At 41.9% G+C, this 72,089-nt stretch overlaps 1 protein-coding gene across 3 annotated transcripts; it reads left to right on the top strand.

Moving 5' to 3' along the window:
- Positions 1-16,491: 16,491 nt before the first annotated feature.
- Positions 16,492-56,539, top strand: Slc17a6 (solute carrier family 17 member 6). Of its 3 annotated transcripts, XM_005083219.4 has the most exons (12): positions 16,492-17,433; positions 20,095-20,347; positions 21,709-21,827; positions 38,401-38,515; positions 39,619-39,706; positions 40,819-40,905; positions 43,724-43,866; positions 47,054-47,203; positions 51,531-51,663; positions 52,901-53,011; positions 53,350-53,477; positions 54,467-56,539. In XM_005083219.4, the coding sequence occupies exons 1-12, from the start codon at positions 17,348-17,350 to the stop codon at positions 54,800-54,802; spliced, it is 1,749 nt and encodes a 582-aa protein (XP_005083276.1). In that variant the 5' UTR covers positions 16,492-17,347; the 3' UTR covers positions 54,803-56,539. The 3 variants fall into 3 exon arrangements, with proteins under 3 accessions (XP_005083276.1, XP_021090415.1, XP_021090416.1); XM_021234756.2 differs by lacking the exons at positions 16,492-17,433; positions 20,095-20,347; positions 21,709-21,827 and adding an exon at positions 21,919-22,050; XM_021234757.2 differs by lacking the exons at positions 16,492-17,433; positions 20,095-20,347; positions 21,709-21,827 and adding an exon at positions 22,078-22,161.
- Positions 56,540-72,089: the final 15,550 nt, after the last annotated feature.

The raw sequence follows: 72,089 nt of genomic DNA, 5'->3' as shown, positions 1-72,089 counted from the left end.
AGCTCTCTGAACTCATCGTTCATGGTTCCTAAAGTCCCCTAAGGTGACAGGGGCCTCAGACATCAACACAGACCACAACGCATGGTCCTCAGCCATAGTTTGTGTCTGGATGACATCCTGACTCTGGGTAGAAGCATTGTCCACTCAGGTCGGGATGGTTCTGGTAGTGGAATAGCCCCATACACCACCAAGGCCTCAGATTGCACCCCCAACCCTGGGCTTCTATGTGACTTTTAGTGGCAACAGGGGATTCATGCTTCAGCACAGACTGCAGTAAGACCATGGACCTAGACATGGTCCTCAGCAGCCGGTTCTGGATGTCACCATTGCCCCAGGTGGGAGTGCAGGCTACTCATCTGCACTGGCCCCAGTGTGGCCCTCAGACACCAACATGGTCCCAGATCTAAGGTGTCTGCAAGACCTTTGGTGGGAGCAGGAGCCTTGGATGTCAGCGCAGTCTGGCTGCAGTAAGACAGTGGACCCAGACACCGCCCTCAGCCACATCTCTGGTCCAGATGTCACCATATCCCTGAGTAACAGTGAAGGTATTTCAGATCTGGATGCATCCTGGTTCGATGACACCAACCTGGACTTGGGTGACTGATCTGACCATGGGCATCCTCATGGCCTTCAGTGGCAGCAGGAGACACATATGTCAATGTAGACCATGGCCTCTAAGAGGTTTCAGACTCAGGCACGGCCCTTGGCAGCAGCCTGGCCTGGATAGCACCATGGTCCTGGGTGGCAAGCAGGACCTCCCCCATCAGCCTACACCTGACTGCTTTCAATTCTTCCCTTCTGCCTCTTCCCACTCTACATGAACCATTTCACTTCTCTTTGTCTCCCGTTTCTCCATCACATATTTGCTCATCATAGTGGGGCCTGCCTGCCAGGCAGCCCAAGGTGTGGGGCAGGTCCATGGATGTCTTCCTGCCGGCCAGGGCTTTGAGGACCCCTAAAGCCTTTTGGCTATCATAAAGACATCTGATTTAAAGACACATGACACATTTTTGTGTGAGCACAATTTGCATTTCATTTCTTTCCAGTACGTACTTGGAGGTGCAATTGCTCCTTTAAAAAAAAAACAAGTTCTCACTGTATAGCTAAGAATGGCCTCAAAGTTGTGATCCTCCTGACTCAGACTTCTGAATGCTACCATGTCACATATGAAGAAATCCAGTGTCAGATGTAAGAAACTATTTCTCAAGTCTGTAGTTCTGGAGGAGATGTAAACAAAACCTATGCCTCCTCACGATGCTTGAACAACAAACCACACTGTCATTCTACCAAAGTAAATGCTACAAAATCCATGAGTTTTAAGTACAGAACGAAGTTGACCCTAGAGCAGCCATACTGGAAAGTCTTTAACTAGCATGAATGATGGCTCCCCCATTCCATCATGGATGGAACACTTTTCCTTTAGCTTTCTCCAATCTATGTACTCCAACACCTCCCCGAGACCCCGTAGGCCATGTGCAATCAAGTTCCGTTCAAATGGCTAGGACCAGTGGCTAGACACTCACTCAGGTGAGGTTCCAATGACCCTCTCCACTCTTCTGTGAGGGAATCTCAGTAGTCCACAGTCCAGGTATAACTGACTTTTTCAGATCTGGAGAGCTGATAGGATAAAGATGATGAATATGATGGCTGTTTTGCTGGAGGAGAGCGCTACAAATCCATAACAACAGACCAATGATGGCTTCCATTGCACACCAAGCTCACAACAACCGTGATCTGCATAGTAATGAGCCACCCAAAGTCCCACTCCAGCTAAGGAGTTAAAGAAAATTGAGAGCTGCTGGGGGAGGAGTCTGTTTGCTTGAGGGAAGTCCCTGAGTGGCTACCCATGTCCCAGCTGATGATACTACATGCATACATATAAAACCAGCACATATAAACAGTGGTTGAGAGAGAGAGAGAGAGAGAGAGAGACAGAGAGAGACAGAGAGAGAGAGAGAACGTGAAATTTGGAAGGGAAAGCAGTACTAGGGATAAGGGAGGAATTGCAATATTTTCACAGTACTATCTTACGCCTTTACAATCTAAGTGCTTGCTTCATCCTTCACCAATTGTGTAGTATCTAAACCCTTCAATAAGACTTCAGATACACAAGTTAAATGCTGCTGCTTTTAATGGCATGCTAATATATGATAAAGAAATACCATTTTAAAAATGCCCACGACAGAACTAACCAACTATCCTCTAGAAGTCACTTTCCTAGCTGGAATTTCCATCACCATAGTAATTATTTATGAAGGCTGATCAAGTAGGTGTATGACACGGTTTACCATTCTGGGTTCTGGCAAACATTACACAATGAAGAGGTAAGATGCAGAAAGCCGTCTGGGAAGGAAGTAGACATAACAGCAAGGAACTGTGAGTAATGAAGGTAGTATCAGTCCTGGTAATAAACTTTTCCTCCTCTGCAGCAGATCCGCATTGCATGCTATGATAGACAATGGTCCCCCGGGGGAGCAGGAGCTGTCAGGTAGAAAATGACATCTACTTTACTTTACAGTTGATGCAGATAGATTCCAGGCTGAGGGGAACTTGGCCAGAAGCACTGTGCCATGAGAACAGTATCTTCCCTTGACAAAATGTTCTTTCTTCCAACACAGAGGTCACCTTGCGTTTTACAGAGTCACTGAGCTGAAGCGAGGAAACAATAAAGTTAATGGGGAGACTTTTAAAAAAGAAGATGACAAATGGGATCATGGCCTCCAAACCACAGTATTTGTGTTGGTTCTTCTACTGTTTTTTTCATCATTCCTTCATGCCCCCTCTTTACCAATTGTCCCTCTTCATCGTCTGATCCGGTAAAACTTTATCCAGCTGAAAACTGTCTTCTCCTTGTTTGGAAGAGGGTTTTTTTTTTTTTTTTAGCAAGGTATTCCAACCACCTCTTCCATGACCGGTTCTGAATAGTCATAATGTAAACAAGAAAGGATGTGGGGTGATTCCTGATTCCATAGAACTGTGAGCTTCCACAGAAAGCTGCCAAAGCTTTCCAGGAGATCTTAAATGGTAAACTTGACCATCAATTCACATCCTGCGTTTATAAAACTTTAAACGTTTCTCATATTTTGTCCAAGAACTTCCAGGGTACATGAAAGAATTAGAAAGCATTTCAAAACGCCGAAGAGTCGGGGCAACCGTGCAAGGAAATGTGGGGTTTGCCTTCCTAGAAAACATCAGTCACACCCTTGGCAGAAAAGTCCAAAGCTGAATCTTACTAATTGATGAAAAAAATTCAGGTCACATCGTAGCGACTTAACTTGAGCCAGAAGGTTTTGAGAAGGCTTAAAACCTTTTGGCACTTTTTCTAAAACCATACACAATGATGTAAGGCCAGACGTTTAATTTCTAGGATTAAGAGAGGTCGTAGACAGACGATGCTTGAACGTATCCATCGCTTCAGTGCTGGCTAGCTTTCTGTCAGCTGGTCACCAGCCAGGGTCATCTGAGAAGAAGTAACCTTAGTTGAAAAAAATGTCTCCATGATTTCAGGCTATAGTTCAGTCAGTGAGGGCCATCTTCATAATTACTGATGGCTACAGAAGGACCCAGACCACTGTAGGTAATGCCACTCCTGGACAGGTGGTCCTGAGTTATATAAAAAATCAAAAGGAGCACACCATAGAGGGCAAACCAGTGAGAAGCACCTCTGTATGGCCTCTGCTTCAGTACCTACATTCAGGTTCTTGCCTCGAGCTCCTGCCCTGATTCTGCTCAGTGACAGTGTGACCAGAGGGTTGTAAGCTAAAACAAGCGCTTTCCTCTCTAAGATTCTTTGGATGATGGTGTTTTACTGCAGCAATAGAAACCAGCTAACACATCCATCAAGAACACAGCTCATCTTTTCTTTTCACCCAGCTATCATTAATTGTTGGTTTTTACCCTACCTACTTATCATTTGATGTTATATATGACTACTCTAACTTCAGATGCCAAGGGTAGACTGAAGGAGAAAGATTATGTATTACTGAGAGGCTTTAACTGGAAGCTACATGCCTAAAGGTGTTTAAAGACCATCCACCAACACATGAAACCACTGGAAACGTGAAAGACCTAAGGCTCAGCTTCTGTGAGGAAATGGCCACATTCACCAAGAACTATAAAAATGAATTTTAAAAAATTGCCCACTGTCATCATGAAGCACTAAATCCAAGGACCTGTTTCTACCATGCTATACTTTGAATACTGGGTTTCATGTCCACAGTACACGTTGAAAGGAAATCCTCATTACGAGTGATGGAGAGGAGCCAGTAGGATCTCATCAGGCTGTTTGGGCTTGACCCTCACGAATGAGATGATCAGTTCATGCAACCAATGGTTAGTAAGTTCTAACTTACCTAGATCTCTTCCAAGTTCCATCTCCTAGCCTGCTGTGCCTTCAACTCATCCATGGCTTTGCCTACAAGAATTCAACTTCTCGGAACCCTGCTCCTGTAAATTATCTTTCCTGTGATAGCATGTATATAGAGAAAATGGAGTAGAATGCAATGAAGCTTGCTTCAGGAATGCACCGAAGCTGTAGGTAACCAAGTGTCCATGACTCTGAGGTTTATAGGGCTCTTTAGGGGCATGAGCATTTCAATAGGAAAACAAGAAACTCTGAGCAAACCAAGATGAATAATGTATCCACCACCAAGGAAGCACTACCACTGCCCAGTACTCAGCACCATCTTTCTGAGCTTTTACCGCACATGGTGAGGTTTGCCACTCCATCACCTGTTCCCTAACCACACTCAATCCCCTGACTTAAGATACTTTTAGATGGGATTACTCAATGATGTGACCCTGACTTCCACCTAGACAGCTCAAGGCAATGGATACGCAGATGTTTAATAAGCATCTTCTCCAAATAAAGAGGGTGCCATGGCAACTTTCCTTACCTTGTTCTGTTCCATGCCTATTTCTGTGAAGTCTAGATTTCTGAGTAGCCCTTCTGCCCAAAACTCGGTTATATAATCCAATCAGCCTTACGCAGAATCTAGAACAATGGGTTCTGTTCTAACAATGCTGGTCCCTACAAATAAAAGATCACAAGAGAAAAGTGAGTTGAGACTGCCCCTGGAGGAGTCCACCAACAAGGGCAGTTGCAAGAAATTGTGAATCTATATATGTTTCCTACACAAGTACTATATCTTGTTTGCAGTGGCACTTTTGTTGTTGTTGTTGTTGTTATTATTATTATTTGGATTTTTACTTGATTTGTGACATTATCTGAACAGATTATCTTTCCTTTCTCAAATGCACCTTTTAAGACTTTCCATCTGAAGTAGAGTCCATAGTGCCTTGGCTTGTGCCCATAGTAACACAAAGGACAAGTTTCTGTTATTATATAGAACATTTGTTTCCTCTGCTTTCTGAATACTTCCATCAATGTCACACCACACTCGGGTGTGATGGATATTGTTCTAGGAACTTTGGCTTAACCAGAGCATTTGAGCCCCACAAGAGGTCACCCTTGTTCTCACCTCTATAAACATCTTGAAAGAAAGGGAGCAGTTATAGCAGAAAAGGCTGTGACCGAGGACCAGTTTTAGAGTGAATAACCAGTTTCATCCTGAGTACATTGCTCCCCAACCTGAGGTTCCAGACTGTGTGGAAAAGAGCAGATGTCTGCCCTCCTCTATACCTGTTCAACAATCCTCTGCTAGATACTGGAGTGCGGCCTGCCTTAGAGTTCATATGCAGGTCCCAGCCAGTACTAAGCCACTTGATGTCGATGTTAAAGAACTATCAGCGGAGTTCCAATTATCTTTCTGTAGTTATTTAAAAAGGAAAATAAAAACAAATTGCATCAACAACAAAAATATCTTCAATAAAGTAAAGGAAACTATTGAGTTGTTTTGTTGTTTGTTTTGCTGTTACTGATTGTTTTATCAGAGAACAAATTTAGCCAGGTTTGATGGTATATGCACATACACACACACCCATGAATTCAGTCAAATTTGTAGATTAAAATAGAAGCAGACCCAAGTCTTACCCAATATTTTGGTATTTGGCAGGGCTGTGTTCTGGATTCTGAAGAACATCTAAGCCTTTTAACTTTCGTTCTGAGTGTCTAGAGACTGTCTGTAACAGCCCCCTTATCCAGGTCAACAATTGACCAGACTCATTTGTTCCTTCACAAGTTTTTCTGATTCTACTCCACACTACTTCTGATTCCACACACCACACTTGACAAGCAGATGATGCTTTAGAATTCTGTATGTGAACCTCAAAGCTGACCAAGAATGAGGATCCCTGTCTGTACACACAGTGGCTAGCATTGCTATGGTTTTTCTAACTCAGGAAAACTGAAGCATGGCTTTTCTCCAGGATTTACTCAGTCGCGCAGTTTGTTTCCTATTAAATCTGAAAGACTGAGCCTATGACTTTCTGAATAATTTCTCCTTGTACCTTACTTTGTTACTTTAATAGCAAGATGGGATATTTTTAAATTATTTTTGTTTGTGTATGTCCACATACATGCCTGGTGCCCTCAGGGGGCATAAGGGAGGTGGGTTCCCTGTACATGGAGCTACAGATAGTTGTGAGTCACCATGTGGGCTTGTCAATTGACTGTAGGTCCTGTGGAAGAGCAGCAAGTGCTCTTGACCAGGGAGTCATCGTCTCTCCAGCATCTCTATCTACAGCCCTATGTCACACTGCAACCTCCGTGATGAGACGTTTCCCTTTATTCCCCTTTACCCCCTTCTTTTTCCTTTTGTTTCTTAGTGTTTATTTTGTCTTATTGGTTGGGGGGGGAGTCGCCAGGGCAAAGGGCAGATGTGAAGGGATGAGAGATGGATGGGACTGGAATGCATGATGTGAAAGACAGACACAAAGAATAAATGTAAGAAGTTATAAAAAAGACAAAGGGGGGACTTCAGAGAGTAAAGAGATCTTGGGACTTAAGAAAAAAATTTATAAATGCCGAAGACTTAAAAATTGATGGGCCTGAAAACATGGAAATCTACAAAAACAATTCAGGATAAATACATGTGGAAGAGAAAATGATTGTTTAAACTGAAGACCAGTGCGACATGGCTGATGCCCAACTCACAGAATCTTAAGAAAGAATAAGTGTCCTGGCTAGGTTTGGGTCAACTTGACACAAACTAGATTCATTGGAAGGCCATGAGCCTCAGCTGAGGAAATGCCTCAGTGAGACACAGCTGTAAGGCATTTTCTGTTAGCCATCAAATGGGGAGGGCCCAGTTCATTGTGGATGGGGCCAGCCTCGGCTAGTGGTCCTGGGTTCTATAAGAAAACAGGTTGAGCAAGACAGGGCAAGCAACCCAGTAAGCAGTACCCCCTTCCCTCCATGCCCTCTTGCATCAGTTCCTACCCTGTTTGACTTCCTGTCCTGACTTCCTTTGGTGATGAACAGCAATATGGAAGCATAAGATAAACAAACCCTTTCCTCTCCAACTTGCTTTTTGGTCGTAGTGTTTTGTTGCCATAGAAACCCTAATTAAGACAATGGGGGAGTCAGAGGTAAGGAAATTATAAAATAGATTAATGAGGACATCTGAGATGTGAAGGACAGGAAGCAATTTGTAACAAGCAGAGACTTAAAAAAACAGTTTCACGAATTTTTATGAAACTATTGAGTGTGTCATAAAATTTCAGGAGTCATGGTGCGAGGCTGCTACAGACAACACTGAGCAGAAAGCTCAGGAAGGTTATCAGATTATCAGAAGGACACTGCTACTCACACTGCTACTCACAGACTCAAGTGTGAATGCAGGAAAAACAATGGACTTTCAGAGACACAAGTTCCAAATAATTTACCTCCATGCTCCTTATTTCGGAGATGAGCAAGCATATGTCATCAAGGAGAGGTGCAGAGAAGCAAACATGAGGAATTGATTCATAAAAAGAGGTGGGTGATCTCTCAAGATTAGCAATGATAAGGGACGCCCCCCACAAAGTAGGCAGCTGAGTAGCTCAACTAATGAATGTTTTGTTTGTATTAAAGCAGAAGAGCAGAGGGCACCTGGAGAGAAGTATCTCGTGGGCCACATGGAACTGAGAGCACCAAGAATCTGATCACACTCGGGAAATCTTAATGTTCTCTTTGACTATGGGAATAGGGGGCAGGAAACATTATAAAAGACCCCCTGAATGTGGTGTCAGTGAGGAAGCCTAGGTAATCTATTGAGCCTTGGGCAGTAGATCAGTATTTATCCTGGGTATACAAATGGATTTTGGACTCCTATCCAACAATGTGAGATGCACTCTCACCCTGAACTCTTGGGGGAGGATCTAGGCCCTGCCCTGGATGAAATGACAGACTATGGACATCCCCATGGAGGGCTTCACCATCCCTGGGGAAATGAGGGGATATTGGGGCCTGGGGGGAGGGCATGGGAGGAGGGGAGGGAAACGGAGAGGGACCTGGAACTGACTTGTGAAGCAACCTTGTTTCTAATTTAAATTTAAATTAAAAAAAAACACTAACAAGCAGAAGGATGTCATGAAGCCCAGAGAAAAGAAAATGCTGTGTATGATAGGACAGAATAACTGAGTGACCTTGTGGGTAGGCTGTGAGCAGCAAGGGGGTTGTGGGACTTGGAATTTAAATTCTGCCGTGGGTTCACATACCGGGAGAATAGCCTAGGACTAATTGTTGTCGCCATTATGTAAAGATAATGTTTGGTTTAAAATAAAATAGAATATAGGGCTAAGAAAATGTGTTTATATGGATGGAGGGAAAGACACAGAGAGATAGAGACAGAGATAGGAGATGGACAGGGAGAGATTTAACTGCATCTTTCAGAAGAGTAAGTCTACAGAGTCAACAAAAATTGAAAATCAACAAGTATAGCTATTATATAACTAACTCATGTGGTACTTATTCTTTTACACACTGGTTTATACTGTACTACACTCCTACACACATAATAAGCACATACACATAAACAAACACATATACAGTACATATATACACAAAGACACACATATACACCTACATACATATGTAAGCATGCACATACACACATATATACACATATGCAAGCACACATACATACACATATGTATGTACTCACAGAGATACAAGCACACACAGAGAGACACATACATAGAATGGAGCAAAGATAGATACATACATGTACACAAATACAGACAGGAGCATACACACATGTATACATGCATATGCATATACAAACACTCACACTTTGTCTTCTACAAAAGGTGTCTTCTAGTTTGTTTCAAGTTGATATCAAAAACTAATCAATATGATAATATGTCAGGATGTTCTACAAATAAAGAAAATCTAACTCAAATAGGCTAAAACATTAATTAAGAGAAATTCTGTCTCTGTCCAGTTAAAGATTGCATTTCAGTGTGGCTTGATCTTCACTCTGCCTCTGCTTCTCCATCATAAATGCCCTACAGGACTGTCACTCCCTATTGAAATTGTTCTAGTGCATTGCCAGTTCTGAAGTCTTCAAAGCACACCTTATCTATCACGGCTTATTGATGAGCTTATTCATTTTTCTAGGGCAAATGCCTGCATAAAATGTTAGCATTCCCGGAAACCTGTTCAACCATCACTTTCAAGTAACTTCGCTGTTTTTTTTTTTAAAACATAATGCTTTACCGATTCTTTGAGACTATCCCAGCATGCACCTCTATCCCACTCACTTCTCAATCCCTCCATAACCACCCTCCACCCCTGCAGTTGTCACCCACAAAAGAAACACCCCAAGATTTAAAAAATAAAACACTCAAAGAAAATCACCTTGCGAGCTGGAGAGATGGCTCAGAGGTTAAGAGCACTGACTGCTCTTACAGAGGTCCTGAGTTCAATTCCCAGCAACCACATGGTGGCTCACAACCATCTACAATTCAATTTGGTGCCCTATTCCAGTATGTAGGTAGAACACTGTATATGTAATAAAGAAATAAAATCTTTTAAAAAAAAAGAAAATCACCTTGCTCATCCATCTTCCCTGCCTCTCCAACACCTCTTCATTTGTCCTGTTGGCACTGGGACCTGATGTACGTCACACACCATACCCTTTTGTTCAACCAGGCCCACCAGCAAATGTTCATCGTGGTGAGTCATTTGTCTAGACCAGTCAAAGTAATCTTTACTTTTCATTGCCACTAGGGTGCAGCAGCTAGAGAAATATCACCACCACTCTGGAGACCTTTTTTTCTAGTTATAATTAGAGAATGCTTACAGCCTGGTTACATTTTCTGTTCTATAATAAAACTATGTATTTTCATCTTTGGTTTGGAAAATATCACTATAATTATTCTAAACATGTGAAAGACCTCCACTCTCTGCTTTCCATGGTATATTCATTTATTTATTTTGTTTGTTTGAATTTTATTTGAGAATTTCATAGAAGAGTACTATGTTTACATCACTTATACCCTTCTCTCTCTTCCTTTGAGTTCCTTCTGTATCCCTCTGAAATCCCTCTCAATTTTATGACTTTAAATATAGGTGTGTGTGTGTGTGTGTGTGTGTGTGTGTGTGTGAACTCCTGAGTTTAGTGTTGCTCATTTGTACATATGTTTAGAGCTGGATACTTGAGATTGTATAACCTACATCATGGAGAAGACTCTCTCTCTGTCTCTCTGTCTCTGTCTCTGTCTCTGTCTCTGTCTCTCTCTCTCTCAGCAGCCATTGATTTGTAATAAGTCTTCATCTAAAGGTGAGGCCTTGAGTGATTTACCCATTCACAGCTGCATGTCAACTGGTATCCTTATCTTTCAGATCTTGGTTAGGCAGCCGTATTGTTAATATTTCATAGATGCAGCTTCCTTGTCATATGTAGAAGATACTGTTTCACAAAAGACACCTTTTGACCTCTGACTTTTACCATTTTTCTGTTCCCCTTTCCACAATGTTCCCTGAGACTTGGGTCAGGCACTCTGTAGTCAGTTTTTTGTATAAATAATATAGAAGGTAGAGGATAATTATAAACTCTCTAGATGTTGACAGGTAGAAGCTTTCAAAATTTTGGATAACTTCTTTCAGGGAAGGTAATACATGATGTCAGTATATGATCACACACACACATACACACTCACACAGAGGCAGACACACACACACACACACACACACACAGAGAGAGAGAGAGAGAGAGAGAGAGAGAGAGAGAGAGAGAGAGAGACAGAAAGAGACAGAGAGAGACAGAGACTCAATAACTCAACTCAGGACAGAAAAAGAATAAGGTTATTACAGAATCTAGAAGGAGAGACAAACCCAAATACCAACACATCTTCTTTGTAATTCAGTCTTTTTATTGATTCGTGAAACACCATAAGCACCAAGCACAGTGGAACGTGCCTGTAATTCTAGCACTCAGTTGACAGAGGCCGGTGAATTTTTGTGAGTTCAAATCCTGCCTGGTCTACAAAGTAAGTTCCTGGCCAGTGAAGATTACTTTCTTATTTCCAAAAAGAAAAGAAGGAAGGAAGGATGGAAGGAAGGAAGAAAGGGAGGGAGGGAGGGAGGGAGAGGGGGGAGGGAGGCAGGGAGGGAGGGAGGAAGGAAGGAAGGAAGAAAAATAACCAGACAGAAATGTCATAAGCCATGATGACCTCTGCCTTAGCATCTTTAATAAAGAGAATGTGGGTTTTTTATACTTATATAGTTTGTACCTCTTTTTTAATATTGCTTTCCACAAGTCATTCTTTATGTGATCATAACTTTTCCTCTAAGGAAATGCTTCTTAGGGTTTCAAAGAGACCAATGATTTAAAAATTCTCTAGGAATTTGTCACCAGGCTCTGTGTAGCGAATTCAAGCCTGGAAGCTCTTTCATGGCATGGAACATAATAGATATTATTTCTGCTAGTGGTTTCTGTTTGCTTTAAAACATGGGCCGTTCTAGGCAAGGGGCATAGTCTGAAGTAAGCTAATTTTCTCTTGAGTATAGAAAGAATAAAATGTCTAATTCTTTTTACCCATAAATACAGATTTGAGTCATACAAAGGGATATGTCCTGCATGTCATTGTATGCTTTCACTTTTCATGATTTAAAAAATATATAGCCAAGACAAGAATACATATTTTAAAGAATTATTTTTAACTTACATGCATTTGTTTGCTTTTCTGTATATATATCCATGTGCATATAGATGCCTGAAGAGGCCACAAGATGGTGTTAGATCCCCTAGAACTAGAATTACAGGTGGTTGGTTGTCAGCTACCTAATGGAGGTGCTGGGAACTGAACCCTGGTCCTGTGGAAGAACAGCAAGAAGTGCATTGAACCATCTCCCCAGCCCCAGGAATGTATATTTATTTAACATTCCCTGCTTACATATTTTTATTTGGACATATGACAGAGATATCAAAAGAGATTTTTATTAGGTCAATTAACACAACAGCATAGTTGTGCTCTGCACATAGAACCCAAAATGAATTATTTCTTCTATTTCTGTCACTCAAGAAATTGTATAATGATAACTTATTTAAAATGTCTCTCAGGATAGCGTTGCAGAGTAAAAGTACATAAAGCTGAACTAAAAAACTGTCCACTTAAAAATCCCTGATAAGAAAAGAGTCAAGCAGAATCCTGGAGCTTACTTAGCCTAAACCTGAAAGTCGTGGGGTTATTACAGTGAGCATTTACTTAAGCATCCAGAGGCAAACAAAACTGTGCTGTAAGGAAGCACTGAAATGTATCTCTCTCTTTGAGAATATGCACTCATGTTTTTCTCACTGAGCTCGAGTTTACTGTGACCAGGCAAAGGGTGAAGCCCAAGGAGCAAAATGTTCCATTTAAAACACTTGGAGAATTGGCAATTTTGACTTGAGATTACAACACCCCTAGGAACGATGTGTGTATGACTTCCAATATGATGGCAAGCACGATGCCTATACTACACACACACACACACACACACACACACACACTCACAATGGGAGGAAGCGCAGTTTACAAGAGAAACATTATAGTCTATTGTGCTGTCACATTTTAAACCATGCCCCTGTCTGTGTATGGTTAGCTGCCATTTCTACACCTCAGCGCAGTGAAACTTGCTTTGTGTTCAAGTGAGACATGCCCAAGCAATCAACTAATCTATAGCAGAAATTTAGTAACCAGTATGACAATTGCAAACACATTATCCACAAGAGAGACTCCATACTTTTAGTTGTAGATTTAATTTTAACAAATACTAACAGAGAAAGGGATAAGAAAGGAAAAAGAGAGGGGCCAGTTGTGTAAATTGCATAATTAAGAGTTACTATTATTTATAATGTGATAACATATCCTTCCACCAGAGGGCAACATTTGCAAGACATTTAAATAATCCTTGCAAGTATTTCCTCACATAAACAAATGTAAACCTGCCTCATTGCTGTGGGTAATCCTTATGTAAATACCAAGGTATCCATGCACTCATGCATGCATACAGTTATTTGAGCAATCACATATGAAATGCCTAGTCAAAGACAAGCAATAAGCCTATAAAAAGATACAATTTTCAAAAAGAAACCTACTTTGAAGGAATCTTTTTGCTGCCCTCTCCATATTTGATTATTAAAATTAAGCTTAAATATTGAAACATCTTACTACAGGGGGAACTAAAACAATTCTCACCAATAAAAAATAGAAACTGTGATTTTGCAAAAGGAAGACATGATAGAGATATCCTACTGTAAACCTTTCCTTGTACCAATGAGAAAATGGAAATTTATTCATGTAGAGTCATTGAGCCTCTTATGACAGCAATACAATCTGAGCCAACCCCAAGCCAGCTGTTCTCGGCTGTATTCTCTAGGCTGCTGGTGTTCAAAGTGTGAACCAGAGAGAGATGTGCCTTAGAAATTTGCCTCATCTGGAACTCCACCTGGACCTCTTGAATTATTTCTTTATTTTAACAGGATCTCTGAGTGTGGGAGAGTATTCCAAACTATTCTGCGCCCTCATATTCCTTACCAGGTACAGTGTTTACTGCAATTTATAGTCCTCCTTCTTCTCCTCTAGAAAATGGACATAAAAACCATTTCAGTTCATAGAATTGCCAGGGATGAATGAGGTCACCTTAAGTGTGAACCATTCATAAACTGTAATCTGTTATGCCTGTAAGTTAAATGAATGAAACCCTGTAGGGAAGAAAGGGGGACATGCTCTCAGAGGGGAAGCTAATGGTGGAATAGAAGAGATGATTAAAATTAGATAGACTATTTATCTACAGGGAAAAGGAGAGTGTCTATAGAAAGGAATGCTTTTAAACTACATCTAAGTCATATTCATAAGCATTATCATATACTTGCCTAAAGATGAATCTAATGAATTCACTAGGGCCCAATGGGTTTATGGTCAGTATTTGGGATTTTGGAACATGTAAAAAAGACTGAAGAAAATCTGTTGAGATGTGCTGTGGTGGCACCAGATACTCATTCGTGCAGAGCCTGAGGGCACCACTCAGCCTCTGGGGATTCCTCTTATTCATGACTATGCTTTTATCTGTCTGCCGATGGGAATGTTCTCCAAATATTACCAGCTCTCTTTGTACAACTTCCCTGGCCACTGAGCTGTCATCATTTTCTAGGTTTAAATTTCTTTTAAAATATTAAGACAAACAAGGCTGATGCCTTGCCTCCTAAAGGGCTTCCATACACCTTTACACAGAGACTGGTTTTTTATTGTGTCTAATATTATCCATAATTATTTCTAATGAAATTTATGGGTATCTACCACATGGTTTATGACGTCTTTAAAGAGATGTTTCCAGGCCTGGTGCAATTCTTGGCTCTCAACAAATGTTTTTAGAATGATTAAATCAATATTAGCTTTTATTTCAATACAGACACTCAGACCATTTCTGGGAAACGGAGGAAAAACTAGATAGTATTTCTCAATGCCAATAAATGCAATTATTCATTCTAGAGGCAACATCTTCATGCCAGAGTACTATTTGCTTGGAATGTATATGAATGATGCAGCCATCTTGGTTTTCGGTGGTTTGGCTCCTAGTCAACTGAGATGGAACTTAAAAAGAAATGCTTAGGAGAATCACTTTTGCATCACCATCTTGGACTCACAGATATTTAATGTAACTTCCATTTTTCATAGACCTCCACAATGAAAAAGTCACAGATAGTCCTAGATGAATAAATTTCAGCGATTTCAGTAGCTAAAGATTTGTGAAACCTGTATTTTGAAAAATGACCGTGGGAAACATGTCCTGAGGGGCATGAAATTTTGTTTGTGATGAGACAATTTGATAAAAAATTTTTTCTTTATACCCAATCTTCTATGAAAGTACAGAGCATTTTTGTGGCCTTCTGGGGATTTTTTTGAAGATGACCTCACAGTTTTTGAAATATACATTTGATATAGCATATGATACAGTCACATGATGCATATGTACCAAATTAACAGAGATATGTGACTGTCACCCCTTCTCAAGCATACTTCCTCGTGAAATACAATTTTACTAGCATTGTATTTAAGAATTAAAAATGTTTTAGCTATTTGTGATTTTTTTCATCTCCTACTTTAGGAAATACATTTTCCACATATCATTTGAAATAGACAGAGAATATTCTTACATGATTCTGCATGTACAACTATACCTCTGGGATGTAATTCAATAGTCCCTATATAAAACCCCCTCCCCCTGTAGGTTTAAATAGCAGCAAAAGTTTGACCTTGGGGATGTAGCTCAAGGCCAGTCTGTTTCATAAGCACTTGCCCGAACTGCATCTAAGAGGGTTATAGTCCATGTGAACGGCATTAATAATTTACATTAATTTATCACTGTTTAATTGTTTTGCTTAATGAAGTGAGCTCGCTGATGTTATACATATGCAACCAAGATGGAAAACCTTGTGTGACCATCTCTCAAAACAAATAACAAAAGCAAAAATAGCCTCCCCCTTGGGAGAAGGTATCATAAAGGGGAAAAAGAGATTTCAATGGAGTATAAGTATATTGAAATAATTTTTTAAAAAACATTATCGATTAGCATTTTGCTGAAAAGTATAAATATAGGCATAAATTTTACCTGTGTGGAGATAAGTCAGTAGTGTGGTGTGTATTAGTTAATTTAAAATAGCTTAGAATTCTGAAGAGTTCATATCCAACTGCCTTTTTTTTTTTACTTAACATAGTGCTATAGGCTTACAGCTGTCATTTTCTTTCTGCTTATCTTCCTTCTCTCTCCCACATCTTCTTCGTCTCCCTTCATTTCTTTCTCTCTACATCCTTTCTTGTTCATCTTAGGGGTGGAATCAAACACACAGGCAATATTATTGTGCATCCAATAAACATAAGCTTTATATCCAAGGGAGACCAGGTGTTCACTTGGATACCACACCGCTGGAAGCTTCTGCAGTGTTGCTTCCCCCCACCATGTTGTCAGAGCTGGTGTGAACAAGTTGACCAAGCAGAGTAACTTGTCAGTGCTTAATACAGCCCCCCTGCCTTGCATAGCCAAATGCAGCCTTCCTCCTGAGAACTCTGCAGACGATGACATCGCCCCACTTGGTTTCCATAGCATCCGCTCCTGAAGAGCCCTAGAAAGGCCCTTGGTCAGGGCGATCCGCCCAGTTCCCCCTAGGAAGTTGGCGAGCAGGCTAGCCAAAAGCAGCAGTCTGGGTTCCTGAACATCCTCTGTCCGTGGTGCTGAAATGCTCAGCTTCGAGGCGCGCAATATAGCGGGCGCGGTCAGCGTTTTTGGAAAGCCTCCCCTGACGCTGCCTAAATCACAGCTGAGTATCTGTTACTCACGCACGTTCACAAAAAGCAGCTAACCTCAGTCTTAATTCGACTCTGCCACTCTGCGGCAAAGCACAGTTACGCCGGCGCGATGGGAGGAGACCACGCTAAGGCAGGAAGCTAACAGCAGCATCGCTCACCTGAGGCCTGGGGAGCTCCCAAGGGTTCTGAGGGCTATGAGCTCTGATGAGCAAAGTCACAGCTTTAGTCTTTTGCTTTTTCCCTAACACAAGGATTCGATGACGTTTCTGGTCCCTCTGATTAACAGCCAGCGGATTTGATTGCAATAATCCTTCAAAACTGGGAATTTACGTTGTTTTTCAGTGAGCTGACTTCCAGAACAGGGGACTCATCAGCACCCGCCCAAATACCACGGCACTGCGCGCGCCCTCGGCCACCGGATCCTCCCCTTCCAATGAGACTTTGTGACTCTGTGTACCAATTCTCCTATTAGGAAACCCGTGGGCTGCATGCAGCTATTCTGTCGTACTCTCTTGCTCTCTCTCCCCTCTCCAATTCACAGCCTTGCTGGAAAGCTCACCTGTGTTTGCTGAGAAGAAAATCCTCTACCTTAACCGACTAAGACTATGAGCAGAACTCGCCTTTCTTAGCCATCACAATTTAAATCTGGCAAGGTTGGACACCAATCTTTATAAGAATGGAGTCGGTAAAACAAAGGATTTTGGCCCCCGGAAAAGAGGGGATAAAGAATTTTGCTGGAAAATCCCTCGGCCAGATCTACAGGTAAGAGAAAGCAACCCCATTCTCACCTGGGGCTCACTGTGACAGAAACTGAAAGGCTATATCTGTAAAGCTTGGTTATTTAGAGAGATGGTGGGATAGTCTTTTTGTTGCTTATTGTTGAACCAAGGCTCCACTAGAAACCTGCTTATGAATGCAAGAATGTGACACTAACTGAACATGTGTGTGTGTGTGTGTGTGTGTGTGTGTAATTTTGTTCCATTACCTGGGTTTTCTCATGTCTTCCAGTCCAGCTCTTAATCCTCCTTTGCTATCCTGAAATGTTCATTCAGTACCTGTTCGGAAAGCCTTCAGGTTTTTTTTTTTTTGCATACAAATTCCCCAAATTAAATACCTTAGATCCAGGCAAGTGAATAACAAACCTCAAACCCCTTTTAAAAATGAATGTCAAAGACTAATGAAAAAAAGAAATCCAGATCTCAGTTGCAAAAACATAGGGAAGACTGTCTCCTGGGAAATTCTGTATTGAATGAAACAGGATCAAAATGTATCAATAGATTATCATTGATGCTTCTCTCTTGAACCCAAAACACTATGTATGTATTTTTTTTGCTATATCTATTTTAGGAATTTATCTCTTATGTGGGAAATGTCATAGTAATTTAAGAACAAAAAGAACTGTAAACTGCAAGATTACTTTGAAAGTAATAGAAAAAATTTGAATGCCATCTTTCTTGTAGTCACTACACTAAGCATACTGTAGTCTTCCTGTCAGGTGTGTTAATATCTTCTATGAATACTACTTTTTTATGATAATATAAGCAAAATAAATGAGATAGCAGACACAGTAGGAAAATGGATTTTGAAAAGGATTCATTTTCACATTTGGAAACTGAAGCCTTGGTTAACCATGAGAATTGTAGCCGAGATGATCAATGTGCATCTCTATTTTTCAAGTGGATTGGTTGGTGGGCTTCAGTAGACACCACCATGAAGCTCTGCGGCAGTAGATGCCGCAGTCCTGCAGCTGCCCAGAGACTGCTGGGAGGTGGGAAATTCAGGTGCAGAGTTCAACTTTGCAAATGCGGGAATACAAAGCCAAGTCAGAAAACATCAAATTCCTTAAATTTCTTCTTTGCAGAAAGAAATGCAGTGTTTCTGCTATTGAGGTTGCATATCTGTGATAAACATCCATGAAGTTTAGTCATGGACACCTTAATGACCCATTCTGCAGTGGAATTTGATAGAATTTGGAAGTTATCTTCAAGTTTCTTGGCAGCCATATTCCAATCTACACATGCCGGGAACTAATGTTAAAATTCCACAGACTTCGTGTGTGTGTGTGTGTGTGTGTGTGTGTGTGTGTGTGTGTGTGTGTGTGTGTAAGCAATGGTGTGCGACTTAAAAGTGGCTACAGGATTGAAGGTAACTACAAGATGGATTGAGAAAATGTTTGCCAATTTTAAGTGAAGGCACTGCTTAAATATCAAAAATACCAGTCTCAATGAGAGATAGCTATCACCTTCTACCCTGTTATTTAAAAAGGAATAGAAATTTTAAGGATGTGGTAGGTAGCAGAACACCACCATGTTTTCACAAGGTCATTCTAGCATTCCAATTCTTTTTTCCTTCACCACTCCTTCCAGGATCAGAATTGATCGAGAAGAGTCAAATCCTGAAATAAAATGATATGATTTTTCCTCTTAGTGGTACAGATGGTGGTGTGGGCACCCCTTGGTAAATCTTGGAATCTCATTTTCTGTGTTTGGAAATGGGCCCGCAATATTTTTCCAGTGTGCTGTAGCTGAGATAGTAATGACGCGAGATTGTGAACGATTAATTATTCATGTTGTAGGAAGGAAGCTGAAGTGTCAGGCGTATGCTGCAGAGGCCTTTGTTTCTAACTGGAGTAAAGAGAGAAGAGAGAGGAAAGAGAGGAGAAAGATGGGGTGGGAGGGAGGGAGAAGGGAGAGAGAGACAGAGAGAGACAGAGACAGAGAGAGAGAGAGAGAGAGAGAGAGAGAGAGAGAGAGAGAGAGAGAGAGAGAGAGAGAGAGAGAGAGAGAGAGAGAGAGAGAGAGAGAGAGAGAGAGAGAGAGCAAGAGCACCCACAAAGATGAGGGAGCGATGAAATGGCACTGGAGAGTGTCTGGCAGGGTAGTCACTGGCCCTGGCTGGAGCGAGGGGAAGTGAGGGGAAGGAAGGAGGAGGTGGTCCTCAAGCAGCTGCACCTGGGCAGAGTTGCCTCTGATCCTGTCAGGCCCTTCCCAAGCCCCTGAGTTGTTTGAAAGGACCCGCAATAGCCTGGATTAAAGCACTAGGAGACCACCGGGTGGCATCCTGCAGGAGACATTCCTCTCCCAACTCTCTCTCCCTTCCACCCTGTGACCTCAAAGTCAGCTCCAAGGGGCCTGTAGGTGAACGGAGACACCGAAAGGTGACAGAACTGGGTTTCACCGAGTTAGGGCTGAGGGCATTAAGGTGTAGGTGCTAATGCCCAGGCCGTAGAATTTCTAAGAATTTAAGAGCTCCTAAGCTCTGCGTTGCCCGCATTCTACCGCCTCAGCAGGAGAGAGGTCAGAGCCCAACTCCCCAGCTTCTGAGGATTGAAGAAACTGAAGCTTAAGGCGTTTTTTGTGCCCCTACACTACCTGGGGGAGGTGCCTAACCACAGGCGTCCTTGCTTCTTAATCTGACGCACAGGGTGCTGGAGAAGAAGCAAGACACCCGGGAGACCATTGAGCTGACAGAGGACGGCAAGCCCCTGGAGGTGCCCGAGAAGAAGGCTCCACTGTGCGACTGCACCTGCTTCGGCCTGCCGCGCCGCTACATCATAGCCATCATGAGCGGCCTCGGCTTCTGCATCTCCTTCGGCATCCGCTGCAACCTGGGCGTGGCCATTGTGGACATGGTCAACAACAGCACCATTCACCGCGGAGGCAAAGTTATCAAGGAGGTGCGCGTTGGACTCCCTCCGCTGGCCACTGACCTGTCTAAGCCCGCTTTCCCCCACTAAAAAGGGAAGGTCTTTTTCCTGTCTAAACCATAGTCCCGCCATTCTAGAAAGGTTCACCAGAGTGCTGTTATCTCCCCTTTTCTCCGTGATCCTGGCCTTTCCCCCCTCATTTGCAAGACATAAAACAGTGTCTAGCTGACTACATTTGTGTAAATAATGACCAGCTGAGAGCTAGCAACGGTAGGTTAGCTCTAAAAAGAAACATTTTTCTTTTACTGGAAAGGTGTAGCGTTATAATGTTCTCCTGGCTTCCTTCAGATCACCACCACCACCCCTCCCCCAGGGGAAAAAAAAACATATTTAGTTACCAAACTAAAACAATCAAATCCGCATATGTATATCAAGGTTTGACCAACCACCTTTGGGAAGAGACTCCAGCTAGGAGAGGACCTGCTATACAGGGGAGTCCGCAGTCACTATCAGTGCACACTGCCTTAGTTGAAGTGTGTATTCCGCAGGGATGTCTGTTGCTGAGGGCAAGCTGAAGGTCACAAATCTTTTTCGGAGAAAGCAGTAAAGCTGCTTGGTTTGGTCGCAGAACTTAGGAACACTCTGAGGAACCGAATTAGAGTCCCTGGGCCCCCTGGAGCCCAGGATACCCAGGAAATTTTCATAGCAAAGGAGAAAAAAAAAGACAATCCCAGTTTCCTGGGCAAGACAAAAGCTTGAACTTTTACAGTAACTTGCAAGCATTTGGCTCCGGTTTCTTGAGACGCCCATCTTGTAATGTGGACCAGTGTGGTCTGGGCGGAGTCAGGCCTAGACATTCGCGCAGCTCTGAAACAGAACCTTAAACAGTGACCTCACCACCACTACATGACTTCTTCAACATCCCTCCCTCCCGGGAGACTGTGTCCAAAACTTTTTGTCCTTTTCCAACCCCTTCTTTTCCCTGCACACATCTGAAGGGGTGCATTCCATCCTGGGAGTCACCCCACTCCTACATTCTTACTCCAACAGCCAGAAGGGCATTAACCAATATTGTTTTTCTGGGAGCCCAAGTGTCTTAGACAGGGCTTCTAAGAGTCCTGCACTAATTGAGGAGGTCTCAGGTTTAGTGACAACAGTCGACTCTGACAGGAAGCCTGGCAGTCCTTACTCCGTTTTAAAAGGAGTCCCTCTCGTCAGAAGCAATTTTATTACGAAACGAAAATTAAGCCCCTGACCTCAGTATCGCAGAAAACACCCTGCGTGTTTGAAGGGTCACGGCGCACAAACCACCGAAAGGGAGTTATGTGCACTGACTCTGTCTCGCCACCTCTGACCTGTTGTTTCTTTGTGATTTCCCTCTATTCCTATAGAAAGCCAAATTCAACTGGGACCCTGAAACCGTGGGGATGATTCACGGCTCGTTCTTCTGGGGCTACATCATCACCCAGATTCCGGGTGGATATATCGCATCGCGGCTGGCTGCCAACCGGTAATGCTGAGGGAGTCTGTGGTTGGGTCTCCCCGCTCGCGTTCGGCGTTCGCACCGTTCTCTCCCGCCCTGGGGAATTTGCAAACTCTCCTGGGGCGTCTCCTTGGCGCTGGACACGCCCTCCCGGCAGCAGCGCTGACGGGGGCGCCTTCCTGGTCTGAAAGGAGTCAGGTTCTTTAAGACCTACGCACAGGAGTTGACAATGCTAGGCCACTCTAAACAGGTTTGTTTGTTAGGGAAGCGGCCCCAGTGTCTTGGAGTAGGGGCGCGTGCGCGCGCGCACGCGGGCGAGCCTGTGTTCGTGTGTTGGATGCTGCAGAAATGGGGCCGTTCTGTAAGTGCACAAGTGGGAGGGGAGGGAAGTACCCAGATAGGTGCCGGGGTGGGTGGTGCGGACCTCCGGCAGCGCACGCCAAAAGCTAGCCCCTGACCTAGCCCATATGGTGTGTGAGCCTGAAGGATTTGTTTCTATGGAGGCAGGCAGGCTCTAGGAGTCTCCGGGTGTGATTCCACCTGTTAATGAGCTCTGTGCTTAGGGGCGGGATTGAGCTGAGCAGCTCAGCTGCGTCCCAGGGCCTCCTGCATTCGGTCTGGCAGCGGTGCCAGGAGCCGAGGTCCCAGCTCCGGCTTTCAGGGGGCACCCCTCCTGCAAGATCCACCTGCAGAGATACCCGCAGCATAAAGACTTGTGGGTGGCGACACCAAGGAGCGGGACATGAGTACCGGAGAATGAGACACGGTTCTGCTTGCTTCACTGAGTGCATTTTAATGAAAACAAAGCTAAATGTCTCTCTCTGGGTCTGAACCCAGAAGGAGCATTGTTGCCCTCCGCGTTCTGCGGTTTACAGATTTCGGGCCTTTTTTCAGACTTCTGGCGTGTATCTCCTCCCCTCCTCCACCACCCTAGCTAAGGTCTTGGGACAAGAAGGCAACCATACCTTCGGGACAGCTCCTAGGCTTCTTTTCTAACTTTCTTCTTCCCAAGGCTCACCTGCATCTCCTGACCGCATTCCCGGGTTTATCCTCTGATTCAGCAGGCAGAGCCTGACCGGTCTCCTGGCCTCCAGCAGAATTCTTGGAATTTCATTTTAGGAGTTCTAGGACGTAGAGTGGAGATTTTAGGAGAGCTGATCAAAAATGTCAAATGGAGAGACTATCTTTTTCAATGTCATCTACAAGGGGTGAGGGCACCCAGCACTCTGACACAGAAGATGGCTTTTTTCTCCCCGGTAAAACGAAATGATATTAAAAAGATTAGTTATGCAAAAGCCCGGTTTTACGGACTTGATAAGGAAAAATTTAGAATTAGGAAGAAATTTTTAAAGAAAACATTAACTTCGTTGACGCTAGTGATTAAGAATCACATAGCAACATTCTGGGTTTTTCAAATCTCTAATAAATGGTTTCTTATTTTTCCCCAAAAATTATTTTTTAAAAAGACATATTTTCCCGAAAGAGACTATAAATATGCATACACGAAATATTTTTAAACCAGGGGAAAATCAATAGGGAATTTGCCAACAAGTGAATAAATAAATAATTCCAAATGATATCGAAAATTCCAACTCGATGTCATTATTACGATAGCCTTGCTGTTTAGAATTGTAACTGTTTCAGTGTTGTGCGCGCCCAAAGCTAAAGGGGTAACAGGCTCCTGCCAGGACAAGGATTCCAACCTTCCCTCTTTGTGACAGCGGAAAAACAGACTTCCCCCTATTTATTTGTTTGTTCATTTATTTTGAGCAAGCTTATTGCTTAAAACGGTGAGCAGCTGACTAGGTAGCTGGGATTCTTTCTTCAAAGTGAAAACTTCGAAGCCTTAGAATTCTAATTTGGATCCAATTCTGGCTACCTTTAAACGTATTTTCAAAAGAGAGACTCTACCTCCAAACGTGATATTTTGACCTTCACTGGCCTGAGATAAGCGTAGTAAAGTGACATGAAGATGCAGATTTAGAGATGCACCTCAGAGTTTTGACATATTCGCTTCTGTTGTATAAAGCAGCAAACCTTCTAACTAAGGGTAAGCTTCCTTTGAAAGTGCGTCGACATTTTCTTTTCTGCTGATAAAAGGCTTACTTGCTCAATAAGAAAAAGCCAAAACCCATCTTAAGGGAAGCTGACCAAAATCATAAATAATGCAGTCACCCAGATGCGTCTGTTTTAAAATGTGTTTTGGATGTTCAGCTGGCGTTAGAAACTGTACGTGGGATTTTGTCCCAGAAAGCTTTCTACACATGGATACATGAGACTCTTGTAGAATGGACTGGAAAAAATGAGTGTCTCCTGTTATTTTCTTTCTCCAGAAATAGCAAAGCACCACGGGGCAGGTCTCTGAGCTTAGAGACTTGCCAGCCTGTTCATTCAGGCTACTCCGTCTCATAGGCTGAGACTCCCCTGGGTCATCCAGGGCTGCTTCTGTTCCCTCTTGCTGTGAAGCGGCTCTTCGGAATTAGTTTGCTAGTGCTGTTAGGAAGGAAGGAGGTATGCTGGCTGGTGACAGCTCCTGGGGCGAGGAGAGCGGGGAGGGCTCCTAACTATGCCCTCTACTCATTTCTCAACGGAAAATAAACAGTACAGTGAACTTCTCCATTTTCTTGATAAGTGAAGACAGCTTTGCTCTTGGTCGGGATTCAGACTCTGGGTCGTTTTATTGATCAAATTCTAAGGATTTTTCTTTCCTGTTCATTAAGAGGAGTTGCTGAGGGAGTCAGGAGGGAAGACATTCAGTTCAATGGAGTACTTGTTACACACACACACACACACACACACACACACACACACACACACCTTTTGTTTTGCCTTGAGGCATATAGTGGGAGGAACCACCTTAAGGCAGATTTTCAAAAGAAGATTCCTTCTAAAATCTGCAATGTTTTAAGATGAGGACATATTTAAAACAGTGATAAAAATGTTAGGGGAAATTAATTTTCTTTTAAATAGGACAGGACACATGGGACCCAGTAATTGAGATGCTTACATATGCAGAGCTACCTAGGACTGTATTTGTCCTGCATCTGGACTATTGTAAGGGGCTGAGCCAAGTGTTTAATTACAGGAACATAACCGGATTTTTTTGCAAGACATAACTAAAGAAGACCAAGGAAATGTGTTAGATACATTTTCAAATTCTTATAACAATATAACTGTACATGCCAATATCATTTAAACACTTTTTAAACATTCCCCTACCTGCTCCCATCCTCTCCATGTCTCACTATACATACCAGCATCATCACAAGACTCTTCTTTTTCTCTAGGCCTAATGCCTTCTTTTCTTTCAATAGGTGTTAGCTACATCATTGCAGAGTCTTATCTGTGCTTCCTTTTTTGCTTGTATTTTCATGGTGATGTTGCTACCATCTTGAAGATTACTGGGCCATGGTGCATATTAGGCTAAAGAAATAAAACAAGACTGTCTCCAAAGTCGAACCTAATAACTTCAAAATCCTGCATGTTACTTAATAACTTCCAGGCACAATGTCTTCCCTCTTTTGCCTTCTTGACAAAACCAAAGTGCCTACTTCATTTTGCTACATAATTGTTGGCTGCTACCATTTGTTACGGACAAAACCTTAAATTAAAGAAAAAAAGAAGAAGGAAGGAAGTAACACTCTATGATCATTGATTTTATTTGTTTTAAAATTCACTTTTGCTGTCAGTTAGGTAAATAAATTGTTTCTATTGTGATAACAACATCCATGTTCATGTGCTATATGTCTACTTTAGGAATTGATTCTCCCAAACTGATTTTTTTAGAATTAAACTATTGTTCACTAAAATTATACAAACCTCATTTGAAAGCATTAAAATAGCTATTTTTAAAATGGAAATTTTAGTCAAACATGTAGAGAGTGCTGGGAATCCTATGCATTTTATCTTTGAGTTCAAATCTTCTGTAAACACATCTGGAGAAATTCATTTAGGTTAGGGTTAGACTTCTGTTTTGAAAACAGCAGTCATTTCCCTCTTCTGTCCTCTAAGAAAGACCAAATCCACAGTTCACCATCTTATCTTCTGCAGGCACTTCTTATCTTTTTAACTTGACTTTTGTTGGAGGGAAAAAAAGGTTTCAATCTTTAAAATGTTCACTTCGCTAAGAGATAGTGAGCTGTACTTCTTGCAACATGGTCTTCTTCTCTGACAGGAGGGCCTGTAAAAGTGGGACATAGTTCATCAGACCCAGCCCTGAGGTCTGGGAGGTGTGATTTCTTCTGCATTGCAAAGGGACCCATCTAGAGATGGGTCCTGCAGTGCAGGAAAACAGGCTAATTCTATAGGGAATGTAATATTGCTGCACACCACTGTGCGCTGTCCATTGTAAACTTTACTTACAGCAGCAGCAGCAGCAGGTTGAGCCATCTGCTCCTTAAATGAAGGACTCCAATCTGTTATGCCCCAAATCCAGGGGATAAATCCATGAATTAAGGATCACAAGCCCAAGGGACCCTTAGATTTGTTTTTTGTTTTCTTTTTGAGCAGAAGACACGCACACTGTGCGTATGTATGTGTTCTCTCTGTGTGTACATATCTGTGTATATGTGTCTGTCTCTCTCTATGTGTTGTTTGTGTCTCTGTGTTTCCAGTGTCTCTAGTGTATGTGTGGGTGTCTGTGTCTGTGTCTGTGTGTGTGTGTGTTTCTCTCTGTATGTATATATCTATGTATATGTGTCTGTCTGTATCTGTGTTTCTTGTGTCTCTAGTGTGTGTATGTGTGTGTGTGAGTGTGTGTGTTGTGTGTCTGTGTCTGTGTCTGGGTGTGTGTGTGTGTTTCTGTATGTATATATCTGTGTATATTTGTCTGTCTGTGTCTATGTGTTTCTTGCGTCTCGTGTGTGTATGCGTGTGTCTGGGTGTGTGGGTCTCTTGGCATCTAACCTCCTTTGCCACAGTGTCACTCTGTTCTTTTCTATGAAGAGGTGGGCTTCATGCTTGACAATGGCTTAGATGAATGGTTGAAATTCTGCAGAAGAAATGAGACAGGCATTTGCTTCCCTACTTACTCATTCATTTGTCCATCTGGGCTGTAAGAAATTTAGAACTTTTACATGCAAAAAAGGGGTGGGTTCTTCCTTGGTATTGTGACTAATATAACTCCATTTATCTTCTTAATATAAAAAGAGACAGTAATACATAGCAAAGAGCTGAAAACACTCGAATATATGCTTTGCAACTCTTTACCAATTTGCATTTTCCTTTATAAAAATAAAATACTGGTCCTGAAATGACAGACTATGGACATCCCCATGGAGGGCCTCACCCTCCCTGGGGAAATGAGGGGATATTGGAGGGGTTGGAGGGAGGGCTTGGGAGGAGGAGGGGAAAAGGAAGAGGGACCTGGGATTGACATGTGAAGCAACCTTGTTTCTAATTTAAATATAAAAATTTAAAAAAGAAAAGAGAAAAAATAAAGTACTTGAGACAGATTTTTCTGACTACCCCAATTCTAAAAAAAATGTTTTGTTAGTTTGAATTTTAGAAAGAGAAAGATGACATTTTTAGCACTAACAACTTCACATTGTCTCAGATCTAGGTCTGAACAATTTCTCCCTCTAAGAAACCAAGTATCAAAGGTACATTCAATTAATATGTCAGAATAAGCTCTGGGAATGAGTTCTCAAGATCTCAAACATACACTGTCACTGTAACCTATGCATCTATGCATGTATGCATCTACTAGTATCCTTTTCTATCATCTGTTTCTATCTTTTACCCAGCTATCAATGACCTACCATCTATCAATATCAATATCAATTTACCATATATCTATCACTTGTCTGTCTGCCTGCCTGCCTGCCTGCCTGCCTGTCTGTCTGTCTGTCTGTCTGTCTGTCTCTGTCTCTCTCTGTCTCTCTCTCTCTCTCTCTCTCTCTCTCTCTACTTACCCTTTCACTGCAGTGTCAACCTCCAGGTGCCGTTTCTCAGCCCTCAGTGAGGAATATTTTCAATCTCTTCTGCAAGAGAAAACTGTTCAGACTTCAGACGTAAGGCTTGCTGCAGGGGACCACCATCCTCGGTAATGGAAGAGGTTTCTAGGTATTCAGGCTTTGGGGGCCAAAGGTTAGCTTTTCTGTCTTACTCACCTAGTAGCCGATCACACATCTAGCTGCTTTGCCATTGTGGGCCTGATAGGTTAGGTATCTGGGGCAATGGAACCTTTTATTATTTTTCCTAACAAAAGAAAATACCCTTTACCACAAGATGAATGATGAAAAGATAGGCTGGAGGGGGAGGAGTCTCTAAGGACTTGCACATGCTGTGCTGACAGAGGCTTTTCTCTCTCTCCATTCTGCAAAACCCTCACCCCTCCCCAGCTCTGATTTCTACATTGCACCATTTTGCCTCTGCAATGCAGCTTCTGGGTGGGGGTAGCTGGGAGGGTTTTGCAAGAAAGTCAGGTAGGCAGCTGGTAGGATAATTCTCCTGCTGCCTTATGCCACCATTGGGGCAGTCTAATTTCTCTGCTGTGAGTGATGAAGTCATTTTTACAACTTAATGATGTACCAAGGGACCCAGAGGGCTGCCTCCAGCCTGTGCAATCTTTTTTTTTTTTTAATATGGGGACAGGCATCAGATGTGACAAAGGGAGGTATACAGGCCCTGATTTGATTAGATTAAATAGATTAAAACCACCCGAATCAGTCTATTCTTGCAAACTCTGCAGGAGGGGATTAGTCCCACACCTGGAGTGAGAACACTTTCTCTTAAGTGACCAGCCCTACCCAAATGGCAGCAAGTTGATTGACTTAGGGAAGACGGATGTCCTCTGCATGGGTGACAGGCCACCAGCTTTCCTGTGTGCAGGGTACATCTTTCTGGGGAGCAGGTGATTCTCCAGGGTGTGGGAGCCAGGAGATCACAGAAACATGTATAACTGAGAAATTTACATCTCCCTCCTGGCAGCCGAGGTGCGTGCTATTCATGAATGATTGTGCATGTTGCGGGTATTGTTTGCATCTCCAAAGTTTCTATTCTCCTTAGAGGCACAGTGTCCCCTCTCATATTTCACAAGCCAGTCCGGCACATGTCTGTAGAACGTATGATAATTTCTTGCATAAGAGAAAGTGGAATGTGGGGGAGGGACTGGGATGAGTTGGGGAAGGAATATGGTCAAAATGTTTCCTATGAAATTCTCAAAAACTTAACGCATTTTTTTAAAGGAGAAACAACAGTAGTGTGTGTTTGTGTGCCTGTGTCGGTGTGTGTTCATGTGTATAACATGGCAGTGAAACTTGATAGACACCAGTTCTTCACTTGAAAGAACCCATTTTCTCTGTGTAATTTGAGCTAGGAAACAGTGAGAAAACCATATAATTTACTATTTTGGAAAACAACTTCAATAAGCAAATGCCCCTCATTTTATGTCATAAATTCTCATATTGTTCTTTCAAAAAGTTAAGAGCACACATAGGTTTCTAATGCTTTTGTAGAGCAATGAAAATAGTAGATTATACATTAGTTTATACATTTCGCTCCATTTTGCTCCTCTTCAATTTCTCACAGCTTTATCTGCTCACAACCTTGTGTGGGCTTCTGTGTTAGAAGCTAGCTGTGGGCTATTAAAAAGAAGTCAAAACAACACAAACTGTCTACTTTATATTCATCTCACTACTTCCCATGATATTTAAGAAATGTATTTAGTAAAGAAAATGCTTTAGTTAATTGTTGAAATGTACACCTTATTGGAAGCTTTTATTTACAGTTTAGAGAATTCCAGTACATATTTAAATATATGATAGTAACATGAATACATTTTTACATGCTATGGAGAAATAACTTTTACAATTCAAAAACTAAAAATGAGCCAAACTAACAAACATTTATTTCAGGTAAATTTTCTTACTTTTAGAAAATACTTTTAATATGAAGTTGAATATTTCCTTTTCTGTTCATTCTTCACCCTCACATGGAGAAAAACACAGTCAACCTTAAATTAGTTTCTTCATTAAAAAGGACAACCAAGCAAATAAAAAGAGAGCTAAAACCTAGACTATAAATATAAATTCAAATTCAAATATGTAATTGGTTAGTCATATTATCTTAACATTTTTCTGGAACACAAATTCATTAAAGTGTACTTACATAAACTATCTTGTTTCATGTTGTTAAATGCATTTGACAAACATTGAAAGCACACCTTAGAGGAGGAATTTAAAAACACCAGGATTGTGAAAGTCAATACACGAGTGTTGCAAACCTGTACCTGGGCCTGAAGATGCCTGGCAGTTATGCCACTTAATGTAAACAATGAAGAAGGAAAGGAACTTTACAGTCGAATAAAAGCATAACAAGAATTTAGCTCCCTAGCTGGAGAGACAGATGACCAGAAGTATCAGCACTTGATGTTCCAGAAGAACACCTGGGTTCAGCTCCCAGCACCCACACTAGGCACATGAAGAAGACTGTAATCCCAGCTTCAGGTCATCTGATTGCCTCTAAGAGCCCCTGCACACATGCCGTAAACTCCCATAGGCACACACACTTAAAAATAATACATACATTCCTTTTTAAAAAGAACCTAGCTTTCAGCAAAAACAAGGAAGGGGGAAGTTAGCTCCTCTCAGTTGAAGCTAAGAGCTTTGGGAAGCAGAGCCAGTGAGTGTGTCCACAGAATTTTTCATGGGTGTGACTGGCTGCCTAGCAGCAGGATTTACCACTTTCTACACAGTGGAGGGCTACAGGAGAGAAGGAAGGGGAAGGAAGGAGGTTTACAAACCGTCTTCCTCGTTGCTATGCTTCCTCCCAGAGGAGCGCGTTGAGTTAGAGGCAAATACAACTGCACACATCACTTCACTGTGTGTATTCCTGTCTTCCTTCCTCACATGGCTTCGTGTGAAGAGCATCTTGGCACTTCATTTGCTCAGGAAATAAATGATCATAGAATCAGCTGAGTTACTTTCCCCAGTACAACCAAAGAGTAAGGGGTGAGCCAGGTGTGACCCCAGGAGGTCCGATTACAAAAGATGTTCTTTTCTAAGCACACTTTTCCTATTAACTTAATTATTGTTGCTGCTATTGTTTTAAAACAGGAACTCAGTGTGTAGATCAGGCTGGCTTTGAACTCAAAAAGATCCTTCTGCCTCTGCTGCCAGAGTGTCGGATTAAAGGCTTGTGTCATCATACCCAGTTTATATGGTGTGTGTGTGTGTGTGTTCATGTGCATGAGTGAAGGTGTATGTATACCACAGTTTGGGTGTGGTCAGGGGACAACCTTGGATGTCAGTCCTTACCCTCTACATAATTTGGGACAGAATCTCTTTGTTGTCACATCTGTTCACATAAAGCTACTGGCCCACAAGCCATGAGGCATTCTCCTGTCTCACTATAGGCACAATTTCTGAGGCCTACTACCTGGATTTTCTGGGCCTGGAGATTTGAATTCAGACTTTAATGCTTGTACTTTTTTGTGCTGTTGTTTATTTTCAAGATTGGGTTTCTCTGTGTAGTCCTGGCTGTCTGGGAACTTACTCTGTAGACCAGGCTGGCCTTGAACTCACAGAGATCAGCTTGACAGATACAGAGACAGAGACAGAGACAGACAGAGGAAGGGGATTGAAATTAAGGCAGGTAGATAGTTACAGAGCTCTATCCACTTTCTAATATCATTACTTACTCCCCATCATGTATGTTTGAGGGACTATGGGGCATAGATTAATAAATAGACTAATGGATATCAATCAATCCAGTGTTACTTAATGGGAGATAGGATTCCCATGGCATTTGTTCCATGCACTTTAAGCTTCTAGAACTTCAGTATGACACGAAGCCACTGTGCATTTTGCAGTCACTGAGATAGCATTATCTAATTGGGGTAAAGCTGATATGGACAAAATGGGGTTGAGGAATGAGAATTCTCTGCACAGCATCGTCCTCCTCCACAACACATTCGTTTAATCTTCATGGTGGTCCCTTGCCTGGAACTTTAATGTTTCCATTTACAGGTAAGAAGTGAGACCTAGAAGTGTCAGTGATGACCACTCGCCCAGGGCCATCCTCTGTAGGAAACTAGTTTGTATTTGAATTTTCTTGCTGTAACTCTCGAATTTATGTTCTTTTAAAAAAGATTTATTTGCTTTTATTTGTGTACATACATACCTACAAGGGCTAGAAATGCTGGTTGATCCCCTGGAACTGGAGTTACCATGCTTGTAAGCACCAACGTGGATGCTGGTGCTGAGTGAACTCAACTCCTCTGGAAGGACACCAAGTGCTCTTTACCACTGAATTGTGTCTCCAGCCCTACTAGTTATGTTTTTATTTAAATTAGAAACATGCATGCTTCACATGTCAATCCCAGCTCCCTCTCCCTTCACCAGTCCCTTCACCAGTCTCCTCCCCCCAGCCCAATCCCCACATAATTCCCCAGGGTGGGTGAGGCCCTCCTTGGGGGGATCTCCAGAGTTTATCATTTCACCCAGGGCAGAACCTAGGCCCTTCCCAGGCTGAGAGAGCATCCCTCCATGTGGAATGGGCTCCCAAAATTCATTTATATGCCACGATGAACACGAGTCTACTACCCAAGGCCCCAGAGATTTCTGAGGCCTCCTCACTGACACTACATTCATGGAATCTGGATCAGTCCCCTATTGGTGTCTTAGCCATCAGTCTGGGGTTCAAGAGCTCCCCCTTGTCCAGTCAGCTGTCTTTGTGGGTTTCAACAGCGTGGTTTTGACCCCTTTGCTCATCACCCCTCCATCTCTGTCACTGGGTTCCAGGGGGTCAGTTCAGTGTTTAGCTGTGAGTATCTGTCTCTGTTTCCATCAGTCACTGGATGAAGGTTCTAGGATGTCATATAAGGAAGTCATCAACCTTATCATCAAAGAGGGGCTATTAATGTAGTCTCTCCGCTATTGCTTAGCTTGCTAGTTGGTGTTATCCTTGTAGATCTCTGGAAATCTCCCTAGTGTCAGCTCTCTCCTCACACCTATAATGACTCCAACCATTATGATATCTCTCATCCTGGTCTCCTCTATTCTTACCCCGACTCAACTTTCCTGCTCCCCCATGTCTTCTTCTACCCTCCTCTTATTCCCCTCTCTTTTTCCTGGTTCCCTCTCCCCTCCCCCGATGTTCCCAATCTGCTCAGGAGATCTTGTCTGTTTCCACTTCTCTGGGGTATAAGCATCTCTCTTGGGAACCTCTCTGTTTCCCAGACTCACTGGCTCTGGGATTGTACCAGCCCCATTTTTAATTGGCACAGGTCAGGCTATATAAATGCCTGAAGCAAAACGTGCTTGCTATTCAGCCATTCTGAATAGCAAAATCGGGCTGAAAACTTTAGTTCTTGACCCTCTTTTACTCTATGCTAATCTTGCATCTTGAAGATATCTCAGTTGGTAGTGCTTACTGCATGCATCAGGACCTGTGCTGGATCCCCACACTCCATGTGAAAATACTAGGCGTAGTGGTAGGCTCTCGTAATCCTGGCACTGGGGAGGCAGAGGCAGGTGGATTGCTCCAGCCTTCTTGTTGGCCAGCTGGCCTGGCTTCCACGGTGAATTCTAGGCTCCTTCTTTCTCACGGAACATATAGATGGCTCCTGTAGAATGACACCCAAGGTTGTTCTCTAGCATCTGTCACAATGGACACCTGCATGCACAGACACCCAAACACACAAACATGATGTCTTTCATTCCAGCATGTACTTCTGGTTTCCTTTGTTTCTGCCCCCTGCGAAGAAATAAAGCCCCATACTGTAGACCTTCCACTAATAGACCCCCCTCCTTTGTGATGACTGGGGTTACCCAATACTGTTAAAGCAGTGAACCTCCAGGCAGAGCCAGCAAGATGACTGGGATTCTGAGGGGTGCAGTTCTCAGGTCTGCACAATTCCCACTGAGTCTGAAACTGGTCCTCAGAATGTAGTTTAGCAAGCCAGAGTGTAGACTCCACAGTGCCAAACTGTCCTTGGTTTGTAACTTCTTTCCTCAGTCAGCTCTTTGCCTTCCATTTCTTTCTTGCAATCTAGAAGTTCTTTACAAGAGGTCAACTGTGTTTTTTAGTGACCTGCCCTGACATGATAGTGACGTGAAGATGTTCTTAGAACTCCAGCAGGGACAGTTCTCTGTGTGTGTGTGGTGGGGCAGGGGGCCTGCTAGATTCGGATTCTCACTCCACACTTCTGCTGCTACCATCTTCCTCTCAATGAGACTGTTGCCTTTCAAAGGTTTTTTTTAACTTCTCCTTGGCTTCTGGCGCTTCTAGTATTGGCGCATCACTGCTGCTCTTACGACACAACTGAGTTCAGTATACTGTGTACATTGTGTGTAGCACTTCTGCTTTGAAGACAGTGAACCTTGCACAAGCTGCTTTATGTCTGTCTCTTAGTGACAATGGCCAAGGCGACTTTTTAACCCAGGCCCTGGTTTGAAGCCAACATTCTTAACCATGGCACAGTGCTGTTCCTTTTATTTTAATCGCTATACAGTTCCTTTTTATTTACTTGAAGGTGATTGTTGAGTACACATTAATTTCACAAAAACGTGGTTATTGCTATGAATTTCCGTACACGCATCCAATGTGCTTTGATGTTACCCAGCTTGCCTTCTACCTCTGCCTTCCTTTTTTTCCTTAAAGTCCTTTCCTTGTTATGCTTTCAACTCTTCCATACATTTTATTTTTATTCCTTCATGGTTCTTTGAGAATTTTGCATAGCGTGCTTCAATCCTGTTTATCCTCTTTCCCCTAATGTCTTTCCAGTTCCACTCTCCTTTCCACGGCTAACGACACCAAAAGAAAACCACCTTTGTGTTCTCTTTCCCCCAACCCACTGAGTCCCGCTGGTGCTACCCACAGGTATCCAGCCTTCCCCCTAGAGTGTGGTTAACCCATCAAGGGCTACATCTTTAAGGAAAATTGTCCCTTTCCAGCAGCTACCAAGTGACAATAGTTCCTCAGTTAAGGATGGGACTGCATGACCAACCCTACCCGACCCTCGCCCCCATGCTAGAATTTTGTCTGTCTCAAGCTTGCAAAGGTTTTGTGCATGCTGGCATAATTGCTATATAGAACTACCCTGTTGTTTTTTGCGAAACATCATTTCCTTGTAGTTATCCACTACAGCAATTCTTCTAAAGTTTTGTTTCCACATAGTTGAAAACCTGTAGCTGGTGCCTGCTTCCACATGTCTGCCTGCCTTGCTTTTCTTAGTGTGTTCCATTTTCATCTATTATTTTCCTATAAGACACATCATTTTGCTTTTCTTTATGGCTGAGTAATGTGCCAATGTGTATATATCATATTTTCTTTCATCTTGCTTTTGTTAGTGGGCGTGTGGACTAATGTGAATCTTGGCTGTCATGACTAGTTATGGTAAACACATATGTGTTTTGCATGCTGCCATCATTTCCTTCAGGTCTATGGTCAGGAGTGGCATGAGGTGCGATTCTTGTTACAGTCAGGGAATCAGAGGCCAAAGAGATTATCAGTTTCCCTGCCATACATATATCAAGTGATAAAGACAGCATATTACAAAAATTATTTGCTATATGTATGCCAGCCTTAATCCCCTATCCCAACTGTCAGTGGGCTTGACCATTTGCTTCTGTGGTGTGAAAATTTGATCATTTTTGACCTCCTGCGTCATGTATCTCCTACCCTGCAATTTTAGTAAGCTGTGCACTCATCTCGCCTTAGGGACTTAATCATCTCTCATCCAGTATGATCCTTCCAAATCCTTGTCACTTCTGTGTTGTGATGGCCTTGATCAGACCCCAAGCCTCAGTCCTATCCATGTTCGTCAGTCCTCTCCAGTCGCCATCTGCTCTGTTTTCCTCAGCTCCTTAATATCCTGTACTACACATTCAGCCATCTTCAGTAATGTCCTCTTTTCTGGTCCAGCCATGTATCCTATAGTGACATGTCAGTCAAAGACAGGCTACCTACTGCTCAGTTATGTTGCCTAGAGCTGTAGCCATTCTTCATCTGCATAGATGTGTTCTCCGTTTGCAGGATGACACCAAACCAAGTAGTTCTCAGGTGGCATCCATTAAGCCAGGTACCACATAGTGTATACACAACACATAACACATTATGTATGGCTGTCCATAGTCCAAGCACTTCCAGTCTTCCAGTTTTTGTGACCCTGTGATTCATTCCTTTCTTTTTGTAATTTCTTTCTTTTTTGTTGTATTTCTCTCCAACACCCTGCTAGAAGACTTTCCAGTGAAAGCTAGAAGACTTTCCAGTGAAAGCTTGGCTTCCTGGTCACCCTCAATAGAGTGTGTTTTCCACTTGTGTTTCTGGATTCCTTGTTTTTATCTTTCCCTCTCCTGGTGCACGATGGGTCTTCCTTATGCTTCTTCTTCTTCTTCTTCTTCTTCTTCTTCTTCTTCTTCTTCTTCTTCTTCTTCTTCTTCTTCTTCTTCTTCTTCTTCTTCTTTTTTGGTTTTTCGAGACTGGGTTTCTCTGTATTGTTTTGGAGGCTGTCCTGGAACTCTCTCTGTAGACGAGGCTGGCCTAGAACTCACAGAGATCCTCCTGCCTCTGCCTCCTGAGTGCTGGGATTTAAGGCATGCACCACCACCATCTGGCCTTCCTTATGCTTCTTGAATATCAGTAATATCCTTAGCAAAGTAGCAAGGGCCTAGGTTCAAATTTCTTCTCCATTGCTTGCTGTTTTCTTGACCAGTCTTGCCCAGGCACTTTCCTTATTTGTGAAATGGGAAGATGAACATGAAGTCTAACTCAGCCAGTTAGTTCCTCAGAAGGTTAGCTGAGATCATAGAGTTGGAATGCATAGCAAGCTCTCTGAAAATCTCCCTTCCCTATCTGAGCACAATACACTCAGTCAAACAAGGGTTTGAAGTAGCGTAAACAGGTGATCCATGAGTGGAAAAGCTTCTTTACTCCTGGCAGAGTGACAAGAGGATGCATAAAGGCTTTCCACACAGGTAAGAATCACGCTGCTTCAAAATTTAATTACTTTGATATAATTTGCACTGTAATTGTCCAAAATTAAATAAGACCCTAATCTCGTTTACCTACTCAGTTAGAATAGAGTCAGTGTACTTTCAGAAGCAATGGCAATGATCAGAATGACAGTGGGGAATTCATAACTTACAAGCATCCAGAGACTGTCGTGTGTTTATGAATTAGAAACCCTACAGGCTAAAGGTGGACTGTGTAGTAAAGAACATATGCAAAGATCGTGTTCTTATGTATAATATGGGTGAACTAATAACTGTGTTGCTGTGACCTTTAGTGGTTGTGGGGTTACAGCCCACAGGTCTTAGCATGGTTTCCCTCAAATAAGCTTTCATTAAATTTAGCTCTGATTGTGGTTGGCAGTCAACAATAGTTCATAACCAATTCCACTTTGGGGATGATTCTATCTGCTAAATGATATTTGGTATTCTGTTAGGGTTGAGAGAGATAATGCCATTGGTGTATGTTGGGTAAAGTTCAAGGATGGAATTAGAGATCACTTCATGCATAAACCAAGATCCTACAACTGAGGGTTGTCCCCCACAGGATGTCAGTAGTCCAGAAGTTGAGACTCAACGACAGCACCATTTTAAAGCTCTTCCCAATAGAAAGAGGCTTATGGCAGGAAGCTATATTCATAGAAAGTAAATTTAATCCAAATTATCCCCAAAATAGCTACAAGAAGACAAATGTGCTCCCCCTCCAATCTTAGCATACCATATCATCTTTGACTCCAAAAGGAACATGTCTATTCAGCAGCCATGGCTGTTCATAGAGGGGCCAGTATGTTCATGAGGCGGGGCATCCTATCTCCAGCGAGGAGGAAAGCAGGGCAGATGTGGCTGCACATTTTCAAGAATATTATCTGCCCATTGCTCTTTGCCTGAAAGAAAGAGAGTTGCTCTTTCCCAGGCCTTCATGAACTCATTTATCAAGTTTCAGTAGCAGGTTAATACTCATTATGGCTCCTTCAGAAACTCAAGTTGTTAACTGTTATACTGAATACACCTCTGGAAAAATCATAACATCTATGAGGTGACCCATCCAGACTGAACCAAAAGGTCCGAGTGTGACCTGGTAAAACTTTGGGAAGAATGTTTCCTCAAAACTTTTTTGCATGGCATCAGTTCTGACACTCTTATGGAGGATGTATTTTTATTCCTTAGAATGAAAATTATGGACGCTTTCAAAAATGATTAAATTAAGTTAGAATCTTACTTGCAAAATGAAAAAATCTTTAACATTTTTATTTCCAATTGTTTCTTAAGTTGTTGGGGATATATGATTCTGTGGGTATCCTTCAGACAGAATCTGTGTTCCTTTGGATCCCATAATGAAGAAAAAAGGGTAAAAAAAATTGACATTGGTACACTGTTGTGAGATCTAACCTTGTGATGTCTGGAGCAGAAACTATGGTTGCCTTTGGCCAATTCTTCTGTTTCTTGCACATAAATAATGTACAACTTTAAGGTAATTCAAGGACCCATCTATGACAGCTAGGCAATCCACATAAGAATTATTTTATTCTTTTCGGAGAACATCTACTTTAAGACGGGTGTAGTTTTTCTTTACCGCTTCGGTTGACCTGAGTAGTAGTGTGTTGTCTGAGTCATGCTGAGTCACACATCTTCCTATCTCTGTCTTCCAGGGTCTTTGGGGCTGCAATACTGCTCACCTCTACTCTCAATATGCTGATCCCGTCAGCAGCCAGAGTGCATTATGGATGCGTCATCTTTGTTAGGATATTGCAGGGGCTTGTGGAGGTAGGAACTACGGGGTGGCATCATTTCAAGTTTGGATGAAACTGGGGCTGCAAGTTTATCTTTGTCTTCATGGATAAATAGATATTAACTGTACTGCATATTGTTAAAATAAAAATTGAAGCACTGGGAATGTAAGGTGATCAACGTATTTGGGGCTCAAATCCAGGGCTCCATGCATGCATTCTAAACAGGCATCCCTAGGACTTAAAATTACTTTTGGAAAGATTAATTTTTGAAACATTTTTATTATGTGTAGGTGTGCATGCCTGCATGTGGGTATGTACAGGTGGGGGCAGGTGCCAGAGGAGGCCAGAGATATTAGATACCCTGCAGCTGGAGTCATAGACTGTTGTGGGTCGATGCAGGGGACCAAACTGAGGTTCAACTTAATTGCTGAGCCATCTCTCCAGTCCCCTTGAGAATTTTAAGTCTTTGTTTTCCATTAATACACTGAGGTGTTTTGTTTAGCATATTCATGGTCATGTAACCATCCAATTGGTTCTTGATGTAGTATCCTGAAGACGTTGAAAGAATGTCATTTAAAAACCCAAGTTTGACCTATAAACTGTTCCTTTTCTACCTGGAGTGTCATGGTAATAGAAAAGTAACATAACTATAAAAACACTGAGAGGATTCTTCTTTGTTTCAAAAAGGAAAAAAATACAATAGAGTCAAAAGTATAGAAAAGGCTAGTTGTTGTTAATGTCAATTTCTAGATGTCTGAACTCCTATTTAGGGTCCTTGTATTTGGGGACCACTCAATGGCCTTACAAAGGGTATCCAAATTTCACCAAGTGTTTAGAATCAAAGGTAAACAAACCAACTGGTAGACAATCTTATCTTCTGCTTTAATAAAGAGAAAATTAGAGAGACAACCCTGATGGGTGGAACATCTGAAGAGGCTCTGTGCAGTCATGGTCTGGGTAAAATATCTCAAATAGAAGTTCATGGATTCAGTAACAACTTGTTGGTAACAGGCTCCCCCACCCCACTGCTATACCATTTGATTAGAGTCAGGCAGTAGGGGGTGGGGAGGTGGGGAGTTGGGGGGTTGAGGGTGGGGCCTTGTATTCTAAGTGCTCCTGTTTGTTTTTCCAATACAGGGTGTCACCTATCCAGCCTGCCATGGAATATGGAGCAAGTGGGCCCCTCCTTTGGAGAGGAGTCGGCTTGCTACCACGTCCTTTTGTGGTGAGCATTGTGTAGCTGTGGTGGGCTAACACCGTAAATCCATTTACAAAAGTGTCTGTTTTTTAACCACTATTTTAATTCTGTAATTCTCAATGGCATCTTTAAGCCAGCTTTTCTTTGTGCTTTATATTGTTTTAGAAGTTGGACCATTTTCAAATATAGTAATTGGTAGCTTTATTCTTATTTTTTCTACTTTTTTATTTTTGAGATAGCTGTGAAGAACTGGCCTGAGACTCCCTATTTAGACCAGGCTGCCCTTGTACTCACAAAGATCTGCTGAGATGAAAAGGCATGTGCCACTATGCCTGGTTACCTTAAAACAAAATTTTTTGAGCCCCAGATAGTCAGGCAAGAAAAGTTCCATTCTAAATCAGACCAAGAGACAACAAAAATTCACTTTAAAATTCAGAGCTACTGCAAATAATCCACCAATAATAAATTATCAGCAATGTTATTATTTGTAGATGCTGAATTTCTTAATAGTAAGGCTTATATCATAGACTTCAAATTTTGCAGATTTTGTCATTATCCGAGATACTGTTTTCACAATCATTTTTGATGATTTTAAATAAAATCAGAAAACACCATGCAAAAATAAATCTTGTAGTACAAAACAATATATGCCTTCCTAAAAAGATCTGTTTATTTTTATCTGATCTGTTGGAGTGTTTGTCTGCATGTACATAAGGGCACCATCTATGTGCCTAGTGTCCTCAGAGGCCAGAAAAGAGCACCATATCCCCTGGAATTGGAGTTATAGATAGTTGTGAGTCACTGTGTGGGGTCTGGGAACAGAACACAGGTCCTCTATAAGAGCAGTAAGTGCTCTTACTCATCTCTCAGTCCACACCCAGCTACAGCTCTTTAAGTCTCTTATGTCCTATCCATTCAGGTGTGATCCGAGGCATGGTCCTGTGGTTTTGCATGGGGATGTAGGGTGGATATAAGTTTGGTAGAAGTAGTGTGTGTGTGTGTGTGTGTGTGTGTGTGTGTGTGTGTGTGTGTGTGTGTGTGAAGCTGCTGTATGTATTTGTGTGAACCAGTCCTGGCACTTGTGAAGAGAAAACTTGGGTTGCTCTCACTCACTTTCTCCTCCGTCCCTTCCCCTCTAGGTTCCTATGCTGGAGCAGTCATTGCGATGCCCTTAGCTGGCATCCTTGTGCAATACACTGGATGGTCTTCAGTATTTTATGTATATGGTATGTCACATTTGTTTGCAATAGAGTTATGTAGAGGCTAAGATGAACACGGTAGCTTACAACGTACAATTTATTTACTTTCTCATCATAAAAACTATATTCTGAAGCGAGAGAAGAAGGCTTTTACCTGTTACTTCCCCTTCATTGCTGTCTCTTGTGCTAAAGAACAACCGTGTTGATTACTGATAATATAGCAAGTGATATTATAATAACCGATAAACTTGTGATTGTGCGGGGAGTAAGAGGCTCCTACTCAAAAGCTGCTGAGGGGTAAGGAGCTAGCCCCAACTCAGCTCTCTTTCTTGATTCTGACTCCTCAAGCTGAGTGGATGTGGGTAGCAGGAGGATGGTGGTCCTCCTGCTAACTCATCGGTCAGTTTTGATACAGTGTCAGTGATAACCAGTCACAGAAATTAAGGCCTACTGAGTCTGGTTGCCTCCGAGTTTGGTCACATCTGCACCATGGTGTAGTGTTCTCAAAATGGCAAATTCATCTTCCTAGAGAATGTTGACAGATATTGCTTCATAATGAGGGCTCTTTGGGCAGTGAAGAGCCCATTGACAGGATTTTGGGTCTGTGAATGTTCTGCAGTATAAGCCATGTATGTATTTGCCCGTGTGTGTGGGTGTGTGTGTGAGCATCATTGCATGTGATGGCATGTGTATGAAGGAGAGAGGACCACGTGCAGAACTCAGTTCTTTCCTTCCACCACGTGTATTCTGGGAACAGAACTCAGATGTGATAGAAAGTGTTCTCACCTGCCATGTCTCTGGGCCCCTAGAGAGAACTTTTTCATTAGGTTTTCACAAGGGTCTGTGACTCAACACAGTTTGTACTGTGTATGGCTACTTGCTACCCTGGTTTGGTTTAGTATGTGACTTACTTGACGATATGATGGGACTCTAAAGTTGTAGATACACCTCAAATGTTAGTTGTTTCTTTACAGAAAAAGAAGTTTTCTAAATAGAGAAAGAGAGGGTATGGGGTTGGGTTGGTGGGAAAGCGAGGAAGATCTGGGAGGAGTTGGGAGAGTGGAGACTATGATGGAGTGGAGAAGATGTAAGAAAAATTATTGTCAATAAAAACATATTTTAAGTAAGTCATTAGGTTTCATTAAATCTCATTTATTATTTATCATTGGTAATGAATCAAAGGACAAGAATTAGATATCTGAAATACCATACAGAGGATGCTTGCTTGCTCTCTGCGACAAATATTGGATCTTGAACAACGCATTCCATTGTTGTTTCAAAAGATAATGTGATAAAACTTGGACAGTAGAGACAATGGAAGAAAGTAATACCTACACAACACCAAGTGGCACAGGACACACAACATGAATCGGGTTCATGGTAGTGATACAGAGTAGCATGCAGGACATGTAGGATGAGTTCAGCGAGCAGTTAGAGACAAACTCAACCAGCACACCAGAAGATGCTAATCTTCCTCAAATTATAGAACTCTCAGTTAGCAGATGCTCACTGTGTGACTGACACCCACTGTTCTGTGAGACTGAAACAGCATCTACCCCCACCCCACCCCCAAAAAAGCTTATAGATGTTACTTTTCGCTGGACCTTGTAGTACACACTAAAATCCCAGCACTTAGGAGGCTGAGGCAGGAGCATTCTGATTTAGAAGTAAGGCTACAACATATAACATGACCCCGGCTCTGAAAACTTCAACCTTTCCATTTGTAGTGGAGGTCTGGAGTGACTGTGTTGCTAGTTGAATCCTACCATGCATGAACGACACAGTCAGGGTTTTAGTCTAGGAAAAATCCTGCCACATCTACATATATAAGAGATTCACACAACATCTGGCCCTCAAGTCACATTTGTTTCGTGTTCAGTAATTAAATGGAAGAGAGTACACCAGAAGCTCTGTACAGTGTTAAGGAAGATGTGTTAGAGGCTACATAGAGAAATGTGAAGTATTAGTGAGCTCAGCAGCATTTAGATTGTTCCCCAAGGGATGAAAGGAAGAGACTGAGAGACAAATGCAGTGCCTGGCAGTGGGGAAAAGCGTGATAAATCACCTGGAATTCCTCCTCCTGTTAACACGTACAGATTTACAATGCACAGCCGGAGTATGCGTCCATGGTGATGGTGATAAATTACGAAGAGGACTGGAAAGGAGAGAAAGTAGCTTACGGCCCAGAAACGTAACTTCTGTCAGTCCAAAAAAAAAAAAAAAAGTAATCAGCATAGTCTGAGCTGGGATGCAGTGTATAGTCACACCTTGTGAAGGGCTTCCATATTAGTTATGGAGGCCTGTGTTCATATAACATGATCATTTAATCTAGAGAACTCTTCTGTGTTTCACTTCAAAACAGTGTGTGACCTTTAGAAGTGCTAGACAGAGAGGGGAACAGACATTTCTCCCTCTCCGGAAATTTAAACCACTTTTTATACATTGAAGGTCAGCAAATAGGGAAAGGATTCACCTCTCACTCCATGGAATCCTCCCAAACAGATAATTTGGTCTCGTTTGTTGTTCTTCTGCTGTATCTAGCCTAGAGCAGCTCAGTAATGGGATATGAGATGAGTGACTGAACCCCCAACTCCCACCATTTAGCAGTTGCTTGTGAGTTTTCTGTATATCAGTGCTGCTTATCTAGAGACAAAAATATGAATCGGGGCATCAGCCTTTTGAGAAATCTGATGTCCAGAGCAGAGGACAGGGAGCAGAGGCTAAAGTCAGCTGCCCACACCACACCAAATTGCTCCCATTGAGATTATTGTATGTCTTCAGCCTTTGGCTGTTAACTGTGTTTCTGGGGACTGTCTTTGATCGCCTTGTGAACCTTTTCTTGCAGGAAGCTTTGGCATGGTCTGGTACATGTTCTGGCTTCTGGTGTCTTATGAGAGTCCTGCAAAGCACCCTACCATTACAGATGAAGAGCGTAGGTACATAGAAGAGAGCATTGGAGAGAGCGCAAACCTGTTAGGTGCAATGGAAGTAAGCATTTCATTATGGTGTCTATACTTAATTTGTACTGCTCATCTTACCATCCTGAATTAACTGTGTTACAGTTCCTTATCAAATAAAAGTAGTCTGGTGCCAATCTCTCTCTCTCTTCTCTCTCTCTCTCTCTCTCTCTCTCTCTCTCTCTCTCTCTCTCTCTTCTTCTTCTCTCTTCTTCTTCTCTCTCTCTCTCTCTCTCTCTCTCTCTCTCTCTCTCTCTCTCTCTCTCTCTTATCCATTCTCCCTGACCTCTCTCAGGAAGCTATCTTCTTTTTTTTTTCAAAGAAAAGCAAATGGGTTAGAGCAGTAGCTCTTAACCTGTGAGTTTTGACCCCTTTGACAAACCTCTATCTCCAAAAAAAAAAATCACATTATGGTATATAATGGTAGCAAAATTGCTGTTATGAAGTAGCAACAAACATAACCACAACATTAGGAACTGTATTAAAGGGTCACAGCCTTAGGAAGGTTGATAGCTAGTGGTTTAGAGCAACGGCATAGACTGACTTTCCACTCCCTATACCTCATCGCCTTTAAAAGCACTGTATCTTTCTTCTTACTAGGTTTCCTATGTTCCTGTCACTTCAAAATAAATTTTAAAATAAGATCAGATGTAGGTAGAACTTGCGTCTTAAGTTCTTTTGAACCAAATACTACATACAACAAAGCAGGCAGCATAGTCACAGATTGTTTTGTCAGACCACTGCTAACACAGTCAACAATGGTTCTCTGATGCCAACATCTGTATTGCCTCAGAAATCCATGGCCAGGGAGTACCCACAGAGGGCACCCAAAATATCCCATAGAGGACAGAGAGAGGGGGGGAGGGAGAGGGAGAGGGGAGAGGGAGAGGGAGGGAGGGAGGGAGAGAGAGAGAGAGAGAGAGAGAGAGAGAGAGAGAGAGAGAGAGAGAGAGAGAGAGAGAGAGAGAGAGAGAGAGAGAGAGAGAGAGAGAGAGAGAGAGAGAGGGAAGAGAGTACTAGAGACACCAGTCCAGTGTGCTTCTTAAAGCAGCCAAGAGTAATTTTTGGGTTCAAGTTGACAGGAGAATGGGATGTATTTTAACCAGCAACAAGGGGATCAGCAGACAGGGAGCATGGGAAGGTTTAAGGAATGTGTGTCAGGGATATGGTCCATTTTTTTTTCAGAGTTTGAGAGCAATAACCTGGTCCAAGAATGTTCAAGGCCTGGGTTTGAATTACAGCCTGCTGAAAAGGCATGCAGTACAGGTCACGGATGAAGGCTATGTTCCTTAGGACCCAGACGGGGGCCTAGACAGGTGAAAGCATAGGTGACATCTTGTCCTGTTTACTTTTATCTTTCTGGATAGTTTCATACTTTTATCCCGTGAATGTGTCATATTCTCTTCTGTAGAGATCTATAAAATGTAACACAATCAGCAGTAACTCACTGACACTGCCCAGTTCATGGTCACATTCAAATTTCTAATGCACAGTCCACCTAACACCTGTAAGAATCACAGTCTTCATAGTCATATGTAGGCACTTGCTCTGAGTGTGCAGCCAATGAAAAATCGCAAGTATGAGTTAAATCTTGTATGTTGTTCTCCAGTGAATAATTTTAAACATGATAGAAATACAGGAAAATGTAGAGATCAGATAGGGACATGTTGCTATCCTAACCACATTCCCAAAGTAACTAAACAAACAGCACATTGTCAGAATGCTTTACATCTGCTTGTAGTTCCCAGTGATTTTTAAACCATAAAGTAAGGTAGCTGGGGGCTGGGGAGATGACCCAGTGGTTAAGAAAGAGCACTGGCTATTCTTCCAGGGGACTAGGGTTCAATTCCCAGCACCTACAGGGCAGCTCTCAACAATCTGTAACTCTAGTTCCAGGGGATCTGACACCCTCTTCTGGGCTCTGTGGGCAGTGGGCACTCATGTGGTACACAGACAGCCATTAAGACAAAATATGCATATACACAAGATAAAGTAGATAAATGTTTTAAAAATTGATGCTTTTCTCTTCCTGTTGGGGATACGCTTTACCATATGAAGAATATAGTGTCAGGGAAGATAATCCCACTATAAACAAAGAAGTACTCTTCCAGTAGGAACAAGATGTTGTTGACTCTTACCTGTTCCACTAGCAGAGGTATCCTAATGCACACATTCCTGCATTTGACCATTTTTGTTTCTCTGTGAAGTATCTTCATCATTTATGACATACAGCTTACCAATTGGAGCTTATCAATCATGCTGTCACAAAATAAGTACTTACCAAAAGCTACAGTGTTTATTATACATTATCGGTAGATGTTTCTTACATGATTTATTACTATGCTACATTTGAAGTGATTTTTGAAAATCTAAGCACATACAGTTTAATACTAACACTTATGGGATTCAGCATTCAGGAATAATTACTAACTCTTTTGAGAAAGTCAGCTTCCTGTGTTGATCATTTTATCATGACAAGGACACGATAAAACTCTGAATGAGGTTATTTTAGGAGAGTATTTCTTTGGCAGCTATAGTTTGGGTTTTTATGATAAGGTAATTGAAAAGGTATTTGTGACTATGAAAAATAGTTTGAAGTCTAAAATGTTAAATGTATGAGGTTTAATATTGCAACCACAGCAATTTTGTTTTTATTTTAAAAAGACTTAAATGTCACAATTGGCTGGTAATGATGTACTGGGCTGTACCTGGTGACCTCCAACATCATAGGATATTTTGGGAACTTATATCACGGTGTCATAAAATGTATTGATCTCCACAAACTGTCAAGGGACTTTACAGGTAGATGATATCTTAGCTGACTTCAGAGAGGGTGGTCAACCACAGATACTTATTTTTCCTTTCTTGTCCAAGTACATTCATCTCTCAACATTTTAGATACCACAAAGCCACTGATTTGGCAATATTTTGCTGGGCAAAAACTGCTTTAAAATCTTAGACAGTAGAAGCCATGGTTTTGGAATTTATTTTCCATATACATGAATTTTGCATGCTTTAAAAGCTAGACTACTTAGTCAGAGGGGTAGACAGTTGTTTCCTTTTTTCCTCTAATGATTATTCACCGCCCAAGGTTAAGTGGGAAGCTGCCATTTACCATCCCATCTCACGCTCATGCTCCAGTCCAAGCACCTGAGAACAGAAAGCACTATGTTAAGTCTGGAAATGGTAAGACAGAGTAACGCTCTTTGAACTTTCAGAAATTCAAGACCCCGTGGAGGAAGTTTTTCACATCCATGCCTGTGTATGCGATAATTGTTGCAAACTTCTGTAGGAGTTGGACATTTTATTTGCTGCTCATCAGTCAACCAGCTTATTTTGAGGAAGTTTTTGGATTTGAAATCAGCAAGGTATGTACAAATTCACTTTTTAAAATACGAGATAACAGTCAGGCGTTGGTGGCACACACCTTTAATCCCAGCACTCGGGAGTCAGAGACTGGTGGATCTCTGTGAGTTTGAGGACAGCCTGGTCTGCAGAGCGAGTTCCAGTACAGCCTCCAAAACAATACAGAGAAACCTTATCTCGAAAAACAAAAAAATACGAGATAACATTTGTATTTAAGTGAATATTCTTTTCTTTAGCCAAAAATTTGTCTTTTAACCTTGATGATTTACTTCCAAGTAAGTGTGTGTGTGTGTATGTGTGTGAGTGTGTGTGTGTGTGTGTGTGTGTGTGTGTGTGTGTGTATCCTACTCTGATCTGTTGCCTGTTAGAAATATCTCTCTAGTTCTGGGGATCCAGGTGGAAAGAATCTCATATCTGCCTTCTGGTAGCTTATATCTTAATGGGTCTGAGCAACAATGCAGCCCTTTCCCTACAAACAAATACAACAGCCTTTAGTCAGAGGCAATTGAACTGCTAGAAAGAAAGGTAATCTATTATAATGGAATTGTGTTTTGGTTACTATCAACCCCTTCTCCTCCCATGTTCTCTGTCCATTTGAAAGACACACTTGGCAAATGAAAAAGCTGAAAATGTCCTTGCACTTTGTTCATCCAATTTAATCTAACAAGCATTTGTTGAGACTATTATAGGACACTTCCTACTATTCAGAAATATAACACTGCTTCCTTCTCTCTCCCAAAATTTGCAGCTTTGTAGTATAGACAAAAATCTCATGTTACCATTTCACACACACAGGGTGTGCAAGGTGTTTGTTTGTAGATACAGAAATAAATCCATTTCCAGATTTTCTATAAGGGAGAACTCAACTTTAAATGCTCCTTTTGCATAGGGATATGAAATTCTAGAAGTTTCTTTCATATTCATGAATAACCTCATCTGGTAGACCAGATGGATAGCTGTCATCATTTCTGTTTGACTGATGATAAAAAAAGAACTGAGAGTTACTATTGAATCACCTAAAGGTACACTAACTAGTTACACACTTAGGAATGTATACTACATTTCTGTTTTGATCCCATTTATAGTGTCACACATCAGGTGACCTGTACATCTAGTCACATACTTAGCTGGTCAGCGTTGAGTGCCAGCTCTGAGCTCTGTGTGCAGCTCTCTGCCGAGTCCTGAATCCATTTATCTTTCCTGGCAATGACTGTGCCATTTCTCCTTGTGTTCTTACATAAGTCTGGCTGGGCTTGTGCTATTCATATTGCATCTCTACTTGAAAGGCTATCTGAGAGCTAGGCTAGAGAAAGCCTGAGTCTGTCAGTTGCTGGCCTAAGAGCTCTTTTGAAGCAGTGGTTTCTAAGGAAACAGGTCCCCTCTCCCTGAGAAGAATGGCTGCTGTAGACCAGTCTCTTCTCCCTGGAGCGGATCAAACATTGCAGGGCAGCCTTGGGTGCTCTGAGAGTGTCACACCTCTCAACAAAGGCTGCTGGAGGTGCGAGTCCATTTTCATAATCTAGGACAAATGTGACACTCCGTGGCTATTAATAAAGCCAGGACTCGTGGGGGTGGGGAGAGGTGCCAACTGATGGTAATGAAATGATCTTCCTGGGCTTGTGTCTCCAATTAACTGAAAACACTTGAATAAAATCAGGGTAGTTCCCCAAAACTAAATGAACTTACACATGGGTTGATTAATTCGCTTGTTATTTTAAAGCTAAAGTTGCAGTTACATTCTCTGTGCAGCATGGTAAGCTGGTTAAAAAATGTTTTAAATTCTCCGACTTGAAAAAAAGCTGGAAGAGTTCATTCATGGTGGCTCTGGGACATCCAGCTGTGTCCAGGTCATGTGACTTTACTCCTAGGCTTCACAATGAAGTATTGACCTACAACTTGCTACTAATTTTTGAATAATTACCATCCTTGATCTTTATTCTGAATACGCTTACTTAGTTAAGACAAAATAAGTCCATTTGCATACTCACAGACATGCACACACTGCATACAGTATTATGTAGTTATATATAGAACCTAATGTATGCATACACGTAAGTAAACTATATTAGTTATCTCTCTCTCTCTTTCTCCCTCTCTTTCTCTCCTTTGTGTGTGTGTGTGTGTGTGTGTGTGTGTGTGTGTATTTATTTTGCAATGGTAGTATGTAAGTATTTTCAGCTCCTTTGAGAGTGGCAAATCACAGCAAAGTCAATTTTGGGATTTTAATGAGCACCTTTAAGCCTCAGAATACAGGTGCAAATCACATGAGAGGAGACATTTGTTCCCTTGAGCTCCTCAGCTGGAGAGGCTGTGCTTCCTGTTCTGCCTCCTGTCATGTCAAAACATGGTTCAGATAGAGTTGACCAAGAAGAGGGAAGAGTAGTGTCCGAGGGCCTGGGACTACTAAGAGTAGGTTGTAGACGATAAATAGCCACCTACTCTCATAAAACCTTAAAACAGTAAACAAACTAAAGACAATCTGAGAGGGGATAGATCAGCCAGATAATGTAGGCAGTAATTATTGACAAGTCACCAAAGCTGAGAAGATCTAGACGTGGGTAACTTTTGGGAAATTTTGCCCAAGAAACTAGAAAATTTTGTGCTTCCAAGCACCAAAGCTGGGACCAAAAGCTTATCTGTCAGCAGCCTCAAGCTATTAGCTCCTCTCAGTTTTGTTCCTGATTTTGCTGAAAGAGAAATAAGTGAATGTTTTTATCTTTGGTCTTCACTTATGCAAAGTGAAAAAAAAAAGTTCATTCAGATGGACAGTAGGTAGTGGAGGCTTCCCAGTGAAAGGCTTTTTTTCAGATGTAAAGCCTTTCCTGTGAAGAGGAAATGTCACTCTTAAGCAGGTAGTCTGCATTTGTAAGACAAAAGCATAACATGGGATTCTGAGAAAACCTTTCCATGTGCATTTCAGTGTGCGTCAGCATCTTCCTGATTTACAATGAATTTTGACATATATCTCTGGTGACTAAGAATAAAGGACCACTGTGCTTTTCCAACTTGTTATTCTCAAAACCAATATTTTCCATACACTCAATTTACCTTATATTTTTTTATTTATGTCATATTTACCGTGCTTGTGTGTGTGTGTGTGTGTGTGTGTGTGTGTGTGTGTGTGTGCATTTTGTAATGGTAAGCAAATAAGTATGCTTACACATAATATCTGATTTAAATTTCCTTTTCTTTCCCAGATGGCATAGTCACTGAGCATATGCACACTAAGAGCTCAGTCTTTGGACTTGGGTAGAACTGTTTAAAAATTGCCTTTTCAATCTCGATTTTTCTCATCCAATAATTATGAAAGCTCCCACCCTAAGTAGAAGAGAGAGCTCAACAGTTCGAACCTTGAATCTGTCTTGGAACACTTCCCTCTCTCAACTAGTCATGATCATAACCTTCACTTGTGAGCATGAATAATGTTCTGCTTGTCACTGTAAAATAAAAACAGAATCTGCACATCATACCTCCAACAACCCACTTGGAAGATGTGTTTAAACACAAACAATGTATCCCAAATTTTCCCTTGTGCTTCAAAAATATATACTCTAGTGAGGACCTCCATTCATGTAGCAATAGCCCATTTAAGTGTGTTGGTTTTTTTTTTCATATTCCCCCTCCATACCTAGGGAACTGTCTCTTGTTCATAGTTATTTCTTAAAAATGCCTGTTGAAAGCATGCTAGGTTTGGGATTGTCCTAATTTGTATGAAATCATTTTAGAGCCTGCATATCATGGTATAACAATGTGACTGTATTTGACTGCAAATGAGTCAAACTGAAGAATCCGTGTGAGATTTCCATAAATGAAGTCTGTGTTATGAAACTTAGAAGAGGTGTCTTAAAATGCATATGTGTAGTCTTTCACCTATTGTATAAAATGGAAAATTTAAATATGGCCTTTTTGAGGACCAGAGGCATCTTTTTCTCCCTGGATCTCTTCCTCTGGCTTCTTCCTCTCGTTAACAATGCATTTGTGCAAGCACACTCGAGGACACAGGATGGATAAACAAAGTGACTCACCCACTGATAAGATTCAGGAGGCTTGATTCATGAACTCAGAATGCGCTGAATCATAATGTAGCAATAAAAAAATTTTCTTCTTTAGGAATACAGAAAAAGGATCAAAGTAAATTTACTTAGCTTTCACGATTTGCTCTGCGGACATTACTGCTTACTCTAGGAGCATGAGCGAGCATTTGGAAACAGTGTTCTGCCTTCCTCGGCTCATAAGGCACAGATAAAGACACAGATAGGAAGCCAGGGTCACCCAATTGCCCACATCCTTTATTCACTCGTACTTCTCTCCCCCTCTGGCTTTTGTCAGGTTGGCATGTTATCTGCGGTCCCGCACCTTGTCATGACAATCATTGTGCCAATCGGAGGGCAAATTGCAGATTTTCTAAGAAGCAAGCAGATTCTTTCAACAACCACAGTGAGAAAGATCATGAATTGTGGTGGTAAGTGTGTGTGGAGTGGTAAGCATATGTTCCTGTTTGAGGGCCCGTGATCTACATACATGAATATGACTTACTATGTGTGCTAGACTACTGCGTGGCAGTTAGACATGTGCCTTCATTATTCATTTGAAATCATTTTCCCATGGCCAAGTTTTTCAACACTCATTATAAGACACCACTTAACAAAGTCATGTGTATATATTGTAACAAAACCTCTAGCCACTAAAACATCAGGTTAATGTGCACTTAAAAGTACATTATGAATGGTCCAATAATCTCTGGCATAAATTATTAGTGTTATGTCTTTCTGAGGTAGACTGTCCAAATTGGTATGAATGAGAAATGTTAGTAGTCTTAGTTTACTTGCAAAAGTTACACTATAATTTTGTACTATAATTTTAAAAGTTATAGTAATTTTATTGGGTTTAGTCTGACTTGGACACGTACAGGTTTTTTGCATACTAGAAGACACTATTTCCTTGTAGTCACCCACTGCCTCTATCCTTTACACTCTTTCTATGCCCTCTTCCACAATGATCCCTGACCATTTGAAGGTGTGTGTGTGTGTGCGCGTACATGCGTACGCACACTCAGTACATATGTTCTGCTTGGGGTTGAGAATTCTGTGGTTTATTATTCCCTATACCTTGGCTAGTTGTGGGTCTCTGGGTTCACCATTATCTGCTGTGAGCAGAAGCTTTCTCTAATGAGGGTTGAGAGATAAGTTAATATGTGGGTTTAAAGGTAAGACATTTGGAGTTGGCATAATATCTCGATTTAGCAACGTTAAAGTGGAAGTTCTCCCGTCAGGCCTGTGCCCTGTATAACCAATAATGGTGCCACTTATGGGTTTATCTTGCAGAGCAGGATGTGTCATTTCAGTAGTTGTTGATCCAATTCTGTTTTTGCCACTGTTGTGCTGGGAGAAGATGAGCAACCAGTCCATCCTACTCCTAACAGGAAGAGGGAGAGTCAGTTTTCTTAAAGACTCTGATTCCTAATAATTTGACCATAATCCAGTGGAAGGTCACACACCCAACAATTTATAGGCACCACTAGATAGGGTTTTTGTTTGTTTGGTTGTTTTTGTTTTTATTTTTTTTAAACAAGGACCCAACGGAGTGGGTAAGGAAGTGGGAGGGGTTCTGGGAAGATTTGGAGGATGAGATGACTAAGATCAAAATGCATTGAAAGAAATTCTCAAAAAAATAGTAATTTCCTGTGCTTGCCTCCAAAGGTTTTGGCATGGAAGCCACCCTGTTACTGGTTGTCGGCTACTCTCACACTAGAGGTGTGGCCATCTCCTTCTTGGTGCTTGCGGTAGGGTTCAGTGGATTTGCTATCTCTGGTAAGAGTCATCCTCTTTGTCTACATTACCTCTTGATCTTTGCTAATAATTATCTATGTGCTGGACAATGGTTATAACATTGTGAAACATCATTTAGAATTATGGTTGTTCACCCTTCCCCCCTACTGACTGTTTTTTTCTTTGTTGTGCTTGACCTATTTGTTAAGAGAATGTTTGCCAGTGAGCTGTAGTAAGCATTGGAAAAGAAAATGCACATCCTTTCTTTCTCTTGGATGTCCTTGAATGGAGCTATGAAAAGCACATGGTATACACCTAGTAACTTTTGGAAAGATCTGTACTTACACTGCCTTGAGCCAAAGTTTCTGTGCATGTTTCAGGCTTCAATGTTAACCACTTGGATATTGCTCCGAGATACGCCAGTATCTTAATGGGCATTTCAAATGGCGTTGGCACACTGTCGGGGATGGTCTGTCCTATCATTGTTGGCGCAATGACAAAGAACAAGGTATGAGCGAGAGTGGTCCCACTGTAGAAGATTCTCTCTTGTGGATGGGAAAGAGTTTTGGTGTTCTTGAAACGCTCTGTCCACTTCTAAGTAGGAAGAACAAATGAAGCCCATATGGATAGATCTCTATAGTATCTCCAGGAAGGTCTACCACTCCAACCATCCAGCAAGGTTTTTCTCAAGTCCTTCCAATAGTCATTCATTATTTATTTATTTAGAAGTGTTAAGCAGCAAAGCTAGGGCCTTATTTAAAAAAATATGCCTGTTTTTGATATTCCTGTTGTGACAAGAACATCACCCTCAAACCCCACAACCCTTTGTCCCTAGACTATCAAATAGACAAACAGCTTTCCCAGCTCTATTCATCAACCTCAGTCCAGCTTCCAAGGCAGTTTCATGGGGATCACTATTATTTAGCTGTCCTTATATGTCCATAGAGGGCTTCAAATTTGAGTTTTTACGGATGGAAATAAAGAAAATGAACGAGAAAGACAAATCAATGGAGAACTGGCTAAGATGGTGCATGTCTGTCACTCTAGCATTGAGGGGAGTCAGGAGAATCTCAGTTCAAGACCAACCTCAGTTACATAGTGAATGCCCCCAACCGAAAAAAAAAAGATGGAAAGCTAAAAATAATGATCAATAAGTGTAGAAGAGAATATTCTTGAACTCAGAAGACTAGAGATGTATGTAATATTTTATTTTCAAACTTTTATCTAAAGTTTTAAATAACGTAACAAATAGTTTTATTTCAAAGTGTTTGCATGACATGAATAACCCCCAAAATACTGCCTCATGAAAAGCATGATGGCAGAGCCTGTTCCCAGGGTGACTTTCCGGTTGTGGAGTTTGCATGTTCCCAGGGTGACTTTCCGGTTGTGGAGTTTGCATGTTCCCAGGGTGACTTTCCGGTTGTGGAGTTTGCATGTTCCCAGGGTGACTTTCCGGTTGTGGAGTTTGCCCTCACAGCCCTGCTTTCCTCACCACAGTCCCGCGAAGAGTGGCAATATGTCTTCCTCATCGCTGCGCTGGTCCACTATGGTGGAGTCATATTTTACGCCATATTTGCCTCAGGAGAGAAACAGCCGTGGGCAGACCCCGAGGAAACCAGTGAAGAGAAATGTGGCTTCATTCATGAAGACGAACTGGATGAAGAAACAGGGGACATCACTCAGAATTATATAAATTATGGCACCACCAAGTCTTATGGTGCCACCACACAGGAGAATGGAGGCTGGCCCAATGGCTGGGAGAAAAAGGAAGAATTTGTTCAGGAGGGAGCACAAGATGCATACACCTATAAGGACCAAGATGATTATTCATAACGAAGCTGGTTGCTGGATTCATTTCTAGTGTTATGATTAAATTAATTGTGATTGCACAAAATACTTTTAAAAAATGTGGTGTAAACGTGTAAACATATCAACCAAGCAAGTCTTGCTGTTTAAAAAAATATGAATTCCAAACAGGCCATGAGATTTCCATCAAGTGCAATCTGTGGAAGTTGTCATGTTATGTCATTTCCATTTGGGTCATTCATCCTTTGGTTTGTGATTTAGAGGTTTACTGTAGAAATAAGTACGTATTCTTTAGACCCATCACCACATTAGAGAGCACAACTAAAATAGTTGGCACATGCCATCCTACAGAAGTTAGGAAGGCAAAGCTACTTGATCATGCAAACTGCACTTATTTATTTATTACACTGGACTGCAAAATATCCCAGGGAAATCCTGTATACAGACATAGTAAGAATGGAAAACTGGCTAGATCGGGTATTGACAACAATTTTCATGTGTATATCATGGATTGGCTGTATCTTTTAATTGAAGAACTATATTGTATACTAGCAGCTAGCAACTCATACTGAATTGTTATTAGGAGTGCACAGTGTGTGATATTTTGTGATCTTCAAAACGCTTATCTTGCAGTGTTTTGTGAAATGCTTGGGCACAAACACTTATTTTTTATGAAAGAGAGCTCGTAAAGGGAGGAGTATGCTCCATGCTCTCCCATTCATTACCTGACAGTATCAAACCCTTCACATTTCAATAAAATTCAGCTTTCATGTAACATATCACATAACTTTTTTGCAAAAAAAATAACAAGAAATAGACTTCAATGTATTTTTATTACAACTTTGTACTGGTTGTAACTTACATTAGGAAAAATGATTGATATATCTATACATATATATAATCACAAAGAATCTAATAAAAATTTACTATGAAGCTGTAGCCCTTAAAATGCAATATTAACAACAAAATATATAGAAAATGATTTAGATAATCTTCCTTGATAACTAGAGGCTATATGAAACTCATGCCATAAAGCTATATATAATATAAAAAATAAACAATAGAGATTCTATATGTAGACAATTTTATTATCTAATGTCCCATTTAAGAGATATTTGTCTTGATGATATAGCACAAAATATATTGAAATTATATCTATATCCCTGTATATCTTATACATATCCACTCATACAAACATAACAAATACTTTTCACACAGAACCAAAAACAGCATACACCTAATGTTGGGTTAGGGGATTGCAATTTCTACTTTCATAGAATCATAGAATTTTAGATGGAAAAAAAGGCATTTTGCTCATCATTTCTTAATATGGAACTGCAACATTTGTGTACCAAGCAATAAGTGCAAAACATAAAACCTCCTGCTATTGTAAATTATCCCCATGTTGCTTGTGGTAGCAATGATTTCTTTCCTTCAAAAAAGTCAACATCAGAATTCTTTATAACGTTCTGCAATGATAAGAATGCATAACCCAATTTAATGCAAAATGTCGCCTGGTATGTTTATGTGTCTGTTGTGAGTATTTGATCTGTTCAGTGTCCTGTGCTCTTGACTGGAGACCCTGCTACTGCAAATATAAAACATGAAGTTTGTTTCTAAATGAAAACCACTCCTGACCTTAAGAAACTCTGCTTTGTGTTTCAAAGTACTATCATGTGACCATAACCTTCGCTGTGCTGAGTAAAAAGATGTGAACTGTCCTTTTGTTGCCGCAAAACAAGTGTTAATAAAATGTTCTATTTACCCTTTTGTAAAATCAGTACATTAATTTCGGTTTGAGTCAGTGTGCAGCTTTAAGGCGTATGTAGCTTACGGATGTTCTAATGAAACCAAATATAGGCTCTACAGTAAGAACCTTGCTGGAGAGTCCCTTGGGTTTTAATACTCTTCCTTAGATGGGGAGGCCTGACTCTATAGGGAGAGTTAAAGCTGAGAAATACGTCTCTGAGTCAAACTCTATCTTTCCATGACTGTGTCATCATAACTGCTGCTAAATTTAAGCAAAGTTTGGAAACAAACTTCAGCTTGTCAGCTCAACGCTGCCACCTCATTCTTATTGCCCACATAGCCTAGACTAGATACAGCCAGTCATTTATAGTGACTGTCACTGGTGTTATGTAAACCTACAGTCACTCTCCAAAGTAGGCGTCCAATTATTCCAAGTGTAGAAATTTTTAAAAAGAACCTTGGAAAGCCCAATTTTGCCAAGATAAAATAAAACAATAATATTAAATGTGTTAGTCAAACTATTTAGAGGTGAGCAAGACAGCTGATGGAATGCAGTCAGACCCCAGAGTCTCCATTTTACAGGTGTGAAAACAGAAGCCGGTACTGTGATTCCTAACCTATATAGAACCTGGTGGCGGTGGGGTAGGAGTGGGGGAACTGGAGAGATGGCTCAGTGCCTAAGAATACACTTTGCTTTTCCAGAAGACCAGAGTGCTGTTCTGGGCACCCATGTTGGGTCGCTCACAATCTCCTGTAACTTGAGCTCCACCTAGGGGATGTGGCAGCCTCTTCTGGAATCTGTACGCCCTGCACTCTCAAGTCAGGCAGCCTCTCACTTCCATTTTCCTCTTCATGCATTCTTTTTTTTCTTTCTGTATTTTAATCATCATAGCATACATATGTGCTCATGGTACAGAATAGATCCAGCATAGGTAATATCCCTTTAGTCCTATATCATGTCAATTTTCTTTACAAAATTTTTCTAATCAAAAAAAAAAAAAAAAGAAAAGACTTTCTGGTTGTGCTTCTATTTATAAGTAAGAAATCATGCCTATGGTAGTACTTAGCTTCCTGAAGATTCTGCACAATAGAATCTAGACTTGGCCACCAAGAGAACTTTCTTTTAACTTTAAAGTTCATTTATTCTTATTTTTACTACAAATATATTGCCGGGCCAGAAGCTTCCATAGGTAAAAGTCATTGCTAAAAGCAACTGCTTAAGCCTGTAAATCCCAGATCTTTGGAGTTTGAGGCAGGAGGATTGCTTCAAATCTGAGGCCCTAGTTCTCCAACCTGAGTTAAGAAATAGGCTCCATCCCACTCAAGGAGTCCCACAACAGAAGAAGAAAATTGATTCCCCCAAGTTGTTCTCTGACCTGCACATATGTGCCAACATATAAGCCAAAAGATACGACTGATGCCAAATGATAAATATTTATTAAAACATAATTCACAATGTGCATGAAGAAGACAAAGATGTGACTTGTTCCATCTGCAGAGAGAGAAGACAGGGTATAAATCAGATTTCACATTTGGCAGCTTTTATTGGAACTACAGTAAATATGACATAGTATCAGTTACTGGGAATTCACATAAAGATTTTAATTATATTTTTCTTGACTAATATTTTATAAACAAGAATTACTAAACTGTATATGCCAATTCCCCCTTGAAAACAAGCCTCCAGCCTTTTTCCTTATTTATTTTCATCCCTGACTTGCCAATGGAGACGCAGTCATGTTCTTCAAGAACATTTGACACTTTTATAAATCCACAAAATTTAGTGCAATCACTTTCTGGAAGTGCTCCTGGTTTATAAAGTCAAGACAAAGGAGAGATTGCACCCATTCCCAAAATTCTTTGGCACAAAGCTGACCAATGCATTCATGAGACAGTGCCACTGGTGAAGGCTATCTTTATGGCAGACCTCAAGTCTGAGGATTACTTTGCAAACACTTGGAGACAAAGAGATGATTATTATGATACTATGGAGCCTATGTCTACCCCCAGACCACAGTGTACAAATGAGTATGTGGTGGCCTTTAATCCCAGCACCCAAGAGGCAAAAGCAGGGAGATATCTATGAGTTCCAGGCCAATAGGGGCTACATAGTGAGACCTGTCTCATAATTAAAAACAACAACAACAAATTAAATTAACCTAACAACATAAATGTAAAAACACAATTATTCTCAGTTACAATTGCAATACATTAAGAGAGGAAATAAAATCAATTTGGGTTTGAGTCTAAATATGATGTTTCTTGTTTTACGTTCTGCAGTATAATTACATGCCAGGTGGTTTGGTCTCAAGTTCCACAACCTGTCCTATGAAAGAGTTGGATGTTCTTAATGGCTTCTAAAAATGTTTACAAGATGGTTTGCAAACTATTCTCATCTCTAAAGTGTTCTGATTTCATTCAGTCCTTTCTGGTAAATTACTGAAGTCCTCAAGTTGGCTGTTAACAATTATTCTCAGAATTCCATGAAAGATGGACGCTTATTTTCTGTCTATATTCCTATTACATTACAAACATTAGCCAACTATTGTTTTTTTATCTCTGGAAGAGTGGGTGTCAAAGAGAAGGACTTCTTTGTCCTGCTAGGTTTCTTTGTTTGTTTCTTATTTCTAATTCTTCTGAAGAAGTAGTGTATTGTTCAACATCATTGCGTTACAGAATTCATGAAGCCATTTGCTAACTGATGTCCTGTAGTGGGATGGAATGCACTCACAGCAAACCACAGGTGTACATTCTAATGATGAGTCATTAATAAACTGTGAAGGGTAGAACATTCTAGGGTCTTGGCAAATGTAGATGGAACAGAAAGCAGATGGGGACTTGAAGCCAGAAAGCGGATTTAAATGCTTGAGCGTGTAACTCACAGATGTGATAGGTGGCTTTCCCCTCAAAATGAGCAAGTTAGCCTGGCGGAGAGCAACAGCAAGTGAGTGCTCGGTAGGTGCAGAAGACACAGGGTAGAAAGGATTGGTGTGCATCTTAATATTTTTAATGTTAAAACTGCACAAATGGTGTGGGTGCTTGTTGGGGGAGGCCATTCAATTAGTATAAAAGCAGACCTACTGAACTTCAATGTAGAACACTAATACGTTTTTTTTTTCAAAGCTGTACTACTCATCTATTTAGTTTTTCCTTGTCTTGGAGGATTGCTGTCTGTAGTTACATTGGAAATGTGGAAATTAAGGAGAGTGAATGAGACATGTTCTCAGCTATTAAGAAGTCTAAGATAGGAGAAGAAAAGTAGACACATAGGAATAGGATCTGCTAGAGCAAACAGAGAGAGTTTTGCAAATTCAGAATCTTATACTTGGACAGCAACCTCTTCATATCTTGGATAGCTGTGAACATTTTTTGAACAACCATTCTGTTAAATACTTTTTACCTCTTCTATGTTCTCATTACAACAGCTATCAGTGAGTTATTTCTCCCACTAACATGTAAAAGACACAAGTTGCTAGTTGTACCAAATCTGAGGCTTGATATAGATCAGGTGCTCAACAAATAACAGATGGAAGGCTGTATGGCCAGACTAACCTACACAGAATAGGCAAGGCCAGGATGGCTATCCTGCATGGGGAATTCGTGTTCCTGAAAAGGCCCGAGGAAGATAGAGAGTGTGTGGAATCTGAAGATGGATCAAGTCCCTGACACCTCACAGATGAAGGAGAGGTAGCAAGCAAGGGGCCACATTAGGAACACAAGGTGTAAGTGTGGGAACTACAGTGTATTTGAAGAAAGATCTCACTCCAAGTGCTCTAAGGAGCAAGTAGCTACACAGGGTGAGCCTGTCAGGCATTCCCTTAAGTGTAGGACTCATAATTAAAATAGTATTAAGTAGGGCTGAGATGACTCGATCTGGGAGAGTGCTATACACAGGTGTGGTGACAGTCAGTTTTCTTTTCATTGCTTATTTTAAAAATCACCCGAGCAAACAAGAAGAGAGCGTGTGATGTCAAGTGGGAGTCCTCCCGGGGTGTGTGGTGCTTTCCCGGTGGGTTGCTTTCTTTCCTCTGGAGAGGGCGTGGCTCCTTATGATCAGGGTGGAAGCATACGTGAAAACGCCACACATCATAGAAAGCACTCAAGCTCAGCACTTCTCTCTCTCTCTGTCCTCTGGCTACACTTTTTAGAAATCTTTCTTGTCTGGAACGAAAGCCCAAGGACAGAGCAAATGCAAATACAAGGTTCTAGGATGGTTTTTACCAATATTAAATGCAGCCTAAGACAAACTGCAAGGAGCTATGCTGACCAGCAAAGTTGTGAAGGTAGAACTCACATCGGTGTCTCTTCTTTTCCACCCTTTTTTAATTCACCATTGGCACGAGTGGAGTAGTGTACAATCCAAAATATATAACCCAAATGGCCTTTGTGTGGGTTTCCTGCAGCTCTTAGTGCACCAAAGACTAGATATCTCAGAACAGCAGAAAGAGGGCTTGTAGTTGCGGACAGCAGGGCTTTGTAATGGAGATCCCAGCAGGTTCAAGGGAGGGTCTGTTATAGACCCAGCTCCTACCTTCTGGTAATTTCTTGACTTGTTGTAGTGAATCCCAACCTTTTGTTCAGTGTGTGTGTGTGTGTGTGTGTGTGTGTGTGTGTGTGTGTGTGTGTGTGTGTGTATGTGCGTGTTTTCATGTTTTTGCTTGTGTGTGTACCTCTGTGCACATGCTTGTAAATGTCTAAGGTTGATTTCAAGGGTCATCCTGTATCACTCTTCCAACTTATTCATTGAGGTAGGGTCTCCCAATCAAACACAGAGCTCATCAATATGGCTGGTTATGCTAGTCAGTTTGCTCTAGGGGACCCCTCCCCAATTCTGCTGTCTGGGACTAGAATTACAGGTGTGCCACAAAGCCCACCCAGCTTTTATGGGGGTTCTGGTGATCTGAACTCCGGTTCTCTCACTTTCATGGCAAACACTTTAACTACTGAGCCATCTCCTCAGTCCCCATAGCTTCAGTCAGTCTTGGTGCAGAGTTTTCTCTGTGTTTCTGTCTCTACACATGGTTTTCTTTTTATAGAGATGCAAATTACATTTTATTATGATCAGGTTCTCAGTTCTTAAATTATTATTATTATTCTATTTATTTAATTTATAGTTACTCCTTTTTAAAAAGATTTGTTTTGATTTATTTTATTTTAAAATATGTGTATTTGTGTGAGTACATGCATATAAGTTCAAGTGATCACAGGGGCCAAAACAGGGCATTGGATCCCATGGAGCTAGAGGTAATCATTTGTAAGTCACCCAGTTTGGGTACCAGGAACTGAACTCTAGTTCTCTGAAAGAAGAGTAAGCTTTATTACTTACCGAGTTATCTCTCCAATCACAAAGCAACTACTCTTAATACCAGTCTGTCTTTCACTTTCCTTTATTAAGGGCAATGAGATTCTTGGCCAACACAATCAGACTTGACTAAATACAGGCATTGGTTTCCCAGCACTGTTTCCAAGACGTAAAGGAATGTGACCATCTGACTCCACCATTGACCCTATCGGTAACAGGGCATGTGGAGCACCAGTCAGCGATGGCAAAGTGAGTACAAATGCCACATAGAAAGGAAGACATCACAGAGACGCTGAGCTGAGGTCCTGCTGACAAGAAGCCTGCCTGAAAAGGCATGCTGTTGATTCCCGCAAGGATCAGATGGCAGAAATCCTGTGTCAAAGGGCAAGCAGCAAGATGAACATGGCAGGCAAAGCATGAAACAAATCTTGGAGGAATGATTTGAATCCCAAATCACTCAAGAGCCTGGTGTCCAGCATTCTGTGATTTTTACTATATTTAGCAGCACTAAAAGAATTCAGGGAAGCCATTAAGTGTGGATGGCAATTATGGTTATTGCAGATGCCACAGCTGTTATTTGGAATGTCTTGCTTATTTAAGAAATATACACACACATATATATATATATATATATATATCCCTATATGATGTCAGTGAAGTATAGAAAACTGAAAATCAAGTAAAAGCACAGGTTTTCACTCTCTGTGCCTCTGCCCTGTCAGGAGCTGGAGACCTGATCCACCCATGCGTCACTGCCTGGGCCACTTTTAAAATAAGTCACTGCAGGTACTCATCCAATCTCCCACAATGCTCTGGACTCTGTTGTCTTCCCACCAACCCCGTTTCTGCATGGGACCAGTGGCCAGGGGATTATATAGAGGCAGATGAGGCTGGATGCGATCATCTTTCCTGGCAGATGAGGCTGGATGCGATCATCTTTCCTTCTGGCTAGAGCTGCATTGCTCCAGGAAGGCCACACTGCTCAGCACACGGAGTTCTAGATGGGGTTCAGTCGTCTTGCTTTTTGCATAGGGCTCATTTTGCACACAGGTATGGCGAGATTTGTGATAATCTTCGGCTACAGCAGAACTCAAGACAAGCTAAAGTTCTTGCAAAGGTGTTCTGGCAAGTTTCCTGCTAACCTGACACAGACTGGAGTTATCTGAAAGGAGAGAACTGCAGTTGAGAAATTGCCTTCACAATATTAGGCTGTAGGCAAGCCTATAGGGGCATTTAAAAATTACTGCTTGATGGGGGATGGTCCAGCCTGTTGTGAATGGTGCCATCCCTGGGCTGGCCGTCCTGGGTTCTGTAAGAACGCAGACTGAGCAAGCCGTGGGCAGGCTGATACACGGAACCTCTCCATGGCTTCTGCATCAGCTTCTGCCTCCATTTCCTGCCCTGCATGAATTCCTGTCCTCACTGCTTTTGATGATGTATTCTTATATGAAACTATGAGTGAGATGAACCCTTTCCTCCCCAAGTTGCTTTGGGTTATGGTGTTTCATCACAGCAACCCTAACTAAGACAAAAGGTTTTTACGGAAAGCTTCCTGTTGTATAACCAACTCTCAGCTTGTTGCTAGGGGGATCAGGAACTCAAAGGCTTACAGAAACCAAATGTACTGAACAAAAGAAGCCTTGTTGGAGGGTGTAGCAACTAGGAAAACCCACACTCAGATGAAGCTGTATCCAGCTCCTTGGTCCTAACGGATCGTGGCCATGTGTGTATGATGTTGACGTTTAGATATTTCCCCCAGAGACCCCAGATTGAGTTACTTGCATGACATTTGCCTTCTTTTCGGTTTTGGCACACAATGAAAACTTAGCACAAGATGAACTGAGTGCCTCAAGGACAAGCCCTTCCTAGGTCAGCTCTTGGAAACTTCCTGGTTGGTTATTCTAAAGGATCCAGTATTAGGCTCCCCTCAGGCATCTCTTATAACTGTCAATCTGATTTTACAGTGAGATCCAGGGCTAACTCCCTGGGACACAGGTCACCTGCTCCTCTTACTGGCTGCCTTATTAAAAATAAAAGCTCTCTACTTCTGCAAGCAGCTTTGAGATAGCCAAGTCCGGAGAGGGGGTCTGGCTACTTCCTGTTGGTCTAAAACTACTCCCCACTCAACTCGACTCTGTTGGCAAATGGGGAGGGGTGTACACTCTAGGGAGTTTGTCTGAAGTCTAGAAGACAGAATTTTGAAACCGGAAATTCAAGAAGACGATTTTGTTGTGACCTGTTAAAACCAAAACGAAATAAATTATAACATAAATATGGACAGAGTGCTACGGATCGGGCTGAGAGCAGGTTTCTGATGGAGCTTTCTGCAGAAAAATCTGCTTAAAATATTTCCTTACTTATTTCTTTGTGTGTCTGAGTGTTTGCCTGCGTGTGTATAAGTGTATCATCTGCATGCCTGGTATTGTTAAACCTGAGAATCATGAGAACAAAAGCCTAAATCCACTACTGTCCAATGAAAACAAGCTGTATGCTGTGGTATACCTGTGACTATCCCACCCTAAGTCTGGATTTGAGAGAGTAGCCGCTGCTGGCCTTTTGAAGTTCCTTAAGGTGTTCACAGGGTCTAGAGAGTTGGCTGTTACACACTTAGAGAGCTACAGCGAACGGGGAGGAACAGGGGTAAGGACATGCATCCTGTGATTGGGGTGGCAAGTTTGGTGTAGGTTGAAAACCATCAGATCTAAGAAACGGGAACTTATTTACAAACGGAAAATTTGCAAGGACTTAACACAGGAGAAACAGGAACTCCATTTTTTTTAGCCACACATTACTTTTATTGATTATTTGGGAATTTCACATAATGCCCCCTAATCACACTCACTTATCAGTCCTAGATCTATCCCACCATCATCCTTGAGACCTCTTCCCAGAAAAAAGAAGAAAGAAAAAGAAAAGAAAAAAAATCAAGTTCATTTTGTGTTGTCCATATACTTACTGAGCATGGTCAAACTCCCAGTGGCCAGCCCCTTAAAGATAACTGAGTCCTTCCCCACTCTCAACCCCTGCCAGAAGCCATCAGCTATGAAGAGTTAAACTTCAGCATCTTTATAACAATTTTAAAGAGTTCCCTTCAACGGCTTTCTATCTGGACTCTTTCTTTTTTGGGGGGTGGTGGTCTCTCGTTCTCAACTGTGAGTATGCAGTCATTGATACCACTGCAAAAAAGAAGCTTCCTTGACCTTTACAGTCGGTGGCAGCATGGATCACGGTCTTGCACGTGGTTTCCAGCAATATCACAGACCACGGACAACCACAAGGTCTCTGGTGTCATCATGTGCCACAGGCTTCAGCATGGTCTCCAGCGGCAGTACAGACAATGGATATCAGACGTATCACAGACCATGGACATCATCATGACCCTCGATGGCCATACAGGTCATGGACATCGACATGGCCTCTGGCCGCAATATGGGCTACAGTGAGGCCATTGGAAGCAGCATGGCCCATGGATACCAATATGGCTTCAGCTAGCAGGAATGAACAAGGACATCTACATGGCCTTAGGTGGTAACACAGATCATAGAAATCAAGATATCCTCTTTGCAGGAGCACAGAGCACGGACAAGACAGTCAGCACACACCATGGACTCCAGCAGGTCCACCACTGCAACATGGCCTCTAGGGACAGCATGGATCATGGGGGGCTTTAGAGGTGCACAGAGCATGGACAACACAGTCAACATGGACCATGGACACCAATCACTGTAGCACAGACCATGGGTACCAACATGGCCTCCAGGGACAGCATGGACCTTGGGGAAGGGGGCTTTAGAGGAGGCCCAATCGAGAAAATGAGCCACAGTTCTCCATCTTGGACATCCTGTCATTGCTCAGATCCAGAGGGATCGTGCTGTTGGGCAGGTAGAAACCTTCACTTGCAAGGACTTAACATAGGCCAAACAGGAACTTATCCCTAATGGTCCTAACTGCAAACAGAACCCTTAACCTGTCAGGTGTATTTGTCCTGTTTTGGTTTCACAGTACCGGGTCAGAAATGGGCACTACATCCCTTGGAATGGGAATTTATAGAAGGTTTGTGAGCAATCACGTGAGTGCTAGTAATCAAATCTGGGTCCTCTTCAAGACCAACAAGTGGTGCTCTTAATCTCAGAGCCTTCTAGTGCTAGCCCCTGAAATGTAATCTGTATTAGGGTAAGCAGAACCCAGAGTGGGTTTTGAGTGAGTTAAGGAAAGCTCTCAGGGATGGCTAAGGAGGAAAAATGAAGGCGTTTGGTTCCTGATGCAGGTCCTTTCAGGCTGGTGTCACCAGTAGCTCTAAAAGCATGACTTGCACCATGTAGTCCCACTCTGAAGCAAGAGGGCCGGCCCTTTGTGGATACCTAATAGTCTGTCATTGCAGGAAAAAAAGCACCACCTCTCAGGAAAGGCTGAGGCCAAGTCCTTGGAAAAGGCAGAGTCTATGAGTGATGAGTCAGTGTGCCTAGCAGCTGGAGATAGGCAAACCTACAGAGCCAAGGGCCTCTGACTGAGAAACAGACACTCCCACAAAGAAGGAGTGTCAGCCAGACTGAGCTGAGGGCTGGGATTAATGAAACACTGTCTGGGTTTGTCTGTGAGGGTTCCCAGAGAGGCTTGCCACACGGGAGTGTGATTTAGGGGATATGTGCCTCCCTTGTAGATAGAATGATGGATAGCACACTCCAAGTTCTTCAACCTTTCAATATGGCCCATATAAGTTGAATGAAAAAAAAAAGAAAGAAATAAAAAGGGAGGACATGATTGTTCCTAGGTATAATGGAGGAGAAGGTTTATTGTAGATATGAAAGACAGCATAGTCAGAGGCAGAGACATCTGGGAAAGCCCACAGTGAAAATGTAATCCTGAAGCAGGCCATGAACGGAGAGAGGAGGAGGGAAGAGAGGAGAGCCAGGAGCCAACGGGCCAGGATAATAAAGGGTAAAAGAGTAAAAAAAAAAGTCACACAAAAAAAAGAAGGCAGGAAGCACAGCCAAATGACTGGATTATGTAGAAAAGAGGCACAGAGGAGAGGGCAGCCCATCCCCTGGGCTGGAGATTTCAAGCAGCTGGGGTATGGGACTGTAGCCAGTAGGGACTGAGGGATGCTGGGAGAACCTGGTGACCAGTTCTGCTTTGTTCATTTGCTCCGTGTGTGAGACCTAACACCAGCAATGGTCTGCAGAGCTCCACACTGTCATCCTGAGGCTGTAGCAGCTGTGCCCCTCGTTCGGAGGCCTGGATTCTCCGATCATGAGGAGCCGTTTGCTTGTTTTGTCTTTTTCCTGGCTTTCCAAGGTATGGTTGGTTACTATACAGACCCTGAAGATTCTGGCCATGTCATCCAATCATTTGTTCTCCTCCTCTGGAGGACCCGACTAATAGCATAGGTGACATTTCAAATAAGGAAGCCAGCTGAGGAAGTCACAGCAGGGAGAGTGCTTCAGGAATACAGATCCGCTGAATTAGTGAAACTGCGTGTGAATGTGAATGTGGGGTGAACTATCCTGGAAAAGTATGGAGGAAGCCAAGGCCTGTTTGAATTTCCAGGTTTTGTGGGGAGACCATTACTAACTTTCAGATAGACAGAGTTGACAAATGACAAAATTTCAGGGTGAAAAATCATTTAAAATTCTCCTGTAGAAGAGAATGCACACAAAGCAAGAGCAGACACAGGAGACCATTTGCTTATTTTTTGGACCAACGAAAGAGCCACCTCCCTCCCAAAACTCTCACAAAATACCAGCAGGTCATGAACTACTTTGAAGAAAATGCTGACCAAGTTTCATGACACATTTTACTTTGAGGCAATAGAGGAAAAAGGAATCAAGGATAACTTCTTGGATTTTGGAACCTGTGGAGGTGACACTGCTGTTTAAAATCTTTTGTTAACACAGAGTGCAGGGACTGGGGCTCAAATGTGTGGATAGTATCTTGCACTTACTATGGGATATCTGCTTATTCACATCATAGAAGTGAATGTTACTTAACAAGCTGGCTAAATGAGCCCGAATCTCGAATCTGCCATTCATTAATGCTTAGGGTCATGGGAGATAGGGAGACATGCCAGGGTATTTACAGAAAAGTGATGAAAATCTAGGACTCAGCACAGCTTAGACATGAGACAGGAGCCAGTCATGCATACAAGAAAAGTATGGGTGGGACAGTAGTGACAGACTTGGTTCCTGAACATATATCTTGCTTTTGCCTACTTCTTCCTGGTAAGGGAGCTGCTGATATGAATGGGACTCCAGGAGGGACCCCAATTGATATGAATCTGTCCTTCTTGATTATGAATACCAGACTTTATAACCCTGACTCACATGCTGTAATTCTCTTAACAATAGGATACTGTGCTAGTCTGCACCCATCAATGGGAAACCAGCAACCTACTTCCCTTAGTCAAAGAAAAGTTGTTTCTTTTTTTACTGATTGTCAGAGAGTATCTTAGTTAGGGTGTCTATTGCTGCCACGAAACACCAGGACCAAAAAGCAAGTCTTGGAGGAAAGGGTTTATTAGGCTGACACTTCAGCATTGCTCTTCATCACTGAAAGAAGTTAGGATGATGGAAACTCAGAAAGGGCAGGGTCTCAGAAGCAGGAGTTTATGTGGAAGCTATGGAGGTGAGCTGCTTACTGGTGTGCTTCCCATGGCTTGCTCAACCTGTCACAGGGATGGCATCACCCACCATAGGCCAGACCCTCTTCCATTGATCACTAAATGAGAAAAATGCCTGGCAGCTGCATCTCGTGGAGGCATGTCCTCACCTGAGGCTCCTTCCTCCAATGACTCTAGCTTGAGTCACGCTGACACACAAAACCAGCCAGTACAGACAGGAAATACCTTTTCCTAGAGGCAGCTATAAACTTCTGTGTAGCTATTACCAGCTCACTTTTGGAAGCTGACTTGTAGAGGGTAGAGCCCATCGATGGGATAGGCATCCAGATCCAACACTATCCCTGTCTGGTTTCTGTGACGGCTCAACCTTCCTCACCTGCTAACTGCAACACAGTCTGCTTATTTAAGCCACACTCAATCCTGTTCAGCAGCTGTTAGTCATGGCTTCCTAGTTAATGCAGAAGTAGGAGTCATTTCAGGAAAGAGACTGAGAACACATTATTGGATGCCGTTGGACGTTGTTCGGAGGAAGGCAGAGGGCAATGCTTGAAATTTGCAGTGTGTTTATGTCAATGACCCAAATCACTGTTTCTCCCATGGAAAGGTAGTCCAGAAGAAGTCACACAAGACTATTGGCATTTTGGAGACGTATCACTTTTTAGCTTGAATGTAAAACAACCCTCCTAGACTCATGTCTGAAATCTTGGTCCTAAGGTGCTCCTTCACTTTAGGAGACAGCATGGGCACCGACATGCTCATACGTGACTCCAATGGGATTCGAACCTCAACAGTCTGTCTTCATTTGCCATTGCTCCCCGAGTACAGACACGGTGTGATCAGCCAGCTTCGCACATGGCTTTCTTTCCCAGGTATCCTGGATTCTTTCCCTCTGGAACTGTGAGTGCAAATAAGAGCTTTCTCCCTTAAGCTACTTTTTTTGGTGAAGGTTATTTTCTCACAATAACAGGAAAGAAACTAACACGAGTCTAAGTCCAAACTTGAGAGTTAAAACTTTTCTAAAAGAAACACTCTTTAAATTCCTCCCAGCATCCACAGGCATTCACGTTAGCACATCAAAGAGTTTCTAGCACTTAGACTCCACAGCTTTTATGACACTTCCGTTTCTGATGCTATTATCGGAACCTGCGGAAGTAAATGACCCACTGTGTGGTTTTCTAAGAACCAAGGAAAGAGGCAGGGTTGATGAGATGGCAGTGAACCATGCTTCTGCTCTTTCAGAAGACTGGAGTTCAGCTCCCAGCACCCACACTTGGTGACTCACAACTGCCTGCAAGCCAGCCCTGTGGGCACTGACTCGCTCATGCACACATATAAACAAATATGCTTACATAGACATAAAATAGACCCTTGAAATGAGAAATGGCTTACCACGAAAGGGTCACAAAATGACTGTGTACCTTGCAGTAAAAGTTATTTTGTCTTTTCTGATGAGAGACAGAAAGGGAGTAGATCTGGAGGGGAGGTAGGGAAGAGAGGGAGGAAAAAATGCTAGCAAGATATATTGTGTGAGAAACCAACCTATTTTCAATAAAAGGAAAATGAGAGAGAGAGAGAGAGTGAGAGAGAGAGTGAGAGAGAGAGAGAGAGAGAGAGAGAGAGAGAGAGAGAGAGAGAGAGAGAGAGAGAGGGCATAAGACATTTGGTTCTGTACCCACATGGACTTGGAAACAATAAGCATGCTTATAAATCCTGAACCTTGGAAAACTGAATGGAGCCCCAAATCAGAGAGGCCCTAAGGCTGCATGGATGGCATTCTTATTAGCCAGATCCGAGCACATGTCTGGTGTTCCTAAGGAGGGAAAGTATCAGTCTCATGAGATTTCAGATGAAATCCTCTAAGGCACTGAAATCACAATACTTTTCTTTTGAAAATATCATGTTCCAGAAGATAGCACCCCCTACCTGCCCCTTCAGTTGTAGTTGCTAGGCAGGCAGGCATTCCACCATAAACTCTGGCTCCTGAAAGCCACTTTCTAAGGCTCAGTTGAGGAACTATGAAATCAATCAGTGTCTTGACCTGCCAGGGCTATAGTGATACACTTAACAAGGGGAGTCTACAGTGTCTGGAGCAAGAGAAGCATGGAGGGCCTTCTCCTCCTGTGCTGTTGTCACTCACACAGGAAACGCCCTTCTTTCCAACGTCAACTCTGTGTCTTTGTTTTTCCATGTAAATGAAAGGAGAACAGGAGTCTGTCTATACTCCTGTCTGCCTGTATTCTTAGATCCATGGCTTCCCAGATCAGAACCGGTGAAGCCTCATGGGTACAAATTACAAACAGCACATTCCACATTTGCACCAGTAAAGGTAAGCTACCTAAAACGGAAAACCAAGTCTCACCATTGAAGATGGTTGAAAATATGTTTATGGGCTCAGTTTCCTCTGTCAAATAATGTGTTCAATTCTGAGTCTGACCTTGAACCCTCTACTATTCTCTTCTTTTGAGTTATTTGTGGACTAGACGGTAGAAAAGAACTTACTGGACATAGCCCATGCCAATCGACAGAATAAAATGCATAGAACACACAAAGTTGCCAAATTTCTTCCTGTTTACAAAATCTGCTAATTTGTGGGTTGATTTTTCAAACCTTTATCCAATTTGGGGAATCTTATTGTGAATATAAATACACCATTATTCTGATACGTTGGTTGTGGCTAGTAATCAAAAGTAAGTATTTACACAACATATTTATAATTCACTCCTAATACCTGCAAGACAACTACTTAAACTAGAAGTAATTGTGCACTTCATCAGTACCAAAAACAAAACAAAAACCAAAAATAAGTTACAGAGTTTTGAGAAGCAGTTGTTTTGAGAATATTGCTCACAAGCACATGTTTTTAAATTTCCTAACATATTTCATGTTATTAAATCTTTATGTTATTAGATATTCACATTAGTTTCATGTTATACTGAAACCTCAAATAAATGTTCATTGATGACAGTAAAAAAGAGAAAAATTAATTGTCCTGGAAAATTCATAGTGTTCTACTAGCCTTATTAATGTATGCATCGTAAGAGACTATGGGTTACATTGGGTTCATCTAGAATCTGAACAAGAATAAAATGCTGGGAAGGAGAGATGACTCAGCAGTTAGGATACCGGACGCTCTTTCAGAGGACTGTGGTTCAGTTCCTTGGGATCTAATGCACTCTTTTGATTTCTGAGGGTACCAGGCACATATGTGGTACACATACATCCACACAAGCAAAACATACATATAATTTTTTTTAAGTTACTAAACACTGAAATCACAAGGTAATATATTTCGCTTTACTGAATATTATTTGTTTTGAGGGGCTGGGGGTTTGGTGAGTGGAATGTTTTTGTTCTTGTTGTTTTTTTACTTAGGAAAGCAAAGGAGGCCCAGAGCGATGGCTTAGCTAGTAAAAGCACTTGTTGGCATGCCTGACTTCCTGGTTTGGATCCCGACAGCCCACACGGTTTTCCTCCAACTCCCATTTGTACATAGTGGCATGCACATGTATGCAACTAATATACACATTAACAAAAATTTAATCCAGACAGTGGTAGCACTCAGAGGCAGGTAGATCTCTGTGAGTTCAAAGCCAGACTGGTCTACAGATTGAGTTCCAGAACGGCCAAGGCTACACAGAGAAACAAAA

The sequence above is a fragment of the Mesocricetus auratus genome, unplaced genomic scaffold (genome assembly GCF_017639785.1).
Source record: "Mesocricetus auratus isolate SY011 unplaced genomic scaffold, BCM_Maur_2.0 Super-Scaffold_100030, whole genome shotgun sequence".
In the NCBI taxonomy this organism is placed as follows: Eukaryota; Metazoa; Chordata; class Mammalia; order Rodentia; family Cricetidae; genus Mesocricetus; species Mesocricetus auratus.
The sequence above is the reverse complement of the archived record's forward strand: the minus strand, read 5'-3'. Positions and strand labels throughout refer to the sequence as shown.

Coding starts and splice junctions, on each gene's coding strand:
- Slc17a6 (XM_005083219.4), top strand. CDS start 17,348: ATGGAGTCGGTAAAACAAAGGATTTTGGCCCCCGGAAAAGAGGGGATA. Junction 20,348..21,708: donor GAGGCAAAGTTATCAAGGAG/GTGCGCGTTGGA, acceptor CTATTCCTATAG/AAAGCCAAATTCAACTGGGA. Junction 40,906..43,723: donor TTCAGTATTTTATGTATATG/GTATGTCACATT, acceptor CTTTTCTTGCAG/GAAGCTTTGGCATGGTCTGG.